Below are 72,089 nucleotides of genomic sequence, written 5' to 3'. Positions count from 1 at the left end.
TTTTTATTAGTCTTAATTCTTCCCCGCAGCATGTATGCCCCCTGGTTCTAGTATTGTGAGAGAGAAAAATTTCTCTGTCGACATTTTCTACCCCATGCATAATTTTATAGACTTCAATCATATCCCCTCTCAGACGTCTCCTCTCCAAACTAAAGAGTCCCAAACGCTGCAGCCTCTCCTCATAAGGAAGGTGCTCCAGTCCCTCAATCATCCTTCTCTGATTTGGATTGATTAATACTTTCAAATATGTAGCCACCTGCCCTTGTTCACTTTTGATTGACAAACTTAATAGTGAGCAGGTTTTTTGTGAAGCATTTACAAATTTCTGAAACTCATACTCCATGAATCTTTTTTTAAATTGTTCATAAGCTCTTGGGTAAGTAAGCATACCCAAGGATTACAGTGACAGGCCAATTTCTGTGAACTCACCGACGACTACTTCAAACCATTTTGTAGTTTTGGTTTCAGTTAACATATGGTATGTTAAAGATGTGGGGCTGCTTTGAAAATGTATATGCAGCCAAAACTTTAGTGTACTAAGCCAGGCCACAGTTTCAATGGGCCACTGGCCTGTTTCTAAACAAAGAGCCGTGCAGAGCACACAGTTATTTTGTGGAGGAATTTTGACTGGATTACGTTGAAAGAGTTGTTTATCTCTTGAGTCCAGACAAGGGCACTATATTAAAGTTGTGTCTCAACCTTTACATGGATTATTTTTGAACAGCTGATATCAATTCGTTACCCTTGTTGTAGAAGAAGTAGGTTAGTGCATTATGTTGGTGTTAACCATTGCAATAGCATGTTTCCTATGGGTAGACCATCTCAAATTATAGCTAAGACAGACTCACAAGTATTTAAAATGGTTCACTTGTTCAATAGAGTGCTCCTCTATATTACATTTATTAAGTTTGGGTTTCTTAGTAAAAAAATAATATTTTGATTTTGTCATAATCCAAGGTTAATTTGTTGGTCTCACAATAGGTAACAAAGCACCTTATACGAATGAGATATTGCTGCCTCCAGCCTTCCCCAGACACCTGAAAAATAAACAGACTGTAAAACTAAAGGACTACAAGCTAATAAAGATACTGTGTTGCTTTTGCCTCTAGTGGGCTTCTTAAAGGGACAGGGTCCAACTAAACTTCCCTCCCACAGAATACTGTACAAAAACAATTAAACCAATTCTATCTAAGGGTATAACTAAGCTTAGATAAAGAAAATAGCAAGGGTGTTTCTAGGGGCCTGACACTACCTGTAACCTTTCTCTTCATCATTGAAATCTGAATGTATCTGATAAGGATAGTGAATTATCTACTGGAAGAAAAGGAATCCAGGAGCATCTACGGGTTTTCCTCACAATGCTATCCAGTTTGGTTTTTACCTTGTTTCCTACCTCAAATTAATCTGCAGAATTGTTAGTACAAAGGTTGCTGTTCTCGTCTACTGCTCTGAACAACACTGGGTGTTCTGCTGGTGTTAGATATTTGACCAACTGCTGGTTTTGTATTTTTAGCAGGAGGCTTCCCGTGATGGACGGCACAATATAAGTGAATCTAAAAAGTGCAGGTCTTCCTTCCATATCAGTTTTTCCTATTCCCATCTCCTCTGTTAATAAATGTTGATCCTGTTTAATTAAAGCTGCTTCAGTATTATTTGGTGTCTTGATAAGATGATTTGCCAAGAGTTGAAATAATGGGCTTCTTTCACCTTCTGAGGTGTTAGGGCTGAGCTATAGTGCTTTATTTAATATCACACTACCATCCTAAGCAGCTCAGCCCCTGGAAAAAGGCAGGAAATTTGGCAAGCCTGGTCAGAGAGTATTTAGCCTGCCTCAGGAAGTTACGAAGGTGAGGGCCATTGCACTTCCATTTTTTTCTTCATCCCAGTACACCAGGGTCACAATCTGATACCAGCAGCCACACCCTGTGACCATCAAAGTCAGCTAACAGCTCCATTCAAAGGACTGGTTGCCCAGATGAGGTGCCATGACGACTGCACTGCCCCATACTTCTTGGAAGATTTTAATTTAATATAACTTCTTTGATCGGCAAACCAAATATCCTAACACATAACTAGTTAGAATATTGCATTTCCTATCACAATATGAATTTATTTAACAATGAAGGATATTATTTTCTTTCTTAAATCAACAAACCTCCTGTGGACTTGACCTAAAGTTGCCTCCCTTCCACTTGCAGGTGTTACACTCCAATCAGGTATAAAGGTAAGATATACAGAAAATGTTTATTTCGTATGGGGTGAGACGGTCCCGTAGGTATGAGGGCCCCAGGCCGTGAAGGGCCTTAAAGGTCAGTACCAACACCTTGAAGACAATCCGGAATTCCACTGGGAGCCAGTGCAGGCGGCACAACATGGGGGTAATATGATCTCTCGCTGGGGCCCCCGTGAGAAGACAGGCCGCCACATTTTGGACCAGTTTCAGTTTCCGGATCAGCCGCAAGGGAAGGCCTGCGTAGAGTGAATTACAATAATCCAGCCTGGAAGTGACCGTTGCATGGATCACCATGGCCAGGTCGGTCTGGGAGAGGTAGGGGGCCAGCTGCCGGGCTTGACAGAGGTGGAAAAAAGCAACCCAGGTTACATGTGCCACCTGGGTCTCCATTGAGAGGGACGAATCCAGGTGGACACCCAGGTTGCGAACTGAAGAGGTTGGTGTCAAAAGAACCCCTTCCAGCACCGGCGGCTGAAATTCCCCAATCCCCCCAATTTTGCATTAAAATCCCTGTAACTCCAGTGACAAAGCATATTTATTTCTTCTTTTTATTACATTTTGTAACCTTAATTTTTCCTTTTAGCTTTTCATAATAGGAGCAATTTGTCTGTTGGGTTCTACTTTCACTGTTATGAGTTTTGCAGTACCAGTGGCATTGTATCCATTGAAATCTCTTTCCAAAAAATCCATCCAGTAGTCTGCATTCTTCTGTTTTTAATTCATAATTTAAGGTATTTAGGAACATTAAGAGCCTTAGGTTCATTAGTAAAAACACTTAATTTTTTAAAGGCAAAAGAAAGGTCTTTGGTTATGTCAGAAAACAACACAACAGTACTTCTGCTTGGAAATTATTTTCCTTTCCCAAATACCAACCTGGCACATTCTAGTTGCAACAGTGACAGTAAGAAAAATAGAATTCAGGAGTGCATAGCTTTATAAAGTTCATAATTGTTCTGGGAGAGGCACAAGGATTAGAAAACCAATCTAGGATTCTAGCCCAGTCAAGATAGGACAGGGAGAAATTAAGGAAAAGTGAGTTTATGAAGATGAATCCCACAATTAGACCTTACAAAAACTCTGGTTTTCTCATTCTTCAGTTTTCACTGTTGTGTTTTTTCAACTTTTATACTGCTATCCTCACTACTAAATAGTTCAAGTAAGTATTAAATAAGATACAAAGAAATTGATCAAAAACAATAGTAATATTACAGAATAATAAATTTGTGGCAGAGGCGTAGCAAGGGGGGAAAGCGCCTGGTGCACTGGTGGGTTCTCTGCCCCATCCCACCCCAGAATGCCCCTGCCACGCTCTCACCCCCCCACAGGGATGTGTGCCCAGTGCATCACAAACCCCCGTCCCCTTGGAGCTACTCCCCTGATCTGTGGTAAAAGTAGAGTTTGCATCGATTCAAAGCCAGATCCAAAATGAAAATTCATAAAATATGGTTTTATTGGGACCAACCAAAATAACTCAAAACAGCTTGCAAAGAGTTCTCTGGAAGTCTTCTTCATTAGGCTGGCTGTTAAAAAGAGTAATGGTGGTGGTGGTGGTGGTGGTGGGGAGATATTTTAAGCTATCACCTTAAGTAACAGTAGCTTCATTTACAAAACTAAGCTCATTAAAACATTTCACAAATAATTGTTGATAATGTGAAACAAATCACTAATCCTCATAGCTCCAAGCAACAATTCTTTCTCATATTATTTTAATTTGAATAAATTAATAAATGCATAGTGGGTTGTATTTATTTGTTGAGTCATTTCTTGATTTTACATAGATTACAAAGACATTCTTGAAACTATTCAAAACTGTTCAAAAAACTGCCTTTTATCTAGGGTAATGTGGTGATCTGAGTTTGGACCAGGGACTTGAAAAAATATTGTGAGGCCGTTGATACGATGCCCTCAGGTAGGCACAACGGTATCACCTCCCCCTCCCCCAGCCATCCATTGCGAAAGGGATTAGCTGTTGCTGCTGATCCTTGCTGCCATCACTGCATTACCATCCACACTCCTTGTGAGTGAGCAGTGTCAGAACAAAGACCGAAGGATTAAAAGTAGTGGGTCTAGAAGAAGAAGAAGAAGAGTTTGGATTTATATCCCCCCTTTCTCTCCTGCAGGAGACTCAAAGGGGCTTACAATCTCCTTGCCCTTTCCCCCTCACAACAAACACCCTGTGAGGTAGGTGGGGCTGAGAGAGCTCTGAGAAGCTGTGACTAGCCCAAGGTCACCCAGCTGGTGTGTGTGGGAGTGTACAGGCTAATCTGAATTCCCCAGACAAGCCTCCATAGCTCAGGCGGCAGAGCTGGGAATCAAACCCGGTTCCTCCAGGTTAGATACACAAGCTCTTAACCTCCTATGCCACTGCTGTTCCTGGAAAAGAGTAGCAGTCTACTGCTCTTTGCCTCACAATAACTGCTCTTTGCCTCACAATAACCATTTATAAACTACCTGTTTGAGCGGGTGGGTGGAAAATCGGTGAAGGTGGAAAAGACTAGCAACTACTATTGCCATCTTCACACACTCTCTGTGCAGGTGGAAGAAGGAGGATCCACAGGCTGCAACACGGCATCTAGGATGGGGGGTGGGGCATCCTAGCTACTGCCCCGTGGGTGTTGCATGTTAGCTGGATCTGGCTGTAAGGGTGTGACAGGGGTAAATAGTTTATGTAAGTTTTATGTTTGATTGTTTATATGCTACTGCCCCTTTTAGACTGAACCATGTGGCATTGTAAGAAATATGGAAAAGGCAGTTTGAAGTGGCAGTGAGCAGTCTTCTGTGCTGGAATGATTTTGGTTCTGAAAGTATTTTACTTCATGTTGGTGTGTTCTCGAATTGGACATCTTTCAGTGGTCCCAAAAAGAAATCTACCAACTTTAAAAGACCTGTTTTGAATATTTTACACAGGCCAGGAGAATAAATGACTTAGAACAATTTAGATCCAAACTGATTTGATATTGTGCCTACATCAATTGTTATTTTGGGTTTTGCACAAACCATTTAATAGAACATTGTTTCCATGGCAACTTGAGATTGCTTCTGCATTGTATTATTGTCTGTGAGCCAAACATGTCATTAAGAATATAGTTATTCCAGATATTCTTTAGTTTGGCAGCATCAAAATTGGTTTTAGTGGTATTTACTACAGCATTTACTCCTGAGCTCTGCCAGTTATTCATGACTTTAACAGTATTCGTTTGGGAGCATCTATACTGAAATGAGGTTGGGATATTCAGAGTTGTTCGAGGCTACCAATTTTTCTGCTTAAACATGCCCGATTTCCCTCTTCAATGCAGTTCACAGCTTGCATGACTTTTGTGTATGCACTGTTTAATACAGGAAATAATTATTGCAATATTATAAAGTTGAGTTTTAAACCAGTCTTGACAGTAATATTTTAATATCATGATGACACAGATGCAGTGATTTCTGAAGACATTATCAACTAATGTCATGGCAATTTTTGTATTACCTTTTTGTACTGAATTTTTTAAAAAGTCTCTAGTCACATTTGCTAAACCTCCCAAGATTAGATCTACAGAACTACAATAATTAACCATATCCGATTGTTACCTAATTGATGAATAACTTCAATTCTAAGTCTGGGAAACATCACAACCAAGACGTTAAAGATGTGGTTGCAATCCTATCAATGCACCTTTGAGTATAAATTCCTTTACTACCAATGAGATTCACTTCCTAGTAAAGTTGAATAGGATAAAACTGCATGATTTATAATGGAATCATGAATTATAATTCACCTTGAATATTCCATGGAAAATATGGCTATCTGTTCCTCCAATGAGATGAGCATGGCTTACAAGGAGGCCTTTTCTGCATGCATGCATTTTCCCAGCAGTCAAACCTTGGGTCTTAAAAACATTACTTGTGAAATTATTCTCCACACCTCCATTTTCCCTATGGTTTTCCCCCTTGCATTTATTTTACATGCTATTGCTAAAAACATATTATTCCTGATGGTGGTAGATATCATCTGTGACACAGAACAACCCTTCCCCGCCCCATTTTTTCTTTTGTGCAGGCATTCTAACAATACTGCAGTTACACTGAAGTGGCAATTCATAAATGTCTCAATCTCCATTCCTACCATTAAGAACAACCCATACAAAATGGAACTCCCCCCCCCAAAAAAAAACCCTGCTACTGGAACACTTGCCATTACCTGAAGGAACAGAAACATGTATCTCCCCTCACAAGCTCCCCACACACATTTTCCAGACAGATTAGAGCTGCAGTAAAGCACAATCATTACGGCAACAGTCCATTGTCAATTTCATTAACTCCTAACTGTAAACACAGTACATCTTCATCTTAATATTACATGACTAGTTCAATATGAAATCGACAAAGTTGATCCAATTGCCCTGCTTCTTTCTATCTGTGCCCGAACCTTAACATCACAACCTCCAAGTGAAATTGGCAAAGCTGATCCAATCAGTTTTTGTATCCAAGCTTGAACCTTAACGTCATAAAATCTAGGTGAAATTTGACATAGCTGATCCAATCACCCCTGCTTTTATTTCTGCCTCAACATTACATGGCTAGTTCACCATGACAAAGAGAGAAAAATTAAAAGCCTATTGAAAATACCAGACAATGGGAAGGAGAAAATGGCTGAAGGGGAGGTTAGATGACTACACATGGATAAGGGCAGAAAAATAAAGATCATTTCAACATGATTGCAAACTCAAGCGAAGCTGACTCAGAAACTAATAGAAAAAACATAGTTGTAAAAGAGCTCAGAAAAAAGCTATCATCCAAGGAGAACACAAATTCAGAGGTAAGTTGAAAGTGCTTATTGAAGTAGGTCCTCCCTCCATGGCAGTAAAGAGATAATTGAGGTAGGAGTGCTGTGCCCTCCTTTCACATGACTATTTCAGTGGGAAATCTCTGGGAGAGCACTCTGTGCTCAAAAGGTCCAGAAGCCTTTCTAGTCACATCCCCATGGCCAGTCTACTCCTGCACAGTCCCTATATGGACTTATGCTGAAGACATGATAATGGACAGTGCTTTTCCTTGCTTGTGGGTAACTCCCTTAGATCAACAGCTCACTGGAAAACAGCCTGGTTACTAGAGGCCACCACTCAGAGGCCCTTTTCACACAGCAAATGTATAATGGGTTGCAGTTGGGATAAAGTCACCCATTTTCCTGTTTTCACATTCACACGCATCCATGCAGGCAGCAATTGGAGCCCATGGAAACAATCCAGGTCGCTGTTGCCCCTTTGCATGGAGATGTGTCTCTTTTTTTTAATTTACTTTCCACCATGTGTACCTATGCAGACATGCACAAATGAACCCCCACAGCCATGCTGATGTCTCACAATACAATCATCTGTACCTGCATAGCTATGCAGATGTAATTCATGAAATTTTTAAAAAGGAAAATGAAGGCGAAAAAAGAGCCTCCTGCCCAGCTGTTCACTTGCGAGTCGCTGCAACCTGGGATTTTTGAAAGGACTCGCAAATAGCACAATTATTTTAAAAAAAACAATTTGGGGAAAATAACATGGGGAACACTCGTTTTAGGGGTGGGAGCTGTGTGAAGTTCCCCCCTTAAAATGGGTTTTTTACCATCCTACACCCATGTTTATTGATCCGTGCGGAGGGGGGCAGAATCTCCTGAGACCATCTAGACTGTCCTGTTGAGAAGATATTCTTCTAATGCACTACTAGAGAAGTAACAACCAACTATGTAGTGCCCATGCAATCTAACACATAGGAAGGGATTAGAGAAATATCCCAGAGAAGCAAATTGTACTAAGCAAAGCCAGAATGTCTTTATTAAAAAAAATTATTATAAAAGAGATTAAAAACAAAAAGAGTGGTCAGAATCCAAACAGTGGTGGTGAAAAGGGAAAAAAAACAAAATTAAGGGAAAATACTGTAAACAACACAAGGATGTTCCAATAAAAAGCAATACTCTTAGCCAACCTCCTGTAGACCTAGTTTCCATTGAAGACAAGGCAAAATCTTAAACATCTAGAAATTTATGGTCCCACAAACTGAGGCTGAGAACAAAATGGAGGACAGGAAAACAACAGAAGCTGCTTTGAGTTCCCACTTGGGGAAATGGAAGGAAATGAAATTTGTTATAAATCTAGTTTGTCTACAGTTCTCCAAAAAGTCAGTCATACGACCTGTCGCTGTATCAAGTGCTGATACAGCTCTTTTGGCTGGAGGCAGAACTGCTCATTCAGAATTCAAACTACAGGCCTTGTAAATACTTGTGGTCTGCCTCACATTAAGTGCTCATTCTCATTAAGATGGATTCTTGATTATTTGCTCATTTTGGCCTCTTCAGAAGCCACCACACTCTCAGAGAAGTTCCACTGTTTCTGGAACTGGGCAAAGTGTGACTTTTCCTTCCTTCATAGGAATGGCAAAGCACATTGGGATGCATTACACTTCCTTCAGGTTTTTCAGCTCCTCCCTGACTGTTGCTGCCCACACAACAATTCTTCTGGCCAGGATTGAAAGAGCTGGGGGGAGGGGGTGTTTGCTGCAGGTCTATCAATAATGCAATAGACCAGTGACATTGACATGGTTTATTGCATTATCAGTAGACTCAAGCTGGCACCAAAAAAAGAAAAGAAAAGGCAGCAGGTTACCTTCCCAGAGGGAGGTTGCACGGAAACAAAAAAGAAGCAGTGGATGGATCAGATTGGTGTGGGTGGCAGTGCTTTGCAGCAGGAGATTTCCCCTGCAAATAGAAAACCTCAGGAAAACCACACTGTGAAGCAAACAGCCACACTGTGAGCAGTAAGTTCACAAAAGGTCACTGCTAAATACTGTATAAAAGAAGCAGGAGAAGCTTTCCTCTTCCCTGAGAAGCTCTTCCTGCAAAAAAATGCCTTCCTTACCTAGAAGAAGAGTTGGTTTTTATATCCATTTTTCGAGTCTCAAAGCAGCTTATAACCACCTTCCCTTCCCACTCAGTTTGCATAGCCTATGCCTTTCAGTATTACTCTCAATAGCAGTGGGTCTAATTTTCTAATTTTATATGTATACCCAAATACACACACACATAGGATACACATCTTACATCGAATGAAGTGGGCTGTTCAGAAAAACATGATTTTAAAACAATTTTCTGGAGATAAAAAAAGGTCACCCTGATGGTGAAAACATCTCCTAGAAAGCACATAAGAAATCTTTTTCAGTTTGCTTGTACTTTCACCTAGCACAAAAGAAGGGGAAAATTGGGATATGTAGTGGTGATGGATGAGCAGTACTGGGATCACTGGGATTGATTTTGCTGACGTCCAAAAAGATTACAGTGTGTCATTTATCACATGACATGAAGCTTAATGCCTGTAAGTAGCAGAGTAGCCCTTTCAAAAGTTCCACCAACACAATAATAACAACCCAGTGCCTAAACAATGTTCAAAAATGTAATTAATAGATTTTATGTTGCCATACCAGGATAGGAATGAGAAAGAGTTGAGACCAAGACTGGAAATTGTGGGTGGGAATTAGATGAGGGGAGAGAGAAATAAAGGTAGGTCATACAAAGCAAAAATCAAAATGAAGTAGGAGAAAAACAAAAGAGAGGGGAATGTTGTTTTATTTTACTACAACACACAACCACTTTGCAAAATCTGGCTAGAATAATAAAACCATGGAGCTGAAAGGGAATGAAAGGAAGAGGGAAACCATAGACTCCTGAGGACAACAACCTTATTAGCATGCTGCAGCCTGCCAATTACTGTAGCAGCCATCAGTTGTGCTGGCTTATCTTTGCCTTGCTGCATTGCCGACTTGGTTGATGGGCTTATCTGATTTGTTAAGTACGGGTTTGCTTCAACCTTGCAAAAAGGTGAGGCCATTAATTGTAAGAGTGACTGCCCTTTACTGTGCTCAGACTTCCCTGGCTGCAGTGGAGAACTACACTAAAAAAATAAAGCAAATAGAAATTAATTTGGCTGAATGCAACTGGACTCTGGCTTAATGGGCTCTTGAGCTGACTTTGGTATCAGAAATGTTGCTCCATCCAGCTCCTTCTCTTGGCAGTCATTGATCTAATTTCTTTCAGTCTCCTCCTCCTCCACATCAGATGTGGGTGTAGTTCAGGGGTCTGCAATCTGTGGCTCTCCAGATGTTCATGGACTACAAATCCCACCAGCCCCTGCCAGCATGGCCAATTGGCTGATGGGAATTGTAGTCCATGAACATCTGGAGAGCCACAGGTTGCAGACCCCTGGTGTAGTTGAACAGAAGTCCACCCAACCTCAATGCTGCTTTGCACAGGTTGGGTAGCTTTGCTGAGAATTGGGGCTGGAGGTGAATTCTTTCTTGAAGTTAATTGCTGGACTCTTGCCTAATATGGTACAATAATTCTGATAATGCTACACAGGATATATTTTGAAGGGAATATCTTTAACTTCTACCAGAGGCGTAGATACAGTGGGGACATCCGGGGACAAATGTCCTGGGCGCCCACCATTGGGGATGCAGAGCAATTTGGGCTCATTTCTTTTTTTAAAAATGGTATTTTTAGTGTTTTCATGTTGTCGGCCAGCAGGGGGTGCAGTTTTTAGGCTAGCGGCACCAAAATTTCAGGCTATCATCAGGTGACACTCCTGATGATACCAGCCAGGTTTGGTAAAGTTTGGTTCAGGGGGTTGTCGGCATAAACTAGTATCTTAAAATTTTCTTTCTTAATCTTAATCCCCAGTATATGTTCATTTTCTCTAATTTTATCATTTAAGATTTTCATTGTTAGTAGAAATAGTAAAGGTGAGAGTGGACTGGTGTCTGATGCCCTTCGTGATCTGGCAATTGTGGGATAATTCCCCATTAACAATAATTCTTGCCCATTGGATTTCATAAATTTGTTTTATCTAGGTACAAAATTTATTGCCAAATCCTCTCCTTTGTAATATTTCTATAATGAAATTCCAATTAATGCTATCAAAAGCTTTACAGATATCTAAAAAAAAAGGCCAAGTTGTTTATCTGGCATTATCTGGTTTCAAATGCTTCCAAGATATCTATTACCACTCTCAACATTGATAAATCTACCTGGTAAAAAACCTGTTTGATCCAGATGAATTATTTTAACTAAAACCTTTTAAAATCTGTTGGCTATAATATTTGTAAAAAATTTATAATCCGAGTTCAGCAAGGAAATCAGTCTGAAGTTTTCCACATCTAGTTTATCTTTTCCTTCTTTAGGAATTAAAGAAATATTGGCATAAATCCATGAATTTGGAATTCCCTTTTTTCAGTCTCTTTAAATGTTAAATAAATAATCTATGATTTCATGTTTAAATGTCTTACAAAAAAATTGTAATGCAATTGGGACCAGGGATTTTTATTTACTTTCAATTTCTGGAGAGCTTCCCAAATTTCTGCTTTTGTAATCTCTCCATTCAGCAGCAGCAGCAGCAGCAGCAGCAGGAGGAGGAGGAGGAGGAAGAGGAGGAGGAGGAGGAGCAGGAGGAGGGTTTTTTTGGATTTTTACCTCCCTTTCTCTCCTGTAAGGAGACTTCAAAGGGGCTTACAATCTCCTTTTTATTCCCCACCCCACCCCCCATAACAACCCCCCCACAACAAAACTTCTTTACCCCACCCCCCACAACAAAAATCATCTATCTCAATATTGATGCAAGCAATGTTTTTGCAGCCTTCCCCATGTACCATACTTTTGTCACACTCAGTTTTCATACTGCTGGCAGAGTCGTCCCCCCCCCAAGTGCTTAATTCTGCTATAGTAGAAAATAGACCTCCCCCACTTGCTCACAGTGTATAGAAAAAATCCTGATGATACCACCCAGGTTTGGTGAAGTTTGGTTCATGGGGGGCAAGGTTATGGACCCTCAAATGTGTAGCCCCCATCTCCTATTAGCTCCCATTGGAAAAAATGGGAAATGGGGCACTGCTTTGGGAGTCCATAGCTTTGGATTCCCTGGACCAAACTTCACAAGACCTGGGTTGTATCAGTAGGAGACTCTCCTGATAATACCACCCAGGTTTGGTGAAGCTTGGTTCATGGGGGCCAAAGTTATGGACCCTCAAATGTGTAGTCCCCATCTCCTATTAGCTCCCATTAGAGTTTTTCAAAAAGGTGCATATACAAGCAGGTCCAGGAAAATCCCGTGATAAGGGGGGGGGGGAGCACCAGAAACGGGATGGATCTGTGTTCCGCGGTTCGGCTGTGAGGAGATCTCAAGGAAACCTGGATATTTCGGGTGACCATCCCAGGATTAATCACCAGTGAAGATATCACCTCAGTCATCACTCACAGTGATTACCCACTTTCTTGGCAAAACCATGGCAACACTAATCAGATTACTCTGAGCTCTTCCCATTTCACACCCCTGATGCTAGACTGGCTGCGGAATGGTTCAGTTTCCTTTCTCATGCAGCCAGGTCAGGTTGGCTTCACTTTCCACATTTTATTAGCAATCTTGCCTGCTTTCCATAGGAGTCAATGGGACTCTGAATAATAGGAATTATTCTGAATATCTAGAACTAAAAAAATCAGACTAAAATATTTGTAACTCTTCTGAATATAGATTACTCAGTGACTCCAAATATTGCTGGATCCAGTTTTACATCCCTAAAAGAAACATATTGTTGAATTTCAGAGAGAAATTGAATAAAGAGGAATTAAGAGAATAACTCTTCATGTTAGTTGAACAGGAAATGAATACAGATTATTTTTCTATCTGGCTGGTTATGTTTTTTGAAGGCTGACTGGTTTTTTTTAATTAAGGGAGGGGTGAATGAATGAATTTATTTTATTTATTATTGGAGTACAGAAGGGCTTTGTGATGTAAGAGAATCAAGGGAATCCTGGAGCCCCTAAAAGTGAGCATGATCCTCTGCATTTGGTTTGGGCAGTATAAAGCCTCCACCCTTTCTAAGTCAGTTTGAGTCAGTTTCATTGCCAATAAGATATGGATATGGTGTATTTCTTCGTATCTATTATCCATCCCCTGTATTTGCATATTGCTCAACCATGCAGGGTTGCAATTTGAGCAGGAATTGTGGGTCCCCAGTACTGGTCACAGTCCCTTCTCCTATCGAGGTCAATGTTTGCTGACTGTCTAACTTTGGTCTGATAAGTTTAAATCAGGATTGGCATTTTTGAAGCAGCACATCACTGGATGGTGTAGACCTTGCTTGACCTTCCATTAGATCCAATTTAAACTTTCAAATTTATAATGCACAGTTTTTGTAATTAAAAGAGTGTATTCCTTTAAAATATCAAATGCCTCACCAGAGTTTCCTGCTTTTCCAACAGGGAGAATATTCTCTGCTGTTTGGATTTTCCCCTTTTCCTCCTCTGAAGCTCCCTCCTTGGATAGACTGGTACTCTGCCATCCAAGAACAGCGTCTGCTCCTAGCTTCGGCAGAGGATCAAAATTGTTAAAAAGCAAAATCTTAGAAACAGGCTGTTCATCTGCAGTAAAAAAAAAAAGTCCTCCATTTGAGACTTTTTTACCTGATGAGAAAGGGCCTCCACTTCTCTTACAAACTTAAACAGGAAAAAGGAAAAAGAATTAAAGGAAAAAGATTAACATTCAAAGCAGTCCTCCGCCCCACTTTCAATGTGAAGGGAAACAGAAAAATTAAGAATAACATGCCTTGACCCTTTGAAAATATTCTTACGCCTTTGGGGGAGCTTTTGCAAGACGCTGTTTCTTCTTTCAGACCGGAACCAGAACCTTGGGGTGGGAAATCACAATTGCTTGTCACATCTAGCTTGTACTTTGGGTAAACCAAGACAAGGATGCCTAGACTTGGCTTCCTATAACATATTTAACTAATAGGGCAAAGGGTGGGTTGCTAACAACCTGGAGATTAAAAAAAAACTTGCTTTTTTTTAAAAATAGACTTCCTGCATAATAATGGGCAACTGAACCTTTTCATAGTGCAGAAGTAAATTACATAACCTGATAATTGACCCATTAAACAGATGTTATAGAGGCAGGACATTTTTAAACCTGGCAACCTTAACAGGGAATGTGGCAAAGTCATAAGTCTTAAAGTTAAGAAGGAAAGTCAACAGTTGCCTTGGCTCTCCAACCTCCTCTTTGAAGTTGAAAATTTAATATATGCCCTACCATGAAAACAGCAGGAAAAGAGGAAGACTCAGATTGACTATAAAGTAAGCCACAGCCCTCAGTTTTGCAACACCTGAGCAAGTCTGTTAATGATAGAACATTTTGGAGAGCATTAATCCATAGACCGCTGTAAGTCGGAAGCAACTTTATGGCACTTAACACAAAGACATTCATCTAGCCCTTCTTCCTTCTTCCTTAAGGGAATGAGAGCATGTTGCTATTTTCAGTTTATTATTCACAGGCTGTTGCACTGTAGTAGCAGAGATATATCATTGTCTATTAAAAGGAGTAAAGGAAGCCCAACATTTTAAACAAACCACAAATGGCATGGAAAATCCATGTTCAGATCCCACAGATGTATAAATGAGATACAATAAACAGCTGTGGAAGCCATAGTGCAGGAGAACAGGGGGGTTAAATATTCACCCACAGTGATATCCTGAATGGAAATACCACCCTGTACCCAGAAAAAATACAGGTACCCCTGTTGTGTTTCCTTTTCCTCTGCCAGGGCTTAAAACAAGGAATCTACTTCTAGTAATGTAAATGGTGGATCAGGAAAGAACCAGTTTCCCCACTCCAGCTACCGTTTAAAACTCAATTAGATCTGTTGATCCAAACACAAATCCCCAACATTGTGGGTCATTTGTGCACAACAAATTACTTAAGCAAGGGGGAATCAAAGCCAGCTACAGCATCTGTGTGTCCATACATAAACATAATATATTGTTTATAGAAAATTTATAGTTAAAAGAGTCTGAATCATTTAACACTGTAAGCATCCTGGCTTATGCTTTCATCTAGGTGTTTGTGATAAATGGGACATTTTGTTTTACAGAGCATTTTTAAATTTATCATGTTTGGCCATGCAATTTTTCACTAAAGAAGGTGCATATCTGGTATTATCTCATAAATAGCACACTCTAAAGGTTTCTTTATTATAATATTTGTTCAAGTCTGCAAACTTGTGAAATTATTTCTAGATGATCTTGAATTCATGTAAATAACATTGTAATTTGCACTGAGCCCCAATCAGTAGCCCTAGCAAAGGGACTTCCGGTTGTCAGATCAATTCTCAAATCTAGTTCTGGAATTTTTGAAGCAGTAGTGAAGAGCCCAAAGGGCACTTACAGCCCATTCCGGGGGGGGGGGAGGGCCTACCTGAGAAAGAAGTGCAAGGGACGAATGCACCAGTGGAGGGGGAAAATATGCAGGTGGGCAGGTGCTGTGTAGACCCCAACCTGGAAGCTGCCACCATTCTCTAGCCTCGTTGACCCATGCACTGGCATGGTTGGGGGCATTCCAAGGACCAGTCAGGGAGTGGAGCTGAGCTTAGTTGATTTCCACTTCCCTCGCTGCCCCTTACGTACTGATGCAGCTGGCCTGGGTCGCATGCCATGTTTTTTGTGGCATATGTCCATTATCTCCTGTGGAGAATTTTAGCCAGTTGGTGTGTGAGTTTTTTGTTTTGTATTTTCTGCATTGCAGAGAAACCCTTTGGAGAAGGCTGGGCAGCACTGTAGTGGTGCGACATCTCACCACCCAAAACTCTGGTTGGGCTGTTAGGCACCTGCCTCTTCTAGTGACAAGGAAAAGGAAGTGTTGCATCCATGGCTCACACAAATTCTCCTAGGTAAGCTGGATCCGGGAGATCTCCTGGAATCTCAAGTGATTGTCATACTGGAAAAATCAGTTCACCTGTAATTATATCCTGCTGAGGACCTTCCCTTCTCCTACCATGACCTCCCCAGATCCTTTCCCCAAAATTGCTAGGAATTTTCCAACCCAGAGTTGACGACCATACATCCTAGGAAGTTCCATGAATTGGAAAGGATGAGAACTGAACCTAGGACCTGGAAACAAATCCTGCCTGTCTCATCTCACAATGAAGTGGGGTGAGATTTAAATTATTTTAACTTTCATTTCTTTCTATTTTTAAAAAAGTTCTATAGACCAGTATTGCTGGAGAGAAAAAATATTTTCGTATATCATTACCAACCCACGGGGTGAAATTTACAAACTGTTTACTAGGCAGACTTTGTTTATGGGGTGGGTTGTCTTCCTCAGCCACCTCCACTTTACCCCCAACAAGCTGAATACTCATTTTACTGACTTCGGAAGGCTGGAAAGCTGAGTCAACCTTGAGAAGGCTACGTGAAACCTACTTCCATCAGGATCAAACTCAACAATACTGCAGCTTACCACTCTGTGCCATGGGACTTTTTTTATCTATTACATCCAACAAAAATTGCTTTCTTTATTTGATTTAGCAATACACTGCTTTTCAGTCAGATTGCCTCTCAAAGTTTACAATTAAAACCTATTTTGTTTTAGTTTAGTAGTTTACAATTAAAACCTATTTTATAACACCAGTATGTGGATTTATGTCTGAAAGAGGAAGGTGGGAGGCAGGTATTACTTAGGCTGCAGTCCCTTCCTATGAATAAGTCCCATTTAATAAAATGGGACTTCTGATTTAGGATTGTGCCTTCCATCTTCTGTCTTTTCCTTCTTGCTTTTAAGTAGCTCTCGCCAGGACCCATTTGACCAACCAATTTCCTCTGTGTATTTTTAACGAAAGCCAATTGCTATTCTTGTAAACTGGCACAATTTTACCGCTATCTGTACAGTGTTATTTTTTTTATCAATTGAAAAGCAGCTCTCCCTTCAACCCAAAGCCCTATGACTATGTCACTGGAATGAATTTCATAATATGTTCTTTCCACACAATCACTAGCGTGACTGCTGTTCGCCTTCAATTTCAGACATTAACGTTATGAGAAATGCTGAGCACAGATTGTTAATCACTATCCGTTGCAAATTAAGATGTAAGTAATCCTCCTTAATCAGGCCTTTATGAGGCTTCCATTTCCCCCCTTCATAATAAAGCACTTCTATTGCAGATGCCTGGACAGATTTTGCCGTGTTGCCATTTTATTGATTTTTAAATAGGGAAGCTATCAGAGTTCTGACTGCTTCTCATGAGGGAACAAATTAGATTATTTGATTGTCTGGTTCATCAGAGAAGGAAATACTTAAGTGTAACAGCTGGCCTCAGACTAAATGTCTTAGGCTATGATTTTAAATGAAAACAATTACATATTCACTGGGAAAAAATATTTTATAAATGGCTGGACAGTAAAAATGATCCAGGTCACAAATATCCCATCATACTTACATATGCAGCCTTAGCAGCTGCAACGCTCACAACTCTATTTACAGCCATTCTTTTTTTTCATTTTGATGCCAAGAGCTCTCTTTAACAACAAAGAGCTCTTTTAAAACCAGACACCTAATTAGGTTGCCTGTAAAGACCTAAGGCTGACATTTCAGGAAAAAGAAGCAAATTCTCCGTTTCTCCGTTTTAACAGAGCCTCCAACAGCTGTTCTTGAAGTAACCTTTCCAAACGATGCATCTATTTCTACCAATTGCTCTGCCAATGAGATTTTTAGAGAGAGAGAAAAAGTCTTCTGAATTAGTTTTGCTCATCTTCCCGTTCTTTGCTATGTTCTTTTTTATCTTACTGGATTTGTGGAAACCTCCCATAGATATTGAAATAGACAAGAAACATTGGCTTCAGGAAGATGCAGAACTAATAATTAATATTGTTTGGGATTTTGTGGGAACAGTGGAAGCTGGTTTTTTTGGACTATAATAGCAGCTGCATATTACATCTTGTCCCAGGTCCTCCATAACAGCAGTTTAAGTCAGTCTCTGTTTAATAGTGTGCTTGGAGGTCAGCATATTCTTCCAAGTTGTGTTGTGCTTGTATACCTATATCTTTTTATTGTATTGTTAAATATTTTATATTCATTTTTAAACGAAGTTTTAATGCTTTGATGTTCATTAGTTTGAAGACCCTTTGCGGTTGTGTGCCATCAAGTCATAGCTGACTTACAGTGGCCTCATAAGGTTTTCAAGGCAAGGACAAGAGGTAGTTTGCCATTGCCTACCTCTGCATGGGCTGAGTGAGTTCTGAGAGAACTGTGACTGGCTCAAGGTCACTCAGCAAGCTTCTTGTAGAGGAATGCGGAACTGAACTTGGTTCTCCAAATTAGAGACCACTACTCTTAACCACTACATCATGCTAGGCAGCATAGAAAAATATTTTAAACAAAATAAATAATAAATACATTTAACAATAATAGGGTATCGTGCTTCTGAGAACTGGAAGCTCAGATTTCTTCTGTGGCTTTTCTACAAAGGCACAAAGTTTGCCTCATTTTTTTGTATGAAAGAAGTCCAAACAGGAAGGACATGCAAACTTGGGAAGTTAATGGAAACCTGGTTTGGATCTAGCCCTGGGTGAGAAAGGGAAGACAGCTGCAAGTAATGTAAAGAGAACTTCATGGTAACCTGGATATGGAGACCAAGTGAAAACATTGTACGATAAGAATTTAGGGTAATGACTAACTAAATGCAATAGAATTTGGAACTATTTTGGTTAACGGGTTATATCTTCTTCTCTTGGTGATATACATATACTACATCTCTCTGAATGGAAGTCTCTTAAATGGGCCGTCTCAACCAATGGTGAACATATTGAAAACTGGTCCATGCTGACTTCCAGACATGTCTGGTTTCAGCAAAGTTGTTGTGACAAGGTGCCATCACTCTTAAGCACAGAACCATGAGCACTCTTATTGGAACATGCAGCTGCCTTTTCATGCAGCTGCCAGTCTCAAATGATAATGATGAGGACTCCACTGGGAAACAGATGTTACCACAAGGTTTGCCAAACTTCTGATAAAGAGCAGGTCATATTATTTTTCATGATTTAAAATTAGATGCGAACTTCATTCATGCACTTGGAAATTTTTTACTTTGCTGCCAGAATCTAGTAGTTTTGTAAGAAAAAAAGAATTTTGTGCTTATGCTAGGAAGTAATGATTCACTGTAATTTCAACCGGATATACTATGGCACAACAGACCTGCTTTGACCTGCAGGCCCTATTCCAGGCATTCTCAGCTCCTCCTAGAGGGGCTTCTCTCTCTGTCCTTCTGGTAACTGCTTCCACCACCTGACCTTTGTAGGAATTTCCCACTTGGGATGGTCAGGGCTCCCCAGCTTCCTTTCCAACTCTGAGACCTTGCCACTGTGTCTTCCACTTCCCCACTCCTGGGTACCACAGGGATGATTTAGTGCCTGGTGCATCCCTGGAGGAATAAGCTGCTTGCCAACTGCCAGCCTCTCCAACCTCCTGGCACCCCCTTCATAAAATGGTATGTCCAAGACAATGAAGGTCTATGTGGTACAGAGAACTGCTACCAGCATCCAATGTTAAAAAGTCTTTATTAAAAAAAGGTTTACAAGCATAATTTCAAAAAACACCAGAGCCAGGTATTAAAAAGAAATGAGGGATAAAAGCAATTCCTCTGTCCCTTTCTCTAAACATATTCTATCAGAAAGTTATTTGAAAAGACAGAAATTCTGCACCACTCTGTCAACCACTATGTCAGACTACATAGAGAAGCCATTGAAATCCACAAGCACGTGGACAAATTCAACAGAAAGGAAAAAACCATGGAAATGAACAACATTTGTCTACCAGTACTTAAAAATACTAGAATCAAGACAATGGTAAGTGCACACCACCTAAACACAGGATGTCTCCAGGCAGGAAGCAATCAAATTGATTAAAATGCCAGCCAACTATTATGCAGATGTCCTCACTAATTGATTATGCAACTTCATTGTAACTTACATATGCTAAAATGGGTGGATTCCACTCAACACATGCAAATCACCCTTGCTAATTGCATTCTTTACACTTGTTAAACAATGCAAATGGTTCTTTCTCCCACCCTGGACATTCCACAGGTATATATACTCCACTTTCTTTACTACCATTAGATCCTCTGAAGATACCAGCCACAGATGCAGGTGAAATGTCAGGAGAAAATGCAACTGGAACCTCCCGGAAACCCCACAACACCCCACATCCTATCAGTTGTTAGGATAGGCTCTTACGCTTAGGATGTTTCAGCTACCTAAAGATTCTCCATTACTTGGAAGATGTCCTTGCACTTCTTGGGTGACCACATGGTCAAAACGGCTGCCACCTCCAGAACTCAATCATGAGCTCTGCCTGTTTCAGTGATCCAGCCAGAAGAGAAACTTCCTCTCTGCTTTCAAAAGTGTTATCGATTTCTAATCCCCATGCTCTTGAGCTGGACAATCTGAGTCAAGGAAGCTTTTCTTGCTGGCTCCAGGTATCCTCTTCATGAGGTCGTTATGTCCTTTTTGAGACCTCCACATTCATGATACCTGCTTGGAGAATGGGGGTGAGACTTGTTTCTCGCTGTCGGTATTAGCATTTCTAAAAGGTGACTGGGAGTCTTCTCTTCAGATGAAAAAAATGCTTAAATGTTCCCTTCAGACCTCAAAGCGGGGGGGGGGGGGAGTCATTTCTTCACACTTACTTTTAGGTACAACTGTGTATTTTGCTAGAACTACTTAAAGTTGAAAATTTTATTGCTGTGCAGTTATGTAGAGATTGTGATGGACCATACAACCTTTACAGATGGGCAGAAAAAATACAAATGATGCTCTGCTCTTGCTTTTTTTAAAATGGTCACCATTTCCCATGCTTATTTGCAGAAGAATGTCCCATCTTCAGACACCACCTGATAGATCGATGGGAATTACTATTCTAGATTCATCTGCTTGCTGGAAGGGGGAATCCCCAAAGCCCAGACATGTGCATCTTGCTCTGAGAGGGGATGACCAGCTTATTCCATTATTCCCAGCGCAGATTTCAGGAAGTATGGCACAGCTTTAAATATTTCTCACAGCACACTGTGGTTCTCTTATCCAGTTTGGGAATGACTGCACTCTTGAAAGTCACCTTAGAGAAAGTTAAGCAAGTCCTGTGCACAAGTAATAAAGATCCATAAAATGAGTCATTGTGAGTCTTCCTTTAACAATGTCAATAAATAGGATTCCATGCCCCCACAGCTTTCTGCACTCCATCTATTAACAGTGATTTACGCAGAACTTCCAATTTGTATTTCATGTCTGTCTCCAGTGAGGGTTGGAGGGTGATGAACATAAAAAGCCAACGCATCATCTCCTGTATAATCACAGTAATGTCTTCAGAAAGAGTTTTTTGAACACTGCTTTTATTCATTCTAAACACTGAGCTAGACTGCAGGCAAAAAAAAACAAAACAAAACCTCGTAGGAGAACCACTGGATCACACTGGTGCTCTCTTTCTGTATTAGATTTCCCCTTCTCAAAAAGAAGTCCTCCTGGGATTGTAGGAAGATGTCCATGCAAGTTAATTTCTTAGCTTACCTCCATCAATTTACCATCTCCAAAAATATCTCCTAAAGCATTATCGGCTATATTTACTTATTAGACTATAAAAATAAGTAAAGGTCATATGCTAATTTGACATTTTAAAATCAAACTCAATCCTTCACTTTCATTAAAAAAATAAGTTTGATGATAACATTCCATGATATAATCTAAATATGGGGTTAGAATATATCCTAATGAAGCTGTCTTTTCTAATAACAGGCTATTGGAACACCTGTCACTGACACAAATTTTTGTCCAACGAAGGATTAGTCCAAGAATTCTTTTTCAGTGTCAAAGTGCAGTCCAGACCATATGCAGTAATTATGAAACAGCACTCTGGAACATGTTTTGGAGGGCTTTTTTTAATCACACTCAATAGACCACAAACAGCAGCCATCTATTTAGATTTAGGATAAAAGTGCTTCTAGAGCAGAGGATACAGTTTGAGTTTCAGAGCTGGTGTGGAAGAGTGTCACTGGTCTGGAAGATCCAGGTTTAAATTCCCCTCAGCCATGAAGCTTACTGGGTGACGTCAGGCCAGTCATGTTTTTAGCCTAAACTACCTCCCAATGTTGTTGTGAAACTAGAACTGAGGGGGAAAGACCCATCTGTGCAACCTTGAATTATTTGGATGATGAGCAGAATAATGATAGACATTTTAATTTTACACAAATGGTCAATTACATAGGTAATTATTAACATTTGGTGGATTGATGGCTTTAAAAAGTACAACATTAACAAACTGCTTCATTTTTTTTTCCTTGGAAGAATGGATTTATTCTATTATTTTTATTATTTTTTCTTGTCTGAAAGGACAGTTTTCCTTTCAATCAAATACAGGAGCACACCTGACCTGGATGAAGAATTGTTCCTTTTGTGTAGAAATTCAATGGATGGGGAGAAGAGGTGCCATTTAAAGGGACTCCTGGCTGGGAACAAAGTGCAATATCTGACTGATGTCCATCTAATATGATCTTTTAAGTTCACTCTCAATTTCATGTGCTCAGCCCGGAAAGAATGTGTTGACAGAGTGAAAAATTAAGGGGAGTGGATGTTCAGCTAGCATTAGGGTTTTTTCCCCCCAGTGCTCTCTTTCACATGTTCAGTATGATTTTTTTGAAGCCAAAGTGAAACTTCTGCCTAAAAACATCAGGAACCATCCATCTTCTATTCACTAATATAGACCTGGTCTAATCTAGATGGTATATTGCTGTGCTCTCTTAGGGAGCAGAAGAGGTTCAAAGGAGTCATGCTTTGAAGAACAGGATTTATCATGCTCTCAAGATGAGATACATCTTTCAAAATGGTATGAAAGCATGACTTTTTTGTTAGACCTTAGAAATGGCTTGCACTAGACCGCAGGTGTTTGACATCTTTCCAGTATCACATGAAAGAAAAACTATTAGTTTTATCTTGCACCTTGGCCAATGTTGACTCTCAAAATAGCTCGTACTACTTCTACTACCACTACTATGCTCCCCCCGCCCCCCCCCCCCAATTCAACTAATGTCAAATACAAATGCTCTGTGGGGAAGAGGTTCTCATCTGAGCTAGATCTAAGTATAGTAAATGGAAAACACTACTTAGAAATGCAAAGAAGTGAAGTTTTGTGAAATAGATACAGCACTAAAGAAAAAAGTATAGATTGTTACTAGATCAATTGTAGATTAAGGCTGCAATCTTGTACATACTCTGTAAAAATCTGCTGAATGAAGGAAATGTACTTCTAAGTAAACATAGATCCACAAGCAAGTGTTTTTATCAGACATAATCCAGAGAAATGACAATGGAACTAATTGCATCATCTATAAAGGCTCATGCCACAGTCTAGAGATGTAAAAAACCCCACCTTGGCATACTCAGAAAACCCTAAGGATGCAATCGGACTTACTCCATAACCACAAAGAATAGAATGGCTATCCAAGTAGGTTCAAAAGGAGCTTCAATGTGGCAGATAGTCAAAAGGAAAGAGTCCATGATCCTAGTAGGAATATCTAGAAGAGCTTTCTGGATAGTTACTTCATAGTGTGTTGCTACCAAAAAAAAAGGGGTGGGGGGTGGGGGAATGGCTGACTGCATGCAAGTGAAAGGGAGCCCAGGTAGGTCAATTCCATCTCATTTCAGTTGACATCTTTCGAAACAAAAACAAAAACATGGCATTATTTTAGCCTTTAAAAAAATATATTTATTAATTTTGTGCAATAAAAATAAAAAAGAATTTTACAAAGTGTGTATAATACATTTTATACCTTGCATGTACATTTACTATAATAAAAGAAAAAAACCACAGTAGAGGACAAATACTATATGCTAGTCTAAACAAAGGAAATCTATTTTCTGAATTCCTCTATCATATAGGAAAGACTTGGAGAGACAAAAAAGGGAGAAAGGTGAAACAAACAAACAAACAAAAATGTATATATTAAAAAGAAGAAAAAAGAAATATATATATAAAAAAGAACATATATATATATAGGTGACTTCCCTCCATTTATCCTTAGATTTCATTATTTACTATACTTTTCCGGCATACAGCTCCAATTGACTCACATCTATTAAACAATATTTTCTTCAACCTATGAGATTCTTGTATTCAAAGATGGAAATTACTTTTAATAATCATTTCTATATACTATATTTGTTATTTTACATACATCTATATACTATACTAGCGGGCCCGGCCACGCATTGCTGTGGCTGAGTCTGGTGAAGTGAAAAAGAAAGAAAAGGGGAAGTGAATGGTTCGAACATGTGTCATTGCACAATGATTGCAAGGGAGGGGAGGGGCAAGGGGGCCCTTGCTCCCCTCCCTCTCTCCCATTCCCTTGCATGGCAACCCGGCCGGTCCCTCCCTAACATTCCCCTTCCTCTGCTAGGGTGGGTGGGCCATGTGCAGATAGCCCGCCCCATCCCTGTCACTCCATAAGGCAGTGGTTTTCAAGGAAGGCATGGTTGGGTCCCTTGTATCAGAGGGTGTTGCTTTGATGGCCAGCAGATGGCGCTGTTGCGGAACAGAACTGTGGTTCCAACTGTCACAGATGTGGCAGGTTCACAATAACTGGCACAGTTGTGACATGTACACAACAGGAGGTGTGGAAACAGTATAAAAACCACATGTGAATGCGACGTTGTGTGAAAATTTCAAAGCAACCGGTCCAGTAGTTTGGGAGATTACCTGTCAGCAGAAAAACAAACTGATAGATTTTTATATAGAGATTATTTCTACAAATTATATCTAATCTTTATATAGCTATCCCAATCCTCCCATTTAATAGTTTGAGTCTTAGCTGTTTCTTGAAATTTATTTGTCACTTTTATATGCTGCGATAATATATATGCAGTACTCATTTCTTGTACTTTATGAATCCATTCTTCCACATTCAGGAGTGTTGGTGATCGCCATTTTGCCGCCAATAATATCCTTGCTGCCGTTGCTAAGTAAAAAAACAACCTTTGTGCATTAGCTGGGAAAGACGGATCTGCAATCACCAGACTCAACAGGCATGTTTCTATATTAAGTTCAAATTTTATATTTATAATTTTCTGTACTTGTTTATGTACTGTTTGCCAATACTTTTTTTACTTTTTTGCAGGACCACCATATATGCATGTATGACCCTACTGCTTCATCACACTTCCAACAAACAGGTGAGTAGTTTTTATACATCCTAGCCAACTTCTGAGGGGTATAGTGCCATCGATAAAACATTTTTATATGATTTTCTCTTATAGATACACATGGGGTAAATAAGTATATATTCTTCCAATAACTAGTCCATTTTTCCAGTAGGATAGGTCTATCAATGGTTTCTGCCCATTTGATCATTTGAATCATGAATTGCTCATCTTGTGTTTTAAGCTGTAGCAACAGTTTATAAACCTTACTAATTTGTTTAGGCTCATTTTTAAAGAGAATTTTGTCTACTGTATTTTCATTAAGAGCAAAGCCCCATCTTTCCTTATCCTTTTGGTAATAACTTAATAATTGGTTATATGTGTACCAATGACATATATTATTGTTTATTATTATTGATTCTCTTTTTTAAGTTTATATTTGGTTTGTTCCTTTTCTATTATATCTCTATAGCATATTCTTCTACCCTCTATTGTACTTGAAGATGGTTGTAGAAATTCATATCTAGATACCCATCCCGGAATCCTATGATACAATATTTTTTGGTATTTCTGCCATGTTTTTAATAATGCCTTCCGAATAGTATGTGGTTTTATAACCGTAGTTCTTTTTACTTTTTTGGAGGGATCTGGCCATAATTGATTGTGCCATCCTGCTGGCATTCCATACCCTTCCAATGCCAGGGTCTCTTTGTTGTTTAAAGTAATCCACTCCTTTATCCAAATTATGGCGCAAGCATCATGATAAGTTTTAAGATCTGGCTGGATAGTTACTTCATAGTGTGTTGCTACCAAAAAACAAGGGGTGGGAGTGGGGGAATGGCTGCCTGCATGCAAGTGAAAGGGAGCCCAGGTAGGTCAATTCCAACTCATTTCAGTTGACATCTTTTGAAACAAAAACAACAACATGGCATTATTTTAGCCTTGATGGTCCCCAGAGACAATATAAGAAAACATTTCAATTTAAGCATGCATGTAAAACGAAGACACCTGTAAATAATGCATCAAGAAAAATATTTCTAAAATTGATTTTTTATGATCAAAGGTACAAAAAGTCCATTGTAAACTTCTAGGGCTTATTTAAAAATTTAACAGCACACTGAACAATCCAAAGTTTATTTAATTTATCGTAGAAATTTATTCTTCTCAATCTTGAGTAAGATCGATTTCCTCTTAAAATATCCATTTTGATGCAGTTTCAGTCTTGCATACAGACATATGGTAATTTTATCAGAGTGGCTTTTTTCAAATCCTGAAGCAAAAGAAGGGCATATTCACTTGTCATTCTAAAAATAATTGTCATGCTCATTGTAGAACAACTTTTTAAGCAAAGGAAGAACATTTATTCAACGAAATTTAGGTCCTGTAAGTACTAGGGAGATGGAAAATTTTAAATAAAGGAATGTCCAAGTCCAGCAAAGGTGGTCCCACTTAACGCCCTCTGAAGCCAATGGGACAAGCCAATCACAATTACTCCAAGTCCTGTTGCATTCAGTGTGACACAGACATAATTAACTTTAGCTGGACAAGGTTTTTTAAAAAACTCTTCAAACCTTATAAAGTGGCTAGCAAGAATGTGCCTTAGAAATAGCAACAATTTTCAACTTTAGCCTTAATTTCCAAATAAAAAGGCACATTCAGATCAAAAATGGAAAATAGCTGTATTGAGGTAGAACTAATTATCACAATATAAAAGTTTACAGTTACGTTATTTTGAGCTGAACATGGAAATAGTTGTTATCTTGGGCATGTGACTGTTCTTCGTATATTGTGCAACAATGTTGTAGTGGAGCATAATTAGTATGCTAAAACATGGGAAATGCATATCTATCAGGCAATATACGATATTGAACATGCCCTAATTGCGCAGATATGTTTACCTTTTTTCTTCTTTCACTCAGGTATACTCACATTGTAATTATTATGAAGGAAGATCTATGTTTGATAGTTTCTAATTCAAAGAAATCCCTAGAGCCAAACTCCAACAGACAAGTACAACTCTTTGAGGACTGGTTGTTGATATAGTAGTCCAAACTACTACCGGTAAGTTTCACAAGTTGATTGCAAAAACATGATCAGATTGCCACTACAGCAACTGACTCCAGTCACCTTTTAGTTCACACTGCAGTGAAGTAGTCCATATGCTGAAATTTGAGAACTTCGTTGCCCCAACTGGTCCACCCGGGCTGCAAATGCCGAGCAAATAGCTCCAAACACTCCACATCTGGTCTGGTATATTCTTTCAGAATCTCTGCAGGAAAAGGAAAGCCATAAGGATGATGATAATGAAGCACTAGAAGGGTTTTTTAAAAATCAATTTCCCCTAAGCTGTAGGGAGATGGGAAAAAGAATGTTTCATTAAAAAAAGGAGAGAGCAAATTAATTTCAAGGATTTCATCAGCCAGCTCCACTATTTATAGGCAGAAAGGCATATGAAATAAATGACCTTGAAAGTATGAACAATACTGTCAAAGCTTTCAGTCATTCTGATTTATCGGTATTCATTTGGAAACAGGGAATGAGGATTTCAGCACCTCCATACATAACCTTTGAGTTTTCTATATTGTTGTTAAAACATCTTGACTAGGCTTTTAAAAAATTCAGGGACAGCCATATGTATGCTTTAAAAAAATCTTCCTTAGAATGGAAAATTTTCACAGACACAGTAGCTAAAATAAGTAAACCAAAACATATCAGATGCCAACTCATTTCATTAACTACCAAAACAATGTTTAGAAATACAGGTCCTCTTTCTGTGGGCTGCTTGTGTGTTTGGGTACATTTGTTTTTTAACTCAGTTATCTTGACTTCTCTCTAAAAATCCCTGGAAATTATGGTTTAGTAATCATGCTACCCTGACTACTTTCTCTTTCCCAGGACTACAGTTCTACATTCCTTTGGAAGGAAACCAGGTTTGTTCTGATTTAACTGATGCCCTTAGTTGTTAATCTATTAATTGCTTACACAGTAATTTGTATGTATCTCTGAAACAATTTTTGCAATATCCAAAATTGTTAGCCTGCAATTTGAAACGGGCAGCCACAGAACTTGCACACTGGCCCTGAGGTCAGCACACACTCAAACAACAGACTTCACAGAACAGAACCTTTATTCATAGTTCATGGACTCCATACAATTGGAATACATGAATAGTAGATAAACAGTGATAATTATAATTGCGTGTAATTAAAACAGTGGTAAAACAGTACTATTTTCATATGATACAAATTTCATCTCAAGCTTCAAGAATCAGATTAGCTAAGATATACTTCCACATCTTAGCCAATCTGATTCTTGAAGCTTGAGATAGAAACTTTGCAACATCTAAAGTTAATTTAAAAACTCTGTCCTCAAGTAGGTATTTAACCTTTAACAATTCAGAACTGAAAAATCTATCATTTAACCACAGAAATAACAATTTTTACGAGGAAAATAACACCAAGGACAATCTAATAGGATGTGTGTCATGTTGTTATTGCACGGACATGGTCTATATTCATAAGAAATATTATTGTTATTGTAGATTTCACAGCTGCCAGATATTTAGCTGGCTGTTGGCCTTTAATTACAATTTGAGCCTCACCCATAGGAAGTTGTATCGGTGTAGTTTTCGTGCGGATCCCAGCACGGCTGCCTACTGAATCTGACAGATGTTAATTTTGTCAATTTGAAGATGTTTCAAGTGCTGCCCCAGTGTTTCCGAAATGGCACCCAGCGTATTATTATCTCTCTATATAAAAATCTATCAGTGCGTTTTTCTGCTGACAGGTAATCTCCCAAACTACTGGACCGATTGCTTTGAAATTTTCACACGTCACATTCGCGTGCGGCCAGGTTTCCATACTGTTTCCACACCTCCTGTTGTGTACATGTCACAACTGTGCTGGTTATTGTGTACATGCCACACCTGTGACAGTTGGAACCACAGTTCTGTTCCGCAACAGCGCCATCTGCTGGCCATCAAAGCAACACCCTCTGATACAAGGGAAACAACCATGCCTTCCTTGAAAACCGCTGCCATCTGGAGTGAAAGGGATCGGGCCCACCATCTGGACATGGCCCACCCACCCTAGCAGAAGAAGGGGAAGGGGAAGGAGGGTCCGGAGGTTTGCTGGACCAAACGCTCTGAAATTTGAACACAACATAGCTCATGCCTCCCAGCGTGTTTTCAGCTAGGTAATTCGCCTGCAAGGGAAGGGAGTGAAAGGAACAGGGACAGCCACCTGGACATGGCCCACCTACCCTAGCAGAGGAAGGGGAACGTTAGGGAGGGACAGGGCGGGGTGCCATGCAAGGGGACGGGAGAGAGGGAGGGGAGCGTGGGGCTCCTTGCCCCTCCCCTCCCTTGCAATCATTGTGCAATGACACATGTTCAAACCGTTCGCTTCCCCTTTTCTTTCTTTTCCACTTCACCAGACTGAGCCACAGCAACGTGTGGCCGGGCCTGCTAGTTATTAATTAAATTTAATAGACCGTCCACCCCTGAAGGGCTCTGGCCAGTGTACAAATACCCTTCAAACGACCAGATAATACTTCTGATTCAAACACATTTAATCTCACTCTGGAGAATAAGTTTCTATAGCGAGTATCTATAGTGAAAGTCCATGAAAGTCATGGATAATTTGCCCCCTATTTGCTATATTTTTCTGCCAAATGGGTTAATATGAGGTAATGATAGATTGTTGATTGATTAACTCTGAAGGCTGACAGTGCATCGGTAATAAACTTTTTGTCAGCTAACTCAGCCTCCAATCTATTACAAAGATACCAGGCATACATTTTGCCCATTATGGATAGTAGACTAATTGGTCTGTAGTTTTCAGGTTCAAAAGGGGAGTCCTTTTTTAAAAAATTGGGACTACTATTGCTTGTTTCCATTGGGCTGGTATCTTTCCGGAAGCATTTAATGATGAAAAAAGGGCCGCCAAAAGTGGCGCCCACCAACGGGCATTTCTTTTGATTAATTCTGAGGGGATCAGACCGATACTAGAAGCTTTACTTTCCTTAAGTTTTTTTTATTAGGACATGGATTTCCTCTTCTCTGACAGGGCTCCGCAGAGGTGCTGAATTTAATATAACATCTGGTCTGACAACTGCTATTAAATTGATGGTATTTTGTTCAGCAAAGATTTTCCTAAAGTGATCCTTCCATACTTGGGGTGGTATAATGCAATATTTTTTACAAGAAATAGTCCCTCTCACGAGCTACCAGAAAGACCTGGAATCATTCTTTAGTGAAGCTTAACAATAGACTTTAATGATAATGTTTACACACTGAAATGTTGTACTATTGCCGACACAATTGAAAATCCAAAAAGAGCTTTGGATCAAAGAATTTCCAATAGTGGCCAGCCAGTTTGTACAGAATATCGTACAACAAGACAGTAGCCATCCAACCATTTCATTGATACTGCCTTCATGAAGGCACAGATATGTTTAAAACATGATGGAAAAAATAACAGTTTGCAAATAAAGAAATAAAAATATTGCCCAAGATTATTCCTTTTCACTACTCATTGAGCTGGATCACACAGCTACACATTAAAAAAGATGAACAGAAGACTCAGTCCCATTTCGTGAACAGAAGATTTCTCTGTGAACATAAGGCTGGCTTTGGAGATAATTCAATTATTTCTAAATATATATATATTTAGAATTTTCATGGATTGATTTAGTATGAGATTTTTTTCTGTTTTACATTAGAGTTCCAACTATTGCACTGGGATTTTTTAAAAACCATATAATCAGCGTGTCACCAACTGTTCATGAAATGCAAATTAATTTAAATTATTTATTATGTACATTAGTGGCAGCCCAAAGATTTTCAATATGGGCCTCTGTTCTGATCACATTGTCTACTTCTTGGTGTATTAGTTTCAGAAATTTATCAACATTGAGAAATGTATATAAATAGTTAAATATAAAAAAATAGTATGTGTGTCTAAACAGCAAACTAACATACAGCTTACTCGGGGGAATTAAAAATGTATAGGCTGGTAGGAATTTGAAAAGTTCCCATGTTATATGTTAAAACATATATTTTCTCTAAAATAAGACCCGGGAAAAACTGTGAAGACTGACAACTTTACCTCATAAGTCTCACTTGACCCACCTTCCCTGCTCTAAATGACCCCCTGCCAGATGCTGCCTTTTCCTTCTCCTGACTTCTCTAGTTTCACCTGCAATACCACATAAAACTCTTCCATAGCCATTGTCTTTTCCACACAGAAACAAATTGTTACAGTTTTCTTCCTCATATAAAACACCACTGTTGTTAATTTGTTTTTACACTGAAATTGGGAATCTCTTCAGCAGGAGAACTAGACAATTTAATAAAATTTAACATTTACACAAGCCTTAGCAGGTTTAGAAAAGCCTTGAAAATAATAATTTAAGAGACTGGAGACCCACACCCTACTTTGGTTGCCTGTGTTGCTTCTGTTTCCTCACATAGTTATGACAGTGTTGAAACTCCACTCCAGTCTTATTTAGCCTTAATGATCTAGAAACCAGGGTGGGGGGTGGGGAGGGGGTTTGAAGCAATGGCATATCCGGGGGGGGGGGGGTAGATGATCCAGGAGCCACTTTGAATTGTCACATAGGGGGCACATTTGGTCAGTGTCCCTTTACCCCTGAGATATACCTCAAGAATTTTAAAAGCCTGGCTGAAAATTATTCTGTAAAGCCAGTGAATGTCAACTGAAACATTGCAATTGAATAAACCCAGCAAATGCTGGCTGCTATACTTGTAAATCTTCTCAAGCCTCATTTCTGAACATCCTCATTCCCCTCTCCTCCCTCTTAGTAAGTTGTGGTAATTTACCATCTCAAAAAATTACCTAGTTTTTCTTGCAGATTAAGACTGGAAAACTACCTTAGCAGCTGCTAAATATTTAGCCGCAGCGATTGCTTCTAAGATGGTTGGATCTCGATCTGTTCAAGACCTCTGAGTCAAAAGAACAGTAAGATAAGTTATTCATGTGATGAGTAAATGACATTGCTCAATGATCAAGGAACAGGTCATGTCAGATACATTATTCTTTTCAAAATATTTGAGTTTTAATTTACTGTGGACAGATATAGAACAAACTATTTTATTATTTCTTAAGGAACATGTTTTTAAGACAAATGCAATTTCCAGAAAATAGGATTTTCCTCTTACAACAGTAAAAATTTAAACATATTATAGTGTTGAACAATGGAATTAAGGGAAAGAAACTTTGATTTTCACTGTTCTGTCCACAGAGAAATCAAAGTCCACAGGTAAAGGACATTGGCAAAATCCGATGATAAACAGTTCAAGCCCTGCAGACTCCACTTATTAAAACATTTATACCTTGCTTTTTCTATAGCTCAGGTGGCTTAAAGTACATAATAAAAATATCCAAATAATAATAAAGCCTTCACCTTATTAAAAGCTCAAGCAAATAAAACAGCCATACAGAATCTCCTGAAAGTTTCCAAAGATGTTGTCCCTCCCGCCTTCTTGAGAAGACCATTCCATAAAGTGGGAACAACCAAAGATAAAATATGGATCACAGTCGAAGACAGGCGGGCTACCTTTAGTGAGGGAAAAGCAAGAAGTTGGCAAGCTAAAGATCATAGCTAGACACATAGTTGAAAAGGATAAACCTTTAAATATGTGGCTTATCTGGGGAATTCAGATTAGCCTGTACACTCCCACACACGCCAGCTGGGTGACCTCGGGCTAGTCACAGCTTCTCGGATATCTCTCAGCCCCACCCACCTCACAGGGTGTTTGTTGTGAGGGGGGAAGGGCAAGGAGATAGTAAGCCCCTTTGAGTCTCCTGCAGGAGAGAAAGGGGGGATATAAATCCAAACTCTTCTTCTTCTTCCCAGGCTGTGAAGGCTTTAAAGGGTTATATGCAGAACCTTGAATTGAACCAATGTCACTAGAATTTTCACAACAGCACGTGACAGATAAGAATCATTGTTGGTTTTTTTTTTACTTTTAGCAAATAGGAACAATGGTTCAACAAATGGAACACACGTTTTTGGAATTAAGACCAGGATTTATACTCAACTCCCCAGGCAGAGCCTAAATCAGCTCAAAGCTGAGAATGGCGACATCTCTTTAAAATGTATTGTAGAGTGGAAAATGGAAGAGGAAACATTTTACTCCTCACCTTATGGCTGCTTCTTAAATCACCTAATGATATGCAGCAGCAATTCAGTCAAAGCTAGCTTAGAGGTAAGGGCCAAGCAAATGCCAGCATGCCTAAACCATTTCCACAGCCCCATGAAAAGACTCTGCCATCAATAAGGCTACTCCTCGTCAAGACAGGACAGCTCAAAGAGCCACTAGGAAGACAATGAAAATCAGCAGAGTTCTCCAGCTATGCTGCCAAGTCCCCTGAGTACAGGCAGTACAACTACAAAGCCTGTGCAGAACTGCCTCTCATGTTATTTTTTAACTTGGTGAATTTTTAATTTGTTTCTCCAGAAGAAGAAGAATCAGAATGGGAAAAATCCCTGCTTTAATCTGAACTGCACATATTTTCATTTTCTGTATTTGAATAAAACAGTTTCAAAATACATCCAAATGTAGACATCAATACTTCCAGCATTAAACAAAGAACATGTATTATTAGAAACTCCTAAAATAAGATTTCATGATTAATGTACTACAGGAAATAAGATGTGTCCCTATGATGGCCTACTTTAATTTGCAAACTCCATTTCTTTCAGAAAAATAAATTGTTATAATCAGTCATCAAATGGCTATATCAGTACTCTGCAACTGTGACATTAAAAAGTGCTAAACGGTACCAATAAATACTAGTATGCCAACATCTATGTTCTTCAAACAAAACATTGATATATGTGTGCTACCAGGATTTCCTGTGTTTCACTCCAACTTACAGATCTTTTTCATCTTGTTCAAATTAAGTGAGACATTTGGGACCACTTCCCTCTACTGGCAAATCTAGAGAACTAATTTTTGTTGTTATACATTTTTCAGCAAATGTCATAACTTTAATATTAAAATTCATCAATATACTTCAGTAGAAGTTCAGTTCCCTGAATTCAACTGTACAGTCCCATGCAACCTTTCAGAGATGGCTTTCCTCTACCCAAATTTCTGTCTCAGTGACAAATCTCCAGTTTTTCCAGAAGAAACAATAAATCATGAGAGCTATTGTATGGCTGAATGAGACTTTTTTCCCTAGCCAAACGAAATATATGACTGCAAATGTTTCCAGGTGGTTCCCTTCCCAAATACATATTAATTCTTACTAGCTATGTATAGTATTGCCTACTTTCTAACTTTGATGCTCCTTGTTAGTAGAGTTCAGTGTTTTCCTTTAAGCACAATGAAATTATTTCTTTCAACTAGTACTTCAAATGGCATGTCTTCTTTTAACCCTAAAGAGTTATATATTCCAGTTTTATGCAGCGTTGGGATAGACACAACTCAGGAAAACACTGATCAGGATTCCTTGCTTTTTTAAGGGGAGGGAACAGGCAGCAGAAATAGGTTAGGATAATGGCAGGTTGTGTGTGTGAATCACATTTGCAGTCCCATTTCTACCACTATAAAATCACTCCCCCCACTGCTATTTATCCTGAGGGGAAGAAATATACAGATATCTGTATATTTCTACTAAACAAGTCAGATACCAGCTGAGGGAAAAGGCCACAAGAACAGTATAGGGAAAGTGTACATTCTGTCTCCTCAAAGCCATGGCTATGATATGTTTCATTTACAGGGCTAATTTCAATAGCAAAGGGACAGTGTGGTATAGTGTTTAAAGAGTAGGGCCAGTATCTGGCAAACCCAGGTTCAAACCCATCCTGCCATAGAAACTTGCTGGATGACTTTGGGCCAATCATAAATTATCAGTCTTGCCTACCTCACAGGGGTGTTGTGAGGATAAAATGGAGAGGAGAATGTATAAGGGAAGAAAAAAGGAGGAGAGATCCTAACTGCAAATCTTCTGACGTACATTAAATTGTATAATATGTCCATAGATATGTTTTTATTTCTCTGTGTGTGTATAGGTAGGTAGGTAGGTAGGTAGGTAGGTAGGTAGGTAGGTAGGTAGGTAGGTAGGTAGGTAGGTAGGTAGGTAGGAAGGAAGGAAGGAAGGAAGGAAGGAAGGAAGGAAGGAAGGAAGGAAGGAAGGAAGGAAGGAAGGAAGGAAGGAAGGAAGGAAGGAAGGAAGGAAGGAAGGAAGGAAGGAAGGAAGTCACAGTTGACTTATAGTGACCCTGGTAGGGTTTTCAAGGCAGGAGACGAACAAAAGTGGTTTGCCATTACCTTCCTCTGCCTCATGACCTTTGGACATCTCCCATCCAAATGCATGCTTGGGCAAACCCTATTCAGCTTCTGAGATCTGACAAGATCAGGCTAGCCTGGGATATCCAGGTCAGATCATGCACAAGCATGTACACACACACCAAAACTATTTAGAAGTACAACTATATTGGACACTTTTACAAGTTACAGTGACCTGTCTACAAGCTCTACCCACAACACTTCCTGTGAGTGAAAGAGGTAGGAACAGATTATCCTTCCCTTGTTTTGCTCCACACATCTGGCCTACAATGAATCACTACACTTTCTACCACATTGAAGTCAGCCTAAGAACCCTGAAAGCTCAACTTCCTTTATTAAATTGAACTTGCCTGACAATAGTTGAAATGATTAATTCAACTGCTACTTTTTCACGGACTAGAGTTCCAAGTTAGTGAATATTTAAGGCACAAAGCAGCAGCTTGAATTATATTTTAAAAATCCTATATCCAAATAAAATGTGCCTGAATTGCTGTAAATGCCAACAGTATACATATCTATATCGTGATCTAGTTGAAACACCCCAAGTTAACTTTGGGGGAAGCATGTTGAACTAATATAATCTGCCAATCATCTCTTCGGTTTCAAACTTGTTTTGAAATTAGCTGAGAGTCACATTGCATTTCTGGCCAAAGTAATCTATCTTGAAATGTGGAGAGTGAAATCTATACCTAATTAAAATTTGAATATCTTCAGCAAGTTCTTATCCAAGTAACTTACCCACACTTGAAAATTTTAAAATCCAACACAAACAAAAACATTGAGCCTACAAAGTAGTAGTGCAGGTATTTAAAAATCAAATTTAACACTTGTTGAGTTTTATAGAACTGTTTGAAATCATACCTGTAAGAGGAGGCTTATGTGAATGAAGAGTACAAGGCACACTCACAATTAATTTACGGTCTGGAATTGGAAGGGCTTCATCTCCTGATATTCTGTTACACAAATCAGAATGAAAGAGAAATATAGAGACTCTCAAATAAGAAAGCAAAATGCCTTGATATAGATCCATTTTTTTCAAATAGAATAATAACAGTAAGCTCTCCCATATACTACAGTGAGCTGCAGGGAACTAAATATCTAAATGTTGAGTTTATTTGATTTCTTGAAAAATAAAGAGCCTCTTACAAATCTGCTTATACTTTTGTAAAAACAAAGTCAATGAAAAAATAAGACTAGAGGGAGAAGATAAACACAGACATAGCTCAATCAATACTTTAATTTCAACTGTAGAATATTACTTGTCCTTAACGAACAAGTCTATATTTAATTCAGTGGTAACAAAAATCTGTCATGCAGGAGCAACTAGTAGCCCAAAAGGGCTAACATAAAATGGTGCAGGGAAGATCTAGGTAGGTATCAGAGTTAATGGGCTCACACTTCGCCCTTAGATGATTGCTTGTTTTGCTGTTATAATCCTATGTCTTATGCTAACAATTTCCCTCTTCAGTAAGCCACCAGTATCTTCAGTGGCAGATAACGCTACTTCTAGAAGGCTCAAGGGGCTTTAGACACATACAAAACAGCCCCCCTCAAAAGCTGCTCAAACAATATACCAGAGTTTCAGAAGAAGACTGTGACACTGCCTATGAGTCAACTGTTCAGAGCAAAACAAAACAAAAAAGTGGGTGGGAGAGAATGCCTGAGCCAGAGTGGCTCCTTGAATTCAAGCCCCTGCCTCCATGTAAACCAGAGGTATCCAACCCTGGCCTTTCAGATGTTCATGAACTAAGATTCCAATCAGCCCCTGCCAGCAGGAGAATTCAACACCCCTGATATAAACTGATTAAACTTTGCTAGGGGAAAAGACATAGGATTAACTTGACTCTGCAATGATTTCCTACCCACCCATTTAGCCATGAATTAAAAGGCATATGCTTACAAGACTTCCCCAGGCCACACCTTTGAAAACTGAATTTTGCAGAACCACGGAAAGCAAGAAGAATGTTGACTATTAACATAAGAAGGCAAAGGAGGTTTAAAGGAAAACTGGAGCACTCTCTCTCTCTTGCTCAAAGCATGCTGTTCACAAACTATAAAGTGTATCTCAGCAAGCACTGTGACATGATTTGTTAGAAAAGGTTGTTGCCTGCTTCTTGAAACTTGCTTGAAATCTCAGCTGAGAATTCCTAATGAATGCCATATAACAGTGTACACATTAATAAAACATGGAGATCAATGGACTCCATTCCTGTACCTTAATGGCATATCTGTACCTCCTTGGATTCTGCCCAATACGAGAATTTCATAAGGCTTCTTGTGAGAAGAGTCCAATGGAAACACAAACTCTCCAGACCTTGTAATCTGATGCGAAGAAAATGGAAATCAAACCTGTGAGTGCAAATCCATTTTCTATTAATTTAACTTAATAACACTTTGTCATTTGTGATGGAATATGTGCAATAAAGATAAATTACAACATCCTTGGAAGAGAATATAAAAAACAAAATAAAATGAGCAAAATGTTTCACAAACCGTGTATTTTAAATGCTATCTGTAAGCCCTTGGAAATGCATTTTAAAAATGCACCGATGAAGAAAGCAGAACAAAATAAAGATCAGTCACTACTTACCTTTACCCAGTACCATTCTGTCACTCCATGCACAGCCCAGTGTGGATAAAGTTCATTCTTTACAAAACGAATATGCTTTTGCCTGTTAGTCACCCATGTGACCACAAGGCACTCTGGGGCTGCCAGGGCTGGCACAGGAATTTGCTTGATTTGCCACGGTGACAAATAGCTGTACCTACATCAGATAAAGACAGAATGGTTGAACAGGCCCAGAACTATAAAAGAGAACTGTGTCAAACAGACTTCTGCATTTATTCTGACAATCTTCCACAAACTTTCTCCTATCACCAACTTTCATACAAATTAAAATCTTAGGCAAGAGTGACATCCAGTGGTGAAATCTGTTGGCATTAAAGACTAACCCTTTTTCCTTACTGAACAAAACAGTCTTCCATTTCCAAAAACATTGATGCAAAGAAAATGAGCTTTGAAAGGATGTAAAAATTATATTATGTTGACATTTTTCTTCACAATCCAGGTGTACCATCATTCACCATGTACAGCCATCTATATCTGCAATCTACGCTCAAGTTATACAATGAATCCTATTGCTTTGGTTCATTTGCTGTGATTATGGTAATACTTTATGTGCAGGTGTACCATTTGGACCATTACTGCCCACAAATTCAGTAGACGTAAACTAGACAAAACTGGCTTTCCTTCAAGGGGTTTCTAAGATAACATAGCTCCCCCAATTACAGTCAGTAAGGAAGTTCTTGTATTTATTTTTGTGGATTTTGACCTCATGCCAAAAAAGCAGAAAAGGCAAGTTTAAGTGCTTTCCACTGACAGCCTATGATTGTGGCCAAGGCTAACTTTGGCAAGCCAGTAGTCCCCCTTATTTTTCCTTCCTGGCGACAGAGACAGCATAGCTGCAGAGCAATGTGAGAGAAGGTGAGCCTCCTTCCCTGCCACAGCTACTATCATACTAACAAAGCCAGCACCGTTCCTCCTGAGCCTGGAAAAGTCAGAGTTAAGAGGAGGACAACGAATAGATATCCCCCCCGCCCCCGCCCCAGGTTACTGTGGGTATGCAATACGACTGAGATTTTCAACTTTATCTCCAAAGGATAAAGAATATCACGGATGTGAATGTTAAACAGGTGCTGTGGAGCAGCCATTCAACTAGTGATTTACAACAGATTACACGTATACTTTGCAAAAATATACAGCTCCTGATTGCAGACACCTAAGGAATGAGTTAGTGGAACTAACTTTCCCCACCTTCTACAAACAATCAATCCTGATAATAAAATGCACCATGGAATGGAGAGCTGCTGCAATGAGGGAGAATGAAATAAAAGAGCCTCCCACTTCTGTGGACGCAACACCTATCATTAGAGCTAGTGTGGTGTAGTGGTTAAGAGCAGCAGCCTAACCTGGAGAACCTGGTTTGATGCTCTACTCCTACACATGGAGCCTGCTGGTGACCTTGGGCTTGTCACAGTTCTCTCCAAACTCTCTCAGCCCCACCTGCCTCACAAGGTGTCTGTTGTGGGGAGAGGAAGGGAAAGGAATGTCTAAGCTGCGAAGAAGAAGAAGAAGAAGAAGAAGAGGAGGAGGAGGAGGAGGAGGAGGAGTTTGGATTTATACCCCGCTTTCTGTCCCGTAAGGAGACTCAAAAGGGCTTACTATCTCTTTTCCCTCCCCCCCCCCACAACAAACACCCTGTGAGGTAGGTGGGGCTGAGAGAGCTCCAAAGAGCTGTGACTCGCCAAGGTCACCCAGCTGGCATGTGTTGCAGTGCACAGGCTTATCTAGTTCCCCAGATAAGCCTTCACAGCTCAAGTGGCAGAGTGGGGAATCAAACTCGGTTCTCCAGATTAGAGTGCACCTACACTGCTGCTCCTAATGGTTGAGAAAAGCAGAGTATAAATCTAAAACTCTTTTCTTCTTAGATTGAGGCTGCTTCAACTTAGTTCAACATATCCCTTAGTGTAAAGGAATGTACACACCTTTGTCAAGAAGTAGGGTTTCCTGCCTGGCATCTTCTTTTAAATGAAAATTAATTTGGAGCCTATTTGAGCAGCTTTAAATTATCATTGTTCTTCACAGGCCCAGACCTCTTTTTGTTTTGATTAACCTTGAAACAGCAGAGCACTTTGAGAATCCGACTGTTCATAAATTAATATTTTGTTTTACAGAGTGGCCATTTATTTCAGGGTTACAAAAATAGTCTCAGCACAGCCCACTGTTTAAGAAAACGCTGCAATCTCCTTCCTCTATCCCTCCCCAAGTCCCACTGCAAATATAACTCTTTACCTTAGAAAGCTGCATGACCAGATTCCCCACTGCATTATAAAACTGTAATGTGAAATATGAAAGCGATTACATTTAATTGAATTTTTGCCAATACAACATTGTGGTAATCCACTGGAGACTGAGATCCATGCATTTTAATGCAGCAGTCGTGCTTAAGAGAATGTTCATCATCAGAGCATACGGAATTGCAATCAGGAAAGAGATATGAGAAAAACCACCAAGATGCCCAATAGCTGTGCCAAAGCCTGCACAGCTGACTGGGGCAAACATGCTGGTGTACATAGCTATAGCTGTTCACTGCACTGGTGTAATCACTGACTGCCAACTGCCATGAAAGTTATACCATTAACCAAAAAGGGGAAGGGAAGAAGAGATGTTTAACTTGAAAATGTAAGTTTTAAAATGTGTAAACATACCGATTACTTCTTTTAACAGATTTGTTCTCCCATGGTGGATCTATCACAATTACACCAAATTTTTTATTATCTAAAAACAAATTTAAAAAAATCACGTTTATATACTGACTCCTGAAATGTAAGCAGCTGGCTTTCAGATTTTTTTTCAGACAGCTAGAAGCATATTATACTTTTTTTAAAAAAAAAGCAACAATGAAAAAATTATTTTTATTGCTCCAGTAAGTTCACACTAACGACTCCGCTCATACACAGAGATAAAAGACACATTTTTGATTGAACAAAAATGGCTCTGTTCATTCAAACCAATTCATTCAAACCAATAAGCCATATGTCAGTTCAAATGTACCATAAAACTCTTCTCAATTATTAGTGAAACTAACCATTCTCTCTTAATCACGCATTATTGTGACATTATTATATTTTTTCAAACAAGTCACATGAACCGTTCCCCCCCTCCCTTCGCCTCCCCTTTTTCTTTTTAGGGGATTGCTAGTAGGTCGCCATCGTTAATTTTGATATTAGGATGCTGCATTTTAATGGGGTTAATTTTAGCATATAGAGCTATATTTAACTTTGATTTTATTTGTGCTCTATTTGTTTGTTCTGTTTGCCGCCCTGAGCCCTTCGGGGGAGGGCGGTTTATAAATACAATAAAATAAATAAATAAATAAATAAATAAATAAATAAATAAATAAATAAAACATAGTGAAGAGTTTATATACCTGGGGAAGAACAAGAACCTCCTCACAGGAGTCAATATAAAAATTAGTTAGCAAACCAAGCATTGATGCTAAAAGTGTACTATTCCAGCAATCAAATTTTTTCTCTATCCCTCCACTTTCAAAAGATATACAAACTTCACGTAGAAATATATTATCACACATACAACTCAAAAGAATACTTTCAACAGGAAATGTACTTACAATTCAAAAGTGGCTGCATACAAGAAATATCAGATAAAAGAAAACTGCTTTGGGGTGGAAATAAATATGTATGTCCCATTAACGTTATCAATTTTGTATCATTTGTGACATTTTCTGTAACACAGGAAAGCTGAACCTGTTCTGGCACAGAGGTGTCTTCACTAATCTTGCATACAGCTCTTTGCTCTGTTTCAGTTACTGATGAGTACTGTTTTGCCATCTCACATAATTCAGCCAAGCCACAATCACTGTGTATTGTATCATGAGTCGTGGAACAGATTGGTTTTGCAGAACTGGGCTGGAGAAAGCCACTTTTGAATCCCTCTTGAACTAAACTTCTGGTACCTTCCAAAATCACCTTGCGTATCTATATAATACCAAAAGATACAAGGGGGGAAAAGTTTAAAATCCTAGCCCAAGTCAGAAGCTAGGCAGAATATGCATTTTACTCCCATTCTGCAGCCACTCCATTAGTGCACATACCAGTTTCAATTCAGAGTACTGGTTCTCACCTACAAAGCCATTCTTGGCTTTGGGCCCTCATACATGCAGGAGTGGCTCACCTGCTATGCTCGATTGTGACAGTTTTGCACACCTGAGCAAAAGCCTCTGAAGATGCCACACTGCAAACGTGTAAGATTGAGCTGTCCATATATGTGCATTTTGTTATAGCTCCCCCTTGTGGAATGGCTTGCCTGAGGATGTCAGGGAAACCTGCCTTCCATTATTCTGCAAAGTATAAAACAGAGTTGCTCAGAAGGGCATTTTTACATAGGCTGTAGAATAATGGAATGGTTCAGAAGAGGGCTTTTATAAAAAGAACAGTCTGTTCCACAGTCTATTACATGTATGTCTCACTCTTACTGTATTGGCTATGATACTTACTGTATCGTTTATGATGCTTTTCACGGATGATTTCTAACTTTGCAATCCTATTTCTAAAACTCATGTTATTTGAATGCACTGCTTGCACTGTGTAATCTGCGACAAAGGCTTTCATACAGTAAATAAATTGTGAATAATAAAATGAAAGGATGAGAATTCATATGCCAAAAATATGAAAATTCATATGCTGAAAAACAAGAGGTCAGAAAAGAAATGGGCCGACAGATAATCAGAAGAGAAAAAGAGCTTGCAGCTGGTTTGGATCTGACTTTAGCACTACCATTTCTTGCTGCTTTATAAGGGATACATATGTTCTGGTTAGTGCTAGAGACAGATATTTTCATGGGGAAAACAGTAACTGCTCATGTACCTCAATATTCTTTAGTCTAGGCATATAGTGGTTCTTAATCTTTTTGGTGCATTGTCCCTTTGATAATATGATGACTCCATCCCCAAGAAAACATCATACCATGTTAATAATACTGTACATTACCTTACTGTGTGCAGTAGCATCCCATACATTACATAATTTGACATAATTTTTTTAACAAAGTCAATTTTCTAACTAACAAGAAGGGGGGAAAGGCTGGTTTACAGGCTCCAAAGTCCATCCACGAACCCCTTATGGCTCCATGGACCACAGGTTAAGAATCCTTGGTTTAATATAATTAATACAGAAATCCTAAGAAAGTTTTGTCATAGATATGATCAGGAATATAAGGTAAAAGTTGCAGGTCTTGACTGAAAAATATCATGGACAATGCTTCTGCAGCCCAGAATCAGAGCTGGGCTAGTCTCTTAGCTAAACAGTGAGCCATGCCAAATAGAGATTCCAGAAACCCGGAATAGAACAGCCTTGGAGAAGGTAAAGAACAAAGAAGTAACAGGAAAAAAAATACAACCTTTAGTAGATTAGAAATAATATAATTAATATCAACAGATACAATATATATTAGGATGGCATGAAGTGGCAGAGCTATAAGAGGGTGGGGATGTGCCATGCATGTGCCAGTGTGGGTGGAAAATCGCCCCCTGCCCCCCTCACTAGGCCTGGTCCCATTCCACCAGCCTAGCCCATTTTCTGCCAGCAGAAAAGGTAAGTGGGAGGGGCCACGGGGCCCCCAAATTTTTTTCCTTTACACCCCTGATGGCATGATAAGAGTCCTGGAACTGAAACCCAAATATGCCAGTTTAATTTAGGCACAGAGATGTAAAGGAGATACAAAATCAGAAATTTTGATCTTTTAGAGATTAGCAGCTTAAAAAAAATTAATAGCCTGGGAAGTATTTTTGAAATTCAGGCTTTTATGTGAGAAGTTTATAAACTGAGTGCCTTTTTGCATAGTAAGTTTTTGGGCGAGACAAATCAGCAAATGTAAGCTCTAACTAACAATGGAAAGGTATATCTGAAGTCTCTCAGCAAAGAAACAATTCTTGACTACCAAGTTTTTCATTACTTACCTTTGAATGATATTCTAAGGCATCACATTCACCATGATTTAATACAGTGCTTCTTCTTTTCCGTTTCTACAGAAGATGACATACATAGATGTCAATAACGCTACCAGTTAAAAATATTTACAATGTGACAACTTCTGTAGTTCATATTGAGAAAGATACCAGTTGTTAGTCTGAAAAAAACCTGCTGAACAATCAGGACAAAAAGGGACAACTGAAACTCTGATGTTATTTGAATAGTATGGGAGATGTTTTTCACATAAATGGATCCCACACTCCAGTAATATCCAACAAAAGGAATGCAGTTGGCATTGCTTCTACTGGTACCAGCATTGCCTGGACCTAGCTAATTTCATACTCTTACAGAGGTCACTACCCTGTGGCACGGCGAGACAGTTAGTCAGCCTGTGCCCAGAAGTGGGGTGCCAGGTATGGACCTTAAGTTATCACCACAGAGGCTGCCATGCTCTCTATCAGCAGGGGGTGGGGATGCTGAGAGCTGCATATCCCATAGCAGCAGTGGAAGGTCTGGTCCTGAGTTCAGTGGCGTCTCCAGAAACATCAGTCAAAAATGTTTTTTGCATTTTGCCCCAGTACTAAGATTTTACTGATTTGATTCCACCAGCATAATGTGATGCAGTATAACTGTTACTAGCACATCTGTAGAGGGTTTAAAGTGTAGGTAAGCTTCAGTTGCACATAAAAGCCAGTGAATTCTGTAAGAACACATTTCACAAGTTACTGTGAGATGTGTTTCCCTTTCTGCAACAATTTCTGAACACAGCTGTATTGAAAGCGCACTCGGCAGAAATAACTGCCTCACTGTAATGCACCTTTTTAGCAGCTTCAGCGCCTTCCTGCTGTTCTGATCCTTTGTCCTCCAGACTAGCCTCAGAGCTCTGTTGCTGAAGTTCTTTTTGAAAATCTGCAGCTATGTGGGGCTTAAAGACATTAAAAAATTCCCTCCTGAACAAGAATGTCTTCTTTAGCATTTCATCTGATTTCTTCCCCACAGCTCCAAGCTCAGAAGCAGACTTTTTTCCGCAAAGGTTTGAAGTAACTTGGGTAGCAGCCACAACAGGATCCTTATCTGAAGAAGCAGCAGCAGAAGTAACATCAATAAAGTCTCTGGCAGGGTGTTCATGGGAGTGGCGCAACTGGTAGCCAGATTTGTTTATGAAGAAGAGATGATCCAGTAGCCATCCTGCTGACTGACAATGTACAATAGCCATTGCTTGTTTTTCAAGACATTATTCTTCTGACAGGATCTAATGACAAACTAAAAACCAATATCTCCCTGCAAACAACAGAAACAAACAGTTATTTCAAAACAATAATATTTTATGCCAGGGATCCCCAAAGTAGTGCCCACTGACACCTTATCTTGTGTCTGCCAAGTGTCTAGAAAGTAGGTAGGGTTTCTGCCTAGAAAAAATATGGAAGAGCATTGTGAATGGATTAATAGAATTCACTTACCAAAAAAATTAAACATTGCATGAATACATAGTCTCATACTACATAATTAAAAATGAATCCCTATTTCACAGTGAATAACTTTTGGGCTATAAGGTACTTTAAATAGAAGCTATTCACATTATTGTTAGATAATTTTTCCTCAAAAAGCATTCTATTAAGAAAATCCGATTTAAATTTTAAAAATCTGACTAAAATCCTGATTTAATCCACCCTGGCTACCATTAGCTCTTGCAGCATGTGCATGTTTGCACAGGTACTTGGAAAGATGTTCTGTTGAACATTTATTCTATTTCCATACATAACAGTAATCACTACTTTCCTTTGGGTAACAAGATGCAGCTATGGAAGACTACAGCACAAGTTGTTGCACCTGAACATGAATTAAAACTGACTCAGAAGCATAGAGTTGTAAGGGACCATACTGGTCATCTAGTCCACACACACACACAGCTCAATGCAGTAAAACATCTCTGACAAGAATTCATCCAGCCATTGCTTCAAGACTGCCAGTAAAGGGGGAGCTCACCACCACCCTAGGCAGCAGATTCCTCTTCTGAACTACTCTCCTCCCTAATGTTCAGTCAGTACCTTTCTGCCTATTCTGAAACATTGTTTGGAAAGACTATTATAACAACATGTAGATTTGTTTAAAACTATTAAGCATTGAAATTATTTCTCAATCGTGCAACTCTCACACTAATGCTGCAAAACATGTCTGCATTATTCTACTACAGAAGTGGGGCTACTACACAAGAACACTTAAAGGGGATCCCGCACAACATATTTATAAGAAGTTGCAATAGTTATAAATATGCTGTGCGGAGCCGGAATCCCTTTAGCGAGTTCGGGACGGAGGCGACATTCGAACTCACTACTGCGAGGCCCACATCTTAAGACTACTGCAACTTGAGCATCACGTAGAAGCTACAGTTCCGACTTCAATGGAGCTTGCACTCCAGATAATGCATTCCGGGCTTTAAAATATTCATTTAAGGGAGTGGGCTACAACAGAGCTCTTAGCATCGGGACAGGGATACTTCCCCGCCACCCGCAGAGCTTCTACACTACAAAGCCTGGCTTGATCCCTTCTAGCGACCAAGGAAACAGCTTGACTCACGTGGAAGCAGCATGCAACACCCCTGCAAAACCCACTCACATTCACCTGGCTCTGCACAAGAACTCACAACAAACCCCGGCGACGCTCGCGGCCAATAGAAACTAACTTCTGGCATGTAAGGGAAGTGACGTCACTGCCTCCGCTTCTGTTTCTTCCACTCTCTTGAGCCATGCAGAGAACGTCACTGCTGACGTTTCCAACTGGCGGGCGATTTTGAAAACCGTAGCAAGCGGTGAGCCACAAGGCAGGGACAGAAGCGGCGGAACCGTTCCCGTTTGGGCGACTTCAGAGGTGAGATGTGATATGCTGTTGGCGTCTTTCAAATGAGTGAGACGCGTGGATATGTGACTCTTGGTTTCACGCATGCAGAAAGATGAAATGAGTCGGTAGAAATGGACGGGCTTACCCCAGACTGGGCGGGGAATTAAGGAGGGGCAAATTGGGAAACTGTTTTGCTGCGCTTCTGTTGTACGGGGATCTACTTTTTGCAATCTGAAGTGACACCCACCCCCCACCCCCGTCTACCGCATTCTCCTGCGGGTGCAGACCAAGGTCCAAGCCCGCAGTGATGCCTGATGGGCGCTTTGCTGCTTCTTCGGGCTCTTGCTTTGTCCCAGAATTATAACTGATCTCCAGATGATGGAGGTCAGTGCTCTTGGGGAAAATGGCCCCTCTAAGGACTCCATGACATTTATACCTCGCTGACTCTGCTCTCCCCAGGCTCCTTCCACCCACGTCTCCAAATGCTTTCCAACCGTGAGTTGGCATCCTTAGGGCCGGTTTGCTTGTACCTTCTGATGGAGGTGTAAGTGGGGCATCTTTAGTGTTCTTGTCTAAAGACAAACTAAATAAACTAGCAGCTTGGTAGTGGTATAAGCTTATATATAGAAAGGGGAACATGTGAACAATGGGGCTATAAGGTAGTGATGTAGAACAGGTAGTCTGTGACATATTTATGCCAACTTTAAAAAGAACATGTGGTAGATTTAAAAAAAATAAACTAATGTGACAATTAATAGCAGGTATAATTGGGGATAATGCAAGCCTTTATCAGAATTCAGTGAGTTTAAAATGAATGCTTGAAAGTAGTATCAAACTGTGTTGCAGATAAACATACAATAATGAAACGCAGTTTGAGCACCAGCCGCATGAGTGGCCGACAATCAATGCAGCCTCTCAGAGTGCAGGATACGAACAAGACGGGCCTCTATACCCCACAGCCGTAAGTAATGACTCTTGTGACGGGATTTCAAGTTGAGAACATACACAGCGAATTACTTTTGAAAGTAAGAAGTGGTGTGGAAGTTCGACACTTTAAGAATAAAAATGTGAAAGGATCAGCAAAGAATGAAGATATTATTTAATGATGACACAACTTTATTTTAAAAGGCAATGGTAAAATATAGGATTAAAAGTTGCACCCTTTAAATAAAGGCACAAATGGTAGAGATAACTAATTCTGTTTGGTAAGTAAATGTACAGCATTAACTATAGGCAAGAACTTTTTTTTGGATTTTCACAGTTTGAACATTCATTAATGAGAATTTAATGGAAAGGATATGAACTGTGGACAAAGCTTGTATGCATAAATTGAAACTAAACTCAAGAAAGACAGAAATTCTGGGTGGGAAGACACAGGTCTTGAAGACTCAGTTTAAGGTTATCAGTGAAGAAGTGTTTTGGTTACTGTATCATGCAAATTCACACTAACCTGACAGCTTTGATCTCTTGACATGGCATGCCTAAGTCATAAAGCAACAGAACTATTGCCTTGAGGGTTGTGAAACCTGGGTAATTTTCCACAGAGGAAGTAGCTTGCTAACAAATGGCAAGAATGCTACCGTGTTTCCTTGAAAATAAGTCAGGGTCTTATATTAATTTTTGCACCAAAAATGCATTAGGGCTTATTTTCAGGGTAGGGGTTATTTTAGGGTTTGCTTCCCTGTCACTTGTGATGCAAGCTGCATCCTCATTGGCAGGGAGCACCCTGCTGGATCACATTATATTTTAAGCCTCCTCCAAAAATCATGATAGGGCTTATTTTCGGGGTAGGTCTTATTTTTGGGGAAACACGGTATATAGTTGGAACAAAGGAGTTTGAAAAGGAGATTTTGATCCAGGCTGGGAACAAGAGAGGAGCTTTTGTCCCATGGCTCAACAAGACATCACTATTCAGCACATACAAACACCTTCATGTCCTTGGACTCTGATATCTGCCAGATCATCTTTCCCCCTGTATTTTGCCACAGCAGCTTCACTCATCTGGACAGGGCCTTCTGCAAACAGGAAAAATCAACAACTGCCTTCTCTGTTGTAGCCTCCCACCTTGTGGAATAATCTGCCTTGGGAGATCAGGAATGTTCCCACTCTCCTGGCTTCCCACAAAGTATGCAAAACTGAATTATTCAAGAGGGCTTTTCTAGGTAGACAATAGGGTAGCACTGTACACAATTATTCAGAAAGTTACACATTTTAGGGTTTGTAATCTACACACCTGTGTACAGTTTGCAGTAGGTTGGAGCCTACTATGTAATCTTGTATCATTTAACGTGTCATGTTAACACTTATGCTTTGTTTCGGTTCTGTTTTTTAGATTTCTCATTAGTTGTGCAACTCAAATCCTATTTCATGGTATATTGAATGCCCCATTCTGTTGATTGAATTAACTCTGTGTAATCTGACATGAGTCCCAAAGAGAAAGGCAGACTATAAATAAAGTAAATAAAATAAATAATATTTTCTTTCAAGTCAAGACCGGACAACTTTTGGAAAGCCAAGTGTGGGGAAGCATGTCCCAGGAACATCTGAAAGAAAAACTAGCATTTATGGGGCATCTGACAGAAAAACCAGCATTTTTGGCAAAAGGTAATGTAGGCCCATGGCCTTAAATTTGAACTTAGACCTACTGATTAAACAGCCTTCACATGCTGCAGTTTATGTAAAAATGTAGATCAGAAGTATGACATAGTGTATTTAACAACCTTAGGTATAAAAGTTCTTATAACTTCTTTTGAATCCAGTTAGTTTTGTTTAGAAATTTGTATAAGTTTTATAAATACTGCATTTAGCTTCCTGTCTTGAATCTAGAACAAGTGGACCTGGAAGTTTACGGAACAGCCAATATGGTGCATTTGGGAATGTGGAAAAGATCAAGGAACCACGACCACTTCATGACAAAACATTCATTCAGCAGTACATCCGGCAGTTATGTGAGGTACGTAACACTGATGAAATACTTGCATTTTGGATGGAGTTACAATATTTCACTAAGTTAATAAGTGAAAAAAACCTTTTTGACTGATTAAAATGGCCAATATTTAATGGACACTATTTTAAAAATATGAATTACTTTAATACTAAACAGGAGCTGGGCACCATCTTGGAAAAGGCATCACCACTTTTCTTAGAACCAAGCTAGAGGCTACATGTGATAGGTCAGGGGAACCACAACCCAACTGGTGTTAGAGTTTATGTTTAGCTTGGCTCTAACAAGATGGTTCTTATAGTAATGTTTAAATAAGAATGTATTTGTATAAAAAAGTATTTGTCTTCAGAATTTTCATTCATATGAAGATATATTAATCTATCTTTTAGAACTTATAGGGTTGATTGACAGGCAGCCCAATCCAGAGGAGGGGAATATTGCAGTGGCCACTCCACCTCCAAGAAGGGGCCATGCCACCTCCAAAGGGACTTCAGACAGCACGGAAAGGAGGTGCCCAAATTGCCCCATAGCCTAAACAGGTGTACACCACACTTTTGTGTGGCGTACGTCTGTAGCTGCGAAGGGTGGCATTCCTGGGCTTTAAGCCTGGTGGAAACTGACTAATGTCAGCTCCATCCCTGGGAAGGCCTTCCCTGTGCCAGCATGCTCCCTGGCGGCACCTACTTCCGGATTTTGCCCCTGCAGAGCTCAGTAGTCCCCGCACGCTGGTGTTTTTGCTCTCCCTGTTGTCACAGGTGCCCTTTACCCCAATGAGGGTGGGAATTGTGCTGGCACAGGCCTCCATCACACCCATTGGCTGTTTGGGGGCCCCCATCTGGATTAGCCTGTAATATTTCTTAAACTGAATGCCCATCCTTATTTAGGTCATCAAATGGTTTCAAGCTGCTTTGTAATCTGGCATGAAATCTCTAATATGTGATGGTAATACTTCTCTCTGTTTCCTCAGTTTCTTGTATCATCTGGATATGGTCCCAATGTTTCTGTGAAGTCACTTCAGGCTCCATCTGTTAAAGACTTTGTGAAAATCTTCAGTTTTATTTATGGGCTATTGTGTCCTTCTTATGAACTCCCCAGTACTAAGTTTGAAGAAGAAATTCCTAGAATTTTCAGAGAGCTTGGGTAAGTGCCAGGACAGATTTCATATATATTTTACAGTAGGAAACAAAATCATTCCTTGAAGGCTTTCACGGATGGATTCAACTGGTTGTGGTGGGTTTTCCAGGCTGTGTGGCTGTGATCTGGTGGATCTTGTTCCTAACATTTCGCCTGCATCTGTGGCTGGCATCTTCACACTGTGGCTGGCATCTTACACAACTGGACACTGTGTAACAGACTTCCCTCTGTGATACACCTAGGAAGATGCCAGCCACAGATGCAGGCAAAACATTAGGAACAAGATCAACCAGACCATGGCCACACAGCCCGGAAAACCCATCGCAACCAAAATTATTCCTGGCAGTTAGAGTTCTCTTCGGTATAACCATTGTAACATTTTTTCTAATTACCTAAACTAGATTCCTATGTTAACCAGTGCACCTGACTACAAGGAGCTAAATGTTGAACTATGTTGATATTTCCATGAAAATTTCCATGATCAGTTGCTTTCTGCTCAGATTTTCTTTTTCCAATTGTGTCCCAATTTTCAGGAAGCAAGAGTAAATAATATACCTAGCCATTAAAAACATAACATGACACATTCCTAGGAGTGCTTTGCTTGTCATTAATGTTTCTCACAATATTACCAAAAATAAGACAGTGTCTTATATTAATTTTTGCTCCCAAAGATGTGCTATGTCTTATTTTCAGGGGATGTCTCATTTCTGCTCCACAGCTGCATGCTCTGGTTGATGGGCATGCTTCCAAACAAAAACTTTGCTACGTCTTCCTTTCGGGGGTTGCTTTATATTTAGCACTTCAGCAAAACCTCTACTACGTCTTATTTTCAGAGGATGTCTTATTTTCGGTGAAACAGGGTAGAACCGGGGGCATACATTGAAAATGCGGGGGGGAAGAATTAGGACTAATGAAAGGAAACATTTCTTCACGAAAACGCATGATTGGTGTTTGGAATATGCTGCCACAGGAGGTGGTGATGGCCACTAACCTGGATAGCTTTAAAAGGGGCTTGGACAGATTTATGGAGGAGAAGTCGATCTATGGCTGCCAATCTTGATTCTCCCTGAGGTGGGATTGCAAATGCCTTAGCAGACCAGGTGCTCGGGAGCTGCAGCAGCAGAAGGCCATTGCTTTCACATCCTGCATGTGAGCTCTCAAAGGCATCTGGTGGGCCGAGCTCTCAAAGGCATCTGGTGGGCCACTGTGAGTAGCAGAGTGCTGGACTAGATGGACTCTGGTCTGATCCAGTAGGCTTTCTTATGTTCTTTTTGTGTTCTTAATCCACTGGTTTTTGAGTACCTAGAGGATGGGCTGAATAAAATGAACTGAGACAATCATCTCTATATACTGCTCATAGAATTTCTGTTATGTGTGGGGGTATTTATTCTTTTCAGAATCTTCCCCATAAACAGTTTTGGCAAAACTTTTTAAAATGCAAGCAACAGATTGCAGTCCGCAGGGGAACTTAGCATGCCTTCATTTGCTCATTTTTAAACATACAATTTATACATCCCCTGACTTTCAATGCTAAACTTAATGTAAAACTTAGAATATCATCTAATTAACCTCTAACATCAACATGCCATCCTCACCCCCTCCCCCGCCAAAAAATCCAGTTTTCAGGCTGAGGGATAAGTTATGTAGGTTTGGCAATTTTAGCCACTCAGTCTAGGTCTACCCCAGCAGCAGTATGTGTTGCCCAAGCCTCTTGGCCAGTTCATCTCAAATAATTACCTTTATGCAGTGCACTGATTCACAGTGTAATCTTAATAATACTGAACAGATCTGAGTAAGATTCTGAGTAGCCTTGGACAGGCTTGCCAACTCAGGTTAGAAATCCGTGGATATTCATCAGAAATGAAGAAAGGCTTTCTCTTCTTCTTTTGTGTATCTGAAGGTTTACTTAATTGACTAGTTACATATTGTTTTCATATATTTAAATCATTTAATAGAACAAAACTACTGTAATTATCCATAAATGGGATTCTTTAGTAACTGAAATAAATTAGCTTTGTTGTAAAACGTTTTGACAGCTCAGCTTACCAACCCACCAGTCTAGTCTTTCTTTCACTGTATATCCTTGGATTACATGAAAAACTTGCGTCTTATAATGGATTCCACTCAAGTGGGATTTGAAGGTCTTGATATAGAAGACTTATCATTTGAGTGAACATGTTGATGCAGAAAACAGAAATGCAGTTACTCCATGTACATAACCATACTGATAAATAAACCTTAAATTAATGTACAGAGGTTATTATTTTCTCTTCTTTTGATTTAAATTTTGAACCACAACTGTGATGATTTTTCTTATAGATATCCCTTTGCATTGTCAAAAAGTTCTATGTACACAGTGGGTGCACCACACACATGGCCTCAGATTGTAGCTGCTTTAGTCTGGCTGACAGACTGTATCAAGGTACTACAAAGTTGCCAGAACAGCTTTCCATGTATCTTTTTTGTGTGATAATTTGTCACTGCTATCTAGTACTCATATATTTAACTGTTAAATATAATGCTATAAATATGTAAACAGACTGGTAAGCTTAGAGTTTATAAGGTCGAGGTTCAAAAATGTTTTCAATCTAGTAATTCTGGCAGTCAAATTCTTTGCAGCATAAAATTTTAGGACTACTTTGTAGTGGTTGAAGTTTTACAACTTGATCCAGAGGAGGATTCCCATGAACAGAACAGAGGGTAGGACAACTTTGGTTGATTGCAGACCTACAACTTCCTTGTCTGTTCTAGGGAGGGGGCCCTCACCCACAGCTGCACCATTTTGTGGAGAGAGGGCTTCAGGAGAAAGGCAAAGTGAGGAACTTGTGCTTCGCTGATAGAAATTGCTTCTGTCAGCAAAATTTACCAAGGGATCCATCTTGTATCTTAGATCTTGGAAAGGCTGAGTAAAACCAATATTGTCTAGAGAGACACATTCTGTTTACTGTGTGTAACTCCTTTCTTGCTTTAATGTCTGCCAGTGTCTTAAAGATCTTGAACAAGATGAGGAAAATCCTAATCATATTTCAGAGAAATGCAAGCAACACTCTGTCTGCTAGCTAAAGAAAGGGAGATCAGCTACCTGAATTTTGCAAGGAACTGGGATAGAGGTTGCCATCCCCTTAGTTGCAGTCAGAAAGTATACTTGTATTACAAATGACCAATTAAATATTTTGACATATTTTAATAAACATTTTCATATTTGAATCTTATACTGCACGGTTCCCTGTGTCTAATTATATTACTAATATTATTTACCAAGATACAAGTAAATGGTATTTTACCATTAAGAAGATTAAGTAATACATAAGGTCTCTGTTTTCTTGTAGAAGCAGTTCAGCTGAGAGTGGTGAGACAAGTAAAGTTAGTCAGTTTCACATCCCACTCCCAAAATTACAGTGATATTACTAACTTACAAATGTTGTTGATATGCAGTGTTTCTCTAATCTAGTTTTGTTCAGCCATAAAAGAAAATCCACCATCATTTGATGAAGGACAGGTCTTGGGAGGAGAGACTGAAGAAGGAATTGTACATAGCAAGGTATCCTAACCATCTCCTACTAAATAGCAGTGTGTGTGTTCCTTTTGTAACATGATTCAACAGTTGTATGTATTTATTTAGATGTTTACACCCCACTTTTGTCCCCAGTGAGGACCTATGAGGTAGGTTAGGCTGAGAGAATGATCACGGATCACTGTCTTAAGATGTTAGAATCTGAGCATTTAGGAACTGAAGCAGTTATATACATGGACTGGACATTTTTACCAGAATATTTTAAGAGAATATTTTACCAGAATATTTTCATCTACCCAAGTCCCCCACTTGGGACTCTTGTACCATACCTGAAGGCAATTTCCCATTTAGCATCTTATACAAGTATAATTTTTTTCCTCAGCTCTTTTTGGATTATTCCATAACATGTTATGACCACTTTATGAGGGGTGGAGACACATATGAAGAGTTTGATGCTGAAATACAAACAAAACTAAGTAAGTTTTTAAATGTTTATGTCTTTTTTTAGAATTTAAAGTGGAAGATAAAATATTTAATCTTCACATTTGACATACCTCTTCTTCCTTTCTGGTGTGTCAGCTAGGTGTTCCAGGATTTTTAGACTGGGTTTCAGAAGGTCATTTTGATAGCAATAGATTGTGTGCACCCTTACCTGCCCCTCTGTCTTGATATTCAACAATATTGGAGCTGTTGTGCTTTCTAGTGATGTTGGAAATGGAGTACCAGAATTTGTATTATCTTGCAATCCAGAGGTTTTACTGAGTAAACCAAATGCATGCATCTTCAGTAGATATGTATGTTCCTTATGTATGTTTATTGAATGTGAACTGAATTAATTAGGACTTACTTCCAACAAATTCTGTTTAGGCTTGCAAGCCTACAATCAGCATTGCATGCACTTGTGCTATAGCTGTAGCAGAAGGCTCTGTCCAGACTAAGCATAAGTGAGAAAGAAGGTAGTCTTCATGCATTAGAACCCATTAATGATGCCCTGTTTTGCTATAAAGATGTAGGATTTTCAGGTTAATTATTCCCTGAAGTTCTTCGCCCACTTTGCTGCTTCTTTTAATAGTTGAAATTGTCAAGTACCTAACACAATCCTAAGGGGAAGGGCTGAATAGAGTTGTAGAGCCAGTGTGGAGCTGTGCCAATGCATTTGGCCCCTTTGCCGGCACAAATTTGTTCCATTTCAAATCTTTATCATTTGTGGTATATATATAAAGAGTATCTGAGAAAATATTTTGAATCAAGCCAGAATACAAAGTCCACTTACAGAAAAGAATCCTACTGATGCAGTTTTTAATACAGGTTTTATGACTGAAAATTGCATTCTAACCATAGATTGCTATTAGGGATGTGACCCTTGAAAAAGATCAGTGTTTTTCAGATCCTGTTATCAGGGGGCTGAAAAATATTCCTGGTTATCCAGGTTCCAAACACTAATTTGGTATTCAAATCTGGGTTTTTCAAGGATATCTGGCTCTAGTTCTGGAGGGCTGGATGGGCTATTTTATGCCCAAATGGAACCAAACTTGCAGTGAAGCTGTTGATGCCTGTCCATTAAATAATTATTTGGTTTCAAGTGAATTGGACCAAGTGGTCCAATTCTGCAGGCCCCTAAACAAGGTGCTGCCAGCCAAAATTCCGTGTTTCTCCAGAGCAAAGAATAGTTAAAGACACAAGAGTACCCAAAGCAACCACTGGCCAAAAGCCTCTCAAAGCAGAAACAACCAACAAACGCAAAGAACTAATGCAGAACCAGGGAATCCCAGCAGAAGCAGAGGACAAGCCTAACACAACAAATGTACTGCCTGAGAATCCAAGTCAATGTCAACAAGGGAATCAACCAAACCAAATAGAAATGCTATTGCAAGCTCAACTGATGTAAAATAATCTAATCTCACCCCATGAACAACCCAAGCATCCACCACAAACTTGACACAAACCAACCCCAGCAAAGAACACAATGCTGCAAAACAAAATAGTTCCAAAAGAATCAATGCCAAACCAACATGGAAACTTGATACTAAGCTTCAGGAAGACACACACATAAAAATAAAGAGACAACAGTTCTGGGAGGCTTCAAATATGGGCTTCCAGTGTTTCCAATCACTCCTGAATATTTCTGGAATTTTGGGGACTCATTTTCTGATATCTTAGAAAATGCCATCAACCCCCCACCCCCATATATATCAAGAAAATCCTGATAAGCTATTTTTTGCACATATATTCGGACCAGATATAATGCACATCCCTTTGAGAACGTGGCGTTAGATGCAGACTAAATTTTCCAGTGTCGGATTGGAAATGTCCTACTTCCATCTTACTGTGGCCCATTGATCTCCATAAAATGCTGCTCTTGGCGAATAAGGAATATTGTGAGGGGGACCTGTAGCAGAAAAAGGGAATTGTTGGGATTTCCACTATAATCTAGATCTTCCTAACCAAAAAGAGATGGTAGCAGGTTCACAGTGTTAAATATGGATTTAAAGATGTTCTTCAAAAGTAATTTCCTCTTGTGGAGGGTGAGATCCCTAGTTCCTGTGGATTTTCCTCTCAGCCCATAGCCTCCTACATCATGTGCCATTATGTTTCTACAAGTCCAGCAGGAAAAATATACAGTAAATGTTTAATTCTAGTTTTTGTATAAAATAAGTTTATTGAGAGGGAGGGATTTGTAAGAGTAAATGCAAAAGCAAACACTAAGCTTGCTCTAATAGCTTATTTGTATTCAGTATAACTAATATATTTAGTAGTGTTATTTTGGTTGTATTTATTTTCTTTCAGAGGAACTATTTCAAATTGCTGAAAATCGTGTAGAATCACTTGAAGCAGAAGAAAAAAGCCTGAATGAATTGGTTGCAAGGCGTGAGAAGGAAAGAGAAAATGAACCTGTTAGTAAGGGCTGCATGGGTATGGGACAACAACAAAAGCTGTACATAGTATTCTTGCGCATTTGATTTAAAAAATCTAATTTTGCTGCAATTTTTGCACTCTTTATTTTGAATGTAAAAGGATCGCCTGGTGACCATGCGGAAACTGAAATCATCATTGCAGGCAGATGTTCAGAAATATGAGGCTTATATGGCCAACCTGGAATTGCACTCAAGCAATATTGGTCAAAAGTCAACGGATATCGATGAAGAGTTTGAGGCTGCTGGTGAGACCAAAGTGCTGATTGTCAATGACAATGACAATAAAAAAAATTCTTAGTTAAAAGGGTATGGTCACAAGAAAATGTTTTCACATGACACCTAGAACAGGTGAATGTTGCACTAGTGAGGCTCTATAAACAAGATGCTGCAACAGAGGATACTCCATGGAGGCCAGCCACCTTTCCTCTAAAAGTGGGATGTACATAGCAGAACGTCAGGATCATAACAGTTTGGCGGGCTCACGTGGGAGCAGGCTGCCCTGGCTCCAGATGATTTAAATGCTATTGTTAATTTATCAGGCCTTTCAAGAAGTCACAAATTTTTATCTAAATTCTGTCCACTTACGTGGCTGTAACTTGTCAATAGTTTTCATTCTGTCTTCTGTTTCTCATTTGTCTTTCTTTTCTTTTTTTTCACTTTAGCAATGGAAATTGAAGCCTTGAAACAGGAGAACCTTCGCCTGAAGCATATTTGTGATAATCAAAAGTACTCAGTTGCCGATATTGAAAGACTAAACTGTGAAAGGGATGAATTGAAACAGGCAGTCAATAAACTAACCAAAGAACTGGAGGTGGAACAGCATCAGCTGTGGAATGAGGAATTAAAGTATGCTAGAGGGAAAGAGGCGGTACGTGAATTTATGGGAAAACAGTAAATGAAACAACGCCATATTTATTCCTAGTTTCGAGCAAGGAATTTTGCAAGCCTACCTGGATAGTGCTGGTTAATTTTGTCATGTTTGCCAGACACTGGAATCTGTTCTGTGTGAAGCAGTGTATTGTTTTGATGCGATCCTCTGCAACTAAAGCTGACCTTTGCTCTATGAAGATCTAGGCAGCAGTCAAATTACTACTAAAATGTTTTAATTGTTACCTTTAAAACAACCTTTTTGTGTGTTGAAGGATCAACCACATAAATTCTGTGGTTATTGAGTAGTTTTTATTCTGTCATATAATTTTAAAGGGAAAAATTTACAAGGCTTTAAAGCTGTATTTTTGCCTCTCTTTATCTCTCCCTTTTTTTCTTAACAGATTGAAAACCAGTTAGCAGACTACCATAAACTGGCTCGAAAGCTGAAACTAATTCCTATAAATTCAGAGAATTCTGGAGGCTTTGACTTTGAGATCAAGTTTAACCCTGATAAAGGGCGAAGTTGCCTGGCCAAATACAAATCTCAGATTCATGTAAGTTGTCATCTGTTTCAGTAAAAATCTTTTTTTTAAGCAATTTTGAATGTATAAGAAGCATGGGCTCTAGATTTAAACTTATTAAGACAACATAACTTATTCCAAACACACACAGCTTGCTCTTCACAGCTGGGGCAAATAGAAAATTGTTTCTTGTTTAGTATGTACAATAATAGGTTTAAGCAATGTGCTTATTGAAGTATACTCTCAGGTAGTGGTTTATAATACTGTAATATGTTACCTGTTCATGTTTTTTTTCTTAAGGGTGTTAACTTCAGGGGCCAGTCATAGACTTTCAGCTTAGTTTACCTCACAGGGTTATTGCAAGGATAAAACAGGAGGGAGAAATGTTGCAAGCTGCTTTGGGTTCCCATTGGGAAGAAAAGTGGGTTATATGAATAAATAGTATAGGTGTTTTTCCCCAGTGCAGATAGTATTATTTGATTTTTACCACACTATTCTCAACCAAAGTCAGGCTCAGGGCAGCTAACAGTTAATATTAATACAGTATACAATATGCAAGTGTTTAAACAGGTTTCTCCATAGCAAAATGTGATAGATGATCAAGGGTGTGAGTGATCTGGTCTCATGAGGGTACTCTATCAATTTCAATATGAGTTGTACTTTTTGGAATGCTTCACTTGTTTCAAAAATGCTGAAAACCAGAGTGACTCCACCTACAAACTCAAAACATTCATAATAATTTTATATTATTTGTACAATTACTGCAGACTCCCCTTATTCACCTGATAAGCAAGACTGAAGAAGAGATTGCTAATGCTACCAAGAAAAAAATTTCCCTAGAAGATACCTTAGAACAGGTGCGTATTTCAATACCTCTTCCACATCAGAGACCCATTGCATTTATACTGTAATGAAGAACCTATGTACAGCTCTGCAATGTAGGTTTATGTTGTTTCAAGTTGTTCACAGAGCTTATGTACCAGCAGGTTATCAGTGACATGGGGATAGATAATAGGAAAGAACAGTAACTTAGGCAGGTCTTGGAAGCTCTTCTTAGCTACACAATGATTTTGTTCCAACAGATACAGCATCTGCATTTTTCAAACTTTGGTCTGCATGTAGGACAATTTTTTAAAAAATTGAAGTATAGATTCTGACAGAGTGCTTGATTCCATCTACTTGGTGAGCATTTGGATGGCATGGTGGGATATTCTCTATGTTCTGCAACTTGAATGCAAACTCCAAAGATAATGGATTGCTCTGTTCTGGACTTGGAAGCACAACATGCTGCTTGAGGATGAACTTTATACCCTGTTTTAACTAATAATATCTTTTAATTAAATGCTTGCTCTTAAAGGTAAGAACGATGGAAGCGGACCAGAACAGCTGTGTGAAAATGCTAAAGGAAGAAGCCCAAAAACTTGAAGGTCTTTGCCAGCAGAAAATGAGAGTAAGTGAAATGTTTTAGTCAAGTGCAGACACTGGCAAATCAGCTGTTGGCTGACGGGGATTATATCCATCTATAGATGCATCAGATATGTTTTTGGACATAGTGTTGTGGTTAGGATGTCAGACTAGGATCTAGAAGACCCAGGTTTGAATCCCCATTTTGCCATGGAAGTTTTCTGGGTGACTTCAGGTCACAGGTTGTTGTGAGGGTAAAATAACCTACCCCACAGGTTGTTGTGAGGATAAATTGGAGAATAATGTAAGGTACTTTGTATCCCAGTTGAGGAAAAGATGGGCTATAAATGAAGTACCTTTTCATGTTGGAAAGAAATACTTCATCTTAATTCCTTTCCCTAGTGTCATTCCATAAAACTGGTTGCAGTAACTACTGCTTCAATCTGTTCCCCACACTTAAAGCAGTGGCCAAAACCTTTGCATCCTTCATATATTCAACTGGAATGATAGCTAATTATCTATTAATAAATGCCTTAAAGACACTTACATCATTCAGGTATTGAAATAAGGCTGAGTTCTTTTAATTCCCCCAACCTGCTTACATTCATGTTTCTAACTGAACAATTCTGTTAAGAAATTTTGAAGAGCTAATTCATACATCTATTGCAGGAGCTTGTAGAAGAAGAAGAAGGAGGTGCCAAAGAGCTGGAAATGATGGAAAAAAATAAATACTTACTTGAGAGTGGAGTCAATGAAGGTGTCAGCGAAGCTATGAAAGAGTTGCATGAAATTCGATGCCGGTAAATAACATGACTTGCTGTATTAATACAGTGCTTTTTCTCAGTTGCTTATGCATTCAGTCACTTTTTATGCTTTTCTCTCCTCTGCTTTGTTTCAATTTTTAGAATATTTTCATCTCAGTTGCAATGTTATACATATTCGTGTACCCAACTTCTTTCTGCAGACCCCCAGTTGAGAGAAGATATTATGGGGCCTGAGTGGAATGGAAAGAGAGAGTGAAGAGAAAAACATAACAGTGCTTTTACTTCTCCTACCCTGGGCTGCTGTAATGGGGCAAAATAAAGAATCCGTTGTAAAACTAATGTCATAAAAGCTTACTTTTCCCAAATATTACTATATAATTAAATATTGTATTCCTGGCAATGAACCAGAAAAAGTGAGGGTTGCGGGGAACTGTGGTCCTCGGTCATCCGGGAGGACCCAGATTCAGGTTCCTGCTGGAGGGGCAAGGACTACACTTCCCAGCCAGCAGCCCTTGCTTTAGGAAGCCACACTCCTGTCCTCCTCCCACAGTGTGCTTCTCCCTACCAGGACTAGGTCCTTGTGGTGAACTCTGAAGAACTTTCTTCCTGGAAACATGGGGCAAACTGTCAAGCTGCAGCTCCTTTTTCCAATATTAGGCAAAGTTAGAAGAGCCTGTATGTGTATTTTTTGTGTGTAAGGAGGGGGGATCTGAGAAAGGAGAGCTTGTTTGCAAAGTTACTTGTTTTCTTTTCCTTAGCTGTTTCACCTGTTTTCTCAAACGCTGTCTATAGTTTCCCTTAAAGGACAAAAATCCTTTCCTTCACAAATGCCACCAACTCCACCCATAAGGTTACATTTTAAAATAGATGCCATGAAAATCTGTGGAGATATTTTCCATTGAAATATTTTCCATTGGTTTCACTGTATGTCATATTATAAAAAGAAGCAAAAAAAAGAGATTCATGCCTTAATCTTATAATGTAAATAGTAATTGGGGAGTGAAAGCAAGGATAAGAAGGTAGGATTGCAAGCAAATGTAGTTAAGTGTCCTAAGTTCCCCCCCCCCAGAAATGAAATTAATGTGTTGATTTCACAAAAAAGGTCAATTTTAAGGGGGTTTTCCATCTAGCAATCTTATTTAACTGTTATAACAAGAGCCACAGTAACTTCTTTTTTCCTCCAAACGTTGCAATTTACAGTTGTGAGAAGGCTTTTCTATGCAAACATTTTTAATTACAGTAGTATCAGACCCCAGTATATTTTCCCAGCAGGTGGCACCTCCTAGAGAATGTTTTAACAGAGAAACAGCTGAATGCCCAAAAGAGTTTATTATTTTTTTCTTAATAGGCCTAGTTATTCTACATAGTGTAAAAAATTTTATGCAAGAACAATTTTCAGGTTTAGCTCCTTATATTGACTCCTGTACAAGAAACAGCCACAATTTATCACAGTGTTGAGCATTCCTAAGACCAGGTGCAGTTCACCTGTGTTGGACTGTGGCCATGATGTATTTTCTTTCCAGATACCCAGTGGTTAAACAAAAGACATCAGAAGAGAGCAGGAAAGTGTGTCAAAATCTACATTATCTTCTGGAACTGGTATTTACTCATCTTGAAGATGTGGAGGTAAAATGCTATGTTAATTTTAATCATCATTCCACATTTTAAGAACATCCAGTAACATGTTGACTCTTGTCATGTGTTGACTCTTGTCATATTTTTTCTCCAATGAAAGTTGATGGTTTGACACACACATGCTTGTGCATGTGCACTTCCCGAATTAGAACATAAGAAAGAGCCTGCTGGATCAGACCAGAGTCCATCTAGTCCAGCACTCTGCTACTCGCAGTGGCCCACCAGATACCTTTGGAAGTAGTGGGGAGGAACAGAGTCGTCAAAGTACTGTATCTTTTCCCATACAAACACTAGAATTCCAGCTTTTTTTTTGCATGTTATACATTGAGTCTCAAATGCTTGAGATCTTTTATGGATTTTTTGTCAGTTTGGGAATTAGACAAAAAGGCAACAGACTAGTAGTTCACTAAAGTTATGCTTGCTTCTTTCAAAACAAACACTTAAAATCTTTGACCCAATCCAGCTCTTGTCGTGGAATGTATATGGGAATTCATATCAAATGGGAAGCAGTGCATACAACTGGCAACTGGATGAGTAGGCTATGTTTACCCATAGTTGCCTGTTCAACAAATGTGTGTGATCCATTTTACACATGGATCTTTCTGTCTAGATTAGGGCAAGAGTTTCTAACAAGAGTGATGTCCTCAACATCACTTCAGTGTTTTGGTTCCTTTTAATACCATTCTTAATTAGATGAATCGGTAACTGACGCCCGTGGCAAAGCTCCGTCAACTTTGGATAAGTTACTTATTTTAATTATGTTTTATTGTTCAGACTCTTTTTAAAGGAATGGAGGTAGATTTTAATGACTAAGAGAAAAATCGGGCAGCAGAAATACTCCCTTATACTCCTCTGAAACGACTGCTGATAACGTGCCTTCTACTGTCCTTAGAATGCCAGCAGACTGAATGTTTATTTTTATAACTGAATTCAGCAGAGGCTGTTAAACATTCCAAGCCTCACAAAATTACTTCAACCTCTCATTATCAGCAGAACTGCTAGAGCGAGGTGTGAAGAGATAATTTACCAAAGACATACTACAGCCACAGTCTCCGGACTAGTTAAACGCCATTAAACATCAAGCTGATAGGAGCCTACCTGCTGCTCTTTTACAGCCCTTAGTAGTACAGCAAGATAAATCTACCGGGAGATGGGACGCAAGAAACGTGGTCGGGACAGGGAAGATAGTAGTCCCAATCCATGCTCCAAACAATTAAAAATTGGCAACTATTTTTGCTCACAAACGCCAGAAGAGCAAACCCAGGTCTCCCAGGAGGAGTTCACAATTCCCACAGAAAATCGGTTCCAGCACTTAGGATGTGGAGAGGCTCCAAGCTGTATGCTAAAGAGCTCAATCTCGAATAGCAGTTCCTTGACTACTGGAGAGAGCCCCAAAGCAGCAAGGTCAAAAGGAGACGCCCAAGTGGTAACAGCCCACAGAGACTATGTTAATGATACTATACTTCCATCGTCTCCCTCTATACCCAATGACTTGTCTCGTTATGATGCTGCCACCCCACCAATGGAATTGGGGATTCTCTCTGATTTTTGTACCTTTATGGCAGACACAGTGGCAGCTATATTCAAGGAGTTAAGGGCAATTAAGGCTGGGCTGAGCTGTACCAAAACATCACAATGTAGGGAAACCCACCGTTCCAGCAGCTTCAATTCAAAATTGGAAATGCTCACCCATGGGAATAATATATGTGACCAACGGTTAGTGCTGGAGACAAAGAAGGTTTGTCTGAGAGTGTTCGCTTACCAGGGGTCCCTTCCTAATTGGCACTCTAAAGAACTTGCCAGGCATCATCTAAGCGTCTTACTGAGGAAGAACCCAAAGTTTATTGACTTAGTGTCTGTATTTGAACTACATAGAACCTTTGGGTTTAATGAGCCATTAAGAATTATTTTAACCTTCAATTCAACTGAAATACCTAACAGGCTGTTGCGACTACATCGGGAGCTTGCGGCCAAGGGGGTAATGCCAACCCGAGTATTTACAAACACAAATATAGCCCCTTACTTGGCGGAAAACCCGACCTGCGCACATAAAACACAAGGAGCTAAAGAACTCGGAATTGACACAGGGCATCACTCAGATCACCCCCCTCGACAGTGGTGGTGCGCCTCACTTGGAAAGTAGAGCTGGCCAAGTGCTACCACAGTGCAGCAGTGTGGAGGACATGACAACACCAGATATCCTGCAAGAGCCAAACGGCATATCAATCCCTGATCGACTGGTCTCACTCAAAGAGAGTCTGGCTAAATGTAAAAGTTACATCTCAAGGGGAAGGGACCCAATGGAAAAGCAGATCGAGACGCTACCAGTAAAGGGAAAAAGGATTCCTGCAAGTGCATGCGATGGAGACTATACATCAACCAGATCTGGAGAAGCATGGGAAGCTGACAATGCAACGGAGACCAAAGGGCAAGTAGTTCCAGGAGAGGACCTGCAGATAAGATCGGAGCAGCCCCTGATGCTAAGCCCTCAAAGACAACTCCTTAGCCAGTTAGAACCACGCAATCTAATTGATCTGGACCTCGAGGAGCTTCAATGCAAGAAGCATAGTTGCAAAGGGTCCCTGGAAAAAACACACATTGACAATTATTCAGTATCCAAGTGTACTGCACCAAACGCAACCATTCAAATAGAAGATTATGAGATCAACAAACACTCCACAAGAGTAATTGGCCAAATAATGACGAGACCTTCCAGGAGCGGAAGGCATATCCTGGGCACAAGAACTCATGGAGTGCGCAGCATTGGAAGACCGTATATTAGAACCAGATTTTGAGCTAGTACCCAATGATCCGACCCCTCAGACGGCAGCAAAGAACAACCGCACTGAGGGGAGGGATTCTCGCAATGGGTGTGTATTTCTTGATAGTAATGGGGTGTTGGACCAACTAAACGAGGCAGATTGACTGAGATTGCAAACATCTGACTCCAATACATCTTTTAGCCTCCTTTCTTGGAATATAGCGGGTTGGAAGAACAAGGCCAATAATCCCGATTTCTTAACATTTCTTAAAGTTTTTAATATACTTCTGCTTCAAGAAACTTGGACCCCTCTCCCTATTGCAGTCCAAGGATATCAAGCGTACTGTCTTCCCGCTCATAAACCTAACAAGATGGGAAGACATCAGGCGGGTTTGGCAATCTTGGTAGCGCAAGAACTGAACCTCCGGATCACGGAGTTACCAGTATGCAACCATTTAGCACAGGCTGTTCTATGTGAGGGCTTGATTTCCCCCCTCCTAGTGGTAAATATCTACCTTCCCCCTAGGGTGGACAGCGAAACAGTCCATTCACAGTGGTTGTGCATCATAGACTACTTAGATAGCCTGAAACAACTACATCCTATGGCCGAAATAGTGGTGGCGGGTGACCTCAATGCGCGAGTGGAGGTACTTGAGTCTGCCCTGGTTACATCAGTGGGGTTTGAACTTGAAACCCTTCCCTGGTTTTTTTCACTTCCCAGGGTCTCTAAAGATAATAACTCAAATATAGCTGGGAAAGAATTAATCTTCTTAGCTATACAGACAAATTGTGCATATTAAATGGACTTTCCCAATTTTGGTAGCTGGAGAGACAACCTTTGTTAGTAGGAAGGGGGGAGCAGTGTGATTGATTATATTTTAATATCTCCCAACCTTTTTGAATATGTAGGTGACTTCCAGGTATTGTTCCACCATTTAAGCGTCATCTGCCTCTTTCAGTTATACTTCAATTTAAAACTCTTCTTCATCCTCAACCCGACAGTTGAAGGGAGCTCGCTAAATCACTTACTTCCCAGAGCTAGATGGTCTGAGGCATTGGAGTATAAAATTACACAGCTTCTCAGCTCCCATGAGCTGAAGCAATTGAGGCTGGATATGTTAAGTGTTTCCCTCAGAAGAGGCGGTCTTAAAAGCTTGATAATATCACAAAAAAATCAAGGAATTAATCCAACAGCCTCAACACAAGATTATATCCTCGTCCAATAAATCTCCATGCAGGTTGGAATTCTGCTGTAGGAGTATGGCTATAAAACACTCACTGCGGGAAATTTATAAAAACTACAAAATCCAAAATGGGATAGCTTGCCATAATTTACTTTACATTAAAATCCCAATTAGCATGCAATTGCGGACTAACCAACAAGAGGCAATTGATCAAAGTTGGAAAGCCCTGATTCAATCAATACAGGACAATGACTCCCAGAAGATTTTGGAAAATAGTCACTGGTGGGCTTAGAGAGAATAGTAGCCTTCCTTCCAGTATCTCAAGAACGCAATGGTATGAGTATTTTTTAGAAACAATGGGGGAGGGCCAGAATCTTCATTCCTCTCTGGCCCAAGTGTTGCACCTTCTGATAACCCCTGGCCCCCAGTATCCCCCCTTGAGATTGGGAAACTTATAAGTCAACTTAAATGTGGTAAAGCTGCGGCCCTGATACTCTTTTACCAGAGCTGTTTATAGTATTCAGGGAATGGTGGTCACCTATCTTGGCACAATTGTTTAACACGGTTAACCTAACAGGTATAATCCCCACTGTGTGGAACTATTCAATTATCATCCCTATCTATAAGAAGGGGACCCTGCCAGTCCTCTTAATTATAGACCGATCAGTCTACTCTCAGTTCTGGGCAAACTCTATGCCAAATACCTCCTTGGGAAATTAACTGATTGGATTGTTGATAGAAATGTCATAGGGAGGGAACAGATTGGATTCCAAAGGGGCAAGTCAACCCTTGACCACTGCCTGGTGTTAAGCTGCTTGATAACCAAATACAAGAGGAAAAAGAGCCCCTTGTATGCAGCCTTTATCGATCTCCAGAGTGCATTTGATTCTATTAATAGAGAGATTCTCTGGAGGAAACTCAGTAGCCAAGGTATAGAGTCAAGGTTGCTCGAATTAATCAAGATTCTGCACACAAATACTTACTGCCATGTGAGATGCAACATAAAGGGATTGTTAACCCCACAAATTCCAGTTACTAAAGGAGTGAAACAAGGCTGCGTATTGGCCCCTACACTCTTTAAGCTCTTTATTAACGATCTAGCTTCCTCACTAAGTGAGGCCCAAGTACATAGTCCAACTCTGGGCTCAACTTCTAAACCCCTGCTTCTGTTTTGCCCGATGATGCAGTTGTACTTTCACGTACAAAGAGTTGGATTAAGGAGAGCCCTAGAACGTTGCATAGAGATACTGCACACTCAGCGATTTGCAACTCAACCTAGATAAATCTAAAATTGTGGTATTTACCCATAAATGGAAAGCCACCATCTGGCGGGTAGGCCACAGTAGGTTTGAGCAGGTGCAGTCGTATAAATACCTAGGGCTCACCTACCATCATAGGGCCTCCTGGACATCTCATAGGAATCGGGCCATTTCCATCGCTAGATTAAGTACTTCAGCCATCATACGCTTCCTTTATGGGAAAGGCAGAGGATACATCCCTCAAGGCATTGAGAGTATTTAATGCCAAAGTGAGCCAACAAATCCTTTATGGGATTCCCATCTGGATAGGGGCATGGAGCAGAGAGGTTGAAAGAATTCAGTCGCACTTTCTGTACAAAATCCTTGGCTTGCCCCATTCTGTCCCATATGCGGTCCTGTGCTTAGAAACAGGTCAGCATCGACTGGAAACTCTGGCCTGGTGTCGAACATTCAAGTTTTGGGACAGGATCTGTTTCAATCGAGATGAACGGGACTACACATCCCAGGGACGTACCATCCTCCACACAACCCAATGGTGGGCTAAAATCGAAGCCAAACTCAATGAGCTGGGTATTTCCTTAGAGGACCTGCTGATGCTAACAGAGCAGGAGGTCTATGGGGCTATCAAGAAGAGACTTTTTGATAGAGAGTTCCAACAGATGCTAGAGGAAGCCAATAAAACCTGTTCCCCGATCTCTCTGGGAATACCGGTGGATAGGTTAATTGCAGCCCGGTACCTCTACCTCCTGGTTGAGGCCGGTGGCGCATGAAACAATCACCTTAGCTAGGTGTAATGCTTTGCCCTCTTCCTTTAGCCAGGGACGTCATCTTGGTATTCCACACAAAGAAAGGAAATGCCCCTGTGGCATGGGTTCTGTGGAAACAGTATCTCATATGCTGTTGAATTGTTCCCTTTATGAGAAAGATAGGAAGAAGCATATAATCCCCTCCCTGTACGGAAGTGAAGGCATAACAGATGATCAGAAGGTTATATATCTTTTAAATAGCCACAACCTTGATCTGTTGGAAGCGGTGGCTAAATTTTTAAACGGTGTTATTTCAATGCGCTTGAAATTGTAAAACTTGTTTTAAATTTGTGATGTATATGCGGTTTATATGCCATTAAAGGTATTCGAAATCGATAGGAATTAGATGAATCCTACACACTGTCAGTGAAACAAATACACCTTCTCATTTTCCCTGTAAGCTCCCAAAGGGTGGTGGTGGAAGATTTGGAGAACACGTGCAATGGCAGTGAGAAGTGGGAAGCAGCTGAAGTCACCATTCACTGCCTGTTGCCTGTGGCTCTTTTCATTCCTGTGAAAGAAGCAGAAGCCCCACTTTATCAGCTTCTATTTTACTATAGCTGCCTATTATGTGGCTTTTGTCCAAGCGGCATCACTTATTTTGTGCTCATGGGATTGTGGAGAGTAGGGCAAGGTGAAAAAACCCACCCAATATATAGGGAAAATGGCATGCTTCATTTTATGAAAGTTGCAAATAACATTTGAGTCTTGCAATGTGTCAGGTTTTATTTATTTTTATATATAACTAGCGGAGCCCGGCCACACTTTGCTGTGGCTTATCGTGGTGAAATGGGAAAGGAACAGTAGCAGCAAATCAATTGCAGAGGCCAGCAGTACGTGCTCATGCAAACACGCAGCCTGACACTGTGCGATGTCATTGATGTGTGTGCCCGCATTCCTTGGGGGGGGGGGAATGGAAAGGCACCCCTTCCACACATCTAGGCTGGCTGGTCATGATCCTTTAACTGGGAGTAAGTTTGGTTGGTGGCAATGGGTGGTGCTTCTGAAGAAACCCTCTGAGGGGCGCGATGCAGCCATTCAAAGTATGTCACGGTTGCTGTACCGAGCTTGCTCCTGCGTAATGCATGCCTGGTTTTCTTAACTGTAACCGCAGTATTCAGGGAATCTAGGGTGCCTGGACCCTCCCTCTCTTCCCTCCCTCACTTCTCTTCCCTTGCATACCACCCCTCCCTCCCTTCCCTTCCCCTCTGCTAGGGTGGGTGGGTCATATCAAGATGCTGGGCCCCCTGCCTCTCCTCCCTTGCATGCCACCCCTCACTCTCTCCCCTTTCTTACTTCTCTTCCCTTGCATGCCTCCCCCTCTGTCCCTTTCCTCTCCCTCCCTCTCTTCCCTTGCATGCCTCCCCCTCCGTCCCTTCCCTCTCCCTCGTGTGTATGTGTGTGTATGTGTTTCACTTCCACTGGAGTTACTGCCTATGTACTGTTTTCACTGCTCATATCTGGCCATCTGAGTGAACATTCTAAGCAGCTCAAACATTCTAAGGGTGACAGTTACACACAGGCAGCTGCATGTCCTTCACCAGGGAGTGCCAGGAAAAAGGCGGTTTACCTGGGCCAGGTGTGAAATGTCAGGTATGTGAACATCTAAAAACACTCTCGCCTGGCTGACTATAGTGGCTGGGAATTTTCAGAGGAATTGGCCCAGCAGTTACTGAGGTATACTATCATCAACAAAAACACTGTTAGCTTTTTATATATATAGACTAAAACAAAATAATTTGATCTGTTAATGTTATTTTATTGCAGAAGTACCTGAATGAACAGGATGCAAAGTTTGATAGGAAGATGAATGAATTTATGTCTGAAGATCCATTGGTTAATTTGAGAGAGATATTACACAGCTACAAAACGAAGATTGATACTTTAAGTTCTGTGGACAAATAAGATATAATACAATGTCTACATAGACTTTAAATGTTTTAGTTACATCATAACTTGGCTGTATTGCCATTACTGTGTTAATTTTTAGCTTAATAAATATACAATAAAGTTACCTATAAGTCAAAATAATTAGCCTCTTTACTATTGTTACTAATGTAAATTCCTTTTATTATTTCCTTCTGATATCCTTGCCCAAAGAAGTTCTGTTAAAGATGCAATCCTGTTTAAGAGCAGATATTTTGAACTGATTGGAAGTTTCTTCTAAATAAAGCTGTACAAGTTTCTTACTAATTATGGATGTCATATTTGTAGTCTTGGTCAATCAGGCAAACAAAACCTTTGTTGGAGAAAGAACTTAGGGCCATTTCATGTGTACTAGGTTAATCAGTTTGCAAATTAATAAAGTACACAATTCTTTTCCGTCAGTCCCATGGAAACCTGATTGATTATCCAGTCCTGTGTAGTTTAGCTTTAGCCTTCTTAGTAAGGCACATGTGCTGCTGTTGTGGTTTTTCCCTTCTTTGTGTGTGTCACACTGGGCCAGTAAGGGCAAACTTATGACATGTGTGTCAAAGTTGACACATCAGTATTCACCAACACCCGACAACAACCATTCTCCGTTTGAGTCATTTTTGTAATTATTTGACTTTATTTATACAACACATTGTGAGACTTCTGCTTAGAGGGCTCCATCTTAATTTTTTTTGCAAAAGAGGGTGTCTGTGTTTCAAAAGCTAAAGCTTAGATTTCTCTGACTTCTGTTCTTTATCTTGATTATCAAATCACTAGGGGGGAAAGGGGCTTGACATCCTCCCGAAAAGAGGCTATCTATCAAATCTGTTTACTAGAAATATGGAAAGACCTCCGCAAGTTCTTGGGGGTAACTGGTTATACTAGAAATTGGATTCCATCAAATGCAGCCCTTTGCAAGTCCCTGTACAAACTGCTTAAAGGTGTGGTTGGTGTGGGAGCCAGAACAGCAGTGTTTAAAGCTATTAAGAGCGCCCTGATAGAAGCCCCAGCTTTGGGTCTGCCAGACGTGACCAAGCCTTTCTTTTTGTGCATGAATCATCAGGTATTGCAAAGGGAGTTCTAACACAGTGCCCAGTTGCATATTTGTCAACTGGATCTTGTGGTGGCAGGCTGGCCTGCTTGTTTAAGGGCAACAGCCGCCGCATGTTTGCTGGTTGGAGCCATTAAGTTCACTTTTGGGGCAGAGTTGGTCGTTTATGTTCCTCATGCTGTTCAAGCTGTTTTGGAACAAAAAGACGGCCATTGGCTGACACAACAATGAATGGCCTGGTAACAGTCCATCTTGATTGATAGCCCTGGGGTCTGGTGCGAAGTGTCACCACGTTTAAACCCAGTAACCTTACTTCCTGATTCACAGGACACCTGTATTCAAACGATAGACTTGACTCATGCTGCTCACGATTTGAAGGATGCCCCCCTCCTTAGAGTTGTGGACGGATGGAGGCAGCTATACGGAAAATGGCATTTGTTATACTGGATATGCTGTAGTC

General features: G+C 39.9%; 2 protein-coding genes across 7 annotated transcripts; one reads left to right on the top strand and one right to left on the bottom strand.

The window, feature by feature from the left end:
- Nucleotides 1-24,748: 24,748 nt before the first annotated feature.
- METTL4 (methyltransferase 4, N6-adenosine) lies at nt 24,749-46,812 on the bottom strand. Of its 6 annotated transcripts, none has more exons than XR_007245502.1 (10): nt 46,738-46,812; nt 44,933-45,396; nt 44,103-44,168; nt 41,757-42,123; nt 40,834-40,903; nt 38,156-38,330; nt 37,781-37,887; nt 36,427-36,518; nt 27,177-27,516; nt 24,749-26,517 (listed from the first exon to the last, which is right to left on the bottom strand). XR_007245502.1 is itself a non-coding variant. In XM_048508244.1 (10 exons), exons 2-9 carry the CDS (start codon nt 45,329-45,331, stop codon nt 27,383-27,385), a joined length of 1,410 nt encoding a protein of 469 aa, XP_048364201.1. In that variant the 5' UTR covers nt 45,332-45,396; nt 46,738-46,812; the 3' UTR covers nt 24,749-26,517; nt 27,375-27,382. The 6 variants fall into 6 exon arrangements, 5 of the variants coding, with proteins under 5 accessions (XP_048364201.1, XP_048364200.1, XP_048364197.1 ...); XM_048508244.1 differs by having other exon boundaries at nt 27,375-27,516; XM_048508240.1 differs by lacking the exon at nt 24,749-26,517 and adding an exon at nt 32,673-32,825 and having other exon boundaries at nt 27,393-27,516.
- A 41-nt stretch (nt 46,813-46,853) lies between these two features.
- Nucleotides 46,854-70,857, top strand: NDC80 (NDC80 kinetochore complex component). The gene is made up of 17 exons (XM_048508446.1): nt 46,854-46,983; nt 47,800-47,914; nt 49,441-49,557; nt 49,780-49,906; nt 50,865-51,037; nt 53,351-53,453; nt 54,483-54,572; nt 54,928-55,021; nt 57,333-57,439; nt 57,561-57,705; nt 58,123-58,328; nt 58,732-58,884; nt 59,619-59,708; nt 60,209-60,301; nt 60,925-61,055; nt 62,543-62,645; nt 70,432-70,857. The coding sequence occupies exons 2-17, from the start codon at nt 47,814-47,816 to the stop codon at nt 70,567-70,569; spliced, it is 1,971 nt and encodes a 656-aa protein (XP_048364403.1). The 5' UTR covers nt 46,854-46,983; nt 47,800-47,813; the 3' UTR covers nt 70,570-70,857.
- The last annotated feature ends 1,232 nt before the right edge of the window (nt 70,858-72,089 follow it).

Source organism: Sphaerodactylus townsendi, linkage group LG09, assembly GCF_021028975.2.
Source record: "Sphaerodactylus townsendi isolate TG3544 linkage group LG09, MPM_Stown_v2.3, whole genome shotgun sequence".
Taxonomy (NCBI): domain Eukaryota; kingdom Metazoa; phylum Chordata; class Lepidosauria; order Squamata; family Sphaerodactylidae; genus Sphaerodactylus; species Sphaerodactylus townsendi.
The sequence above is the reverse complement of the archived record's forward strand: the minus strand, read 5'-3'. Positions and strand labels throughout refer to the sequence as shown.

What these genes read in the sequence shown, in the direction of transcription:
- NDC80 (XM_048508446.1), top strand. Translation starts at nt 47,814, where the DNA reads ATGAAACGCAGTTTGAGCACCAGCCGCATGAGTGGCCGACAATCAATG. An exon ending in TGAAGAGTTTGAGGCTGCTG is followed by an intron (nt 57,706 to 58,122) that starts GTGAGACCAAAG and finishes TTTTCACTTTAG; the next exon opens with CAATGGAAATTGAAGCCTTG. An exon ending in CTCATCTTGAAGATGTGGAG is followed by an intron (nt 62,646 to 70,431) that starts GTAAAATGCTAT and finishes ATTTTATTGCAG; the next exon opens with AAGTACCTGAATGAACAGGA.
- METTL4 (XM_048508240.1), bottom strand. Translation starts at nt 45,331, where the DNA reads ATGGCTATTGTACATTGTCAGTCAGCAGGATGGCTACTGGATCATCTC. An exon ending in GCGCTGAAGCTGCTAAAAAG is followed by an intron (nt 44,169 to 44,932) that starts GTGCATTACAGT and finishes CATCTTCTGTAG; the next exon opens with AAACGGAAAAGAAGAAGCAC. An exon ending in ACATAAGCCTCCTCTTACAG is followed by an intron (nt 32,826 to 36,426) that starts GTATGATTTCAA and finishes CCCTCACTAAAG; the next exon opens with GTAGCCCGCCTGTCTTCGAC.